Here is a 69,956-nt window from a genome sequence, read left to right as displayed (position 1 = left end):
GGTTGAGTCAATCTGCATCCACTCTACACTTTACATTACTAGCTATCACTTTACAACAAGTATACTTAGTATTCTGTCAACAAGTTGCAATCACATAGCATTGCTTCTACTGTAGTGCATGTGTTGTATCACTGCTCATTGACATCATCCAAAGGTGGTACCAACTGTGGTCCAGATATCAATCAACACCAAAGGCAGTTCATACTGCAGTCTGGCTCTCTTGATCATTAGAACCAAAGGCAGTCATCCACTGTGGTCTGGGGATCACTCAGTCACTCAGTTGGCACACTGGACACTTGTGTTGGTGACAGCAACATCAGCAGCACCAGACCTTGGTGTCATCACAACATATCTATAGCTATTGATTGTGTCAAGCTACCTCTGGACAGAGTGTCCACAGTGGTTAGTCGAAACCTGCAATAACCATCAACTATCACATATTTGAGTGAGAAAAGTCATAGAAGGCTTCTATGACAGATTTCAGCAAGAATAATAAAGGCCTTCTACCACAGATCTCGATAGGATCAGTAGTAGTTATCTTTCCACTACAGAATTCAGGTTTCAGGCACGCGACCTCTGACACAACTGCTCCTGCTTTGGAAGGCGAAGATCTACTCCAAGCTAGATCTGTGAGCAGCATACAACCTCATCTGCATTGCAAAAGGAGACAAATGGAAGACAGCTTTTGGCACACAGCTAGGACTCTATGAGTACCTAGTAATGCCTTTCGGCCTGGCAAATGCCCCAGCCCACTTCCAATTTTTCATCAACAACATCTTCCAAGACATCATCTGAGTGTATGTGGTGGTGTATTTGGATGACTTCCTGATCTTTAGTGACACAGAAGAGGAACATGTACAACATGTCACAGAGGTCCTCATCCAGTTGAGGAGCAACTGACTGTTCACCAAGCTGTCTATGTGTGAGTTCCACACCACTACCATGGAGTTCCTGGGGTACATCATCAAACCCACAGGGGTGGGAATGGACCCAGAGAAGGTGTGAACTGTCAAGGAGTGGCCAATGCCAGAGCCAATCCATGACATCCAACAGTTCCTAGGCTTTGCCAACTTCTACCAGCAATTCATAGCTCACTTCACCCAAATCACCAAGCCATTAACCTCACTGGTGAAACTGACAGAACATTTCAAGAAGTTTGAGTTACTGGAAGATGCTCAACAGGCCTTCCAAAAGCTCATACAGGCATTCACAATGGCTGGAGTGCTAAGGCATTTTAATTACCATCTCCCAATGAGGTTGGAGACAGATGTGAGTGACTTTGCCATTGCAGGAGTGCTCAAACAAGAGCACAAAGGACATCAGCATCCCATAGCCTTCTACTCCTGGAAGATGTTGTCTGCAGAGAAGAACTATGAGAACCACAACAAGGAACTACTAGCAGTGGTAGCCTGTTGTCAGGGGTCTCGCGCCTGAAACCCAGGTTGGTCTGTCGAGATACTCAGTGACTATCGAGTTGTGCGACAGCTATTGTCTCAGTGTCGGCCTTGATGAGCTAGTCGTTCAGCAACTATCAAGTTGTGTGATGACAGTGGGTGGTGTTCATTGTATATACTATTGTAGGTTTCAGCTGACCTCTGTGGACACTCCATTCAGGGGTAGCTCGGCATGATCAATATCAATACGTAGGTTATGTTGACACCAAGGTCTGGTGTGAGTGTTGATGATGATGAGGTTGATGGTGTTTGGTGATAAGGTTGGTGAATGTCAATGATAATGAGGTTGGTGGTGTTGGTGATGAGGTTGGTGGCGTCAACACGAGTGTCCAGTGTGTTGACTTGATGCTTGAAGTGATCCCTGGACTGCAGTGGACTACTGCCTTCGGTTCTATCTTGATCCGGACCACTAACCTGCTATGGGCGCCTTCGGACATCAGGTAGTGGTGATACAACACACACACTATGATGAGGAGCAACCTTGATAGATTGCTGCTATGCTGACTGAAACTAATATATACTTATGCTGAAGTGATAACTAGTTATGGTGAGTAGAGTGGATGAGGATCCACTTGACCTATGATGATGAGAAAGCATGGTTATATACCTCTTCACAGCATCACCAGCGATGCTGCTCCTGCTCTCTCTCCAGAGAGTACCTTCTTCATCGAGTGCTGTTCAGGGGCCTCTCCTGCTTGGCACCCCTGTGCCTCTTGAGCTGTGTCGACTCCTTCGACACTGCTCCTCCTCCTCATGACCTAGTGTCGACTCCTTCGACACTGCTCCTTCTCCTTTGATCAGTGACAGTTCCTTTGGCTCTTGTCTCTTGAGCCCCTGAGTGGTAACCATCTGCATGCTCCTTGAGCTTGGTCCTCTTCGTGGCTGTGCCTGCTCCTTGAGCTTGGTCCTCCTCGTGGCTGTGCTTGGCCCTCCTTTGCATGTGAGTCTGTAGGAGTCCATGGTCTCCATGGAGACTGCACTATGACCATGCTCTCTACTGGTATCGACTAGATCTTCGATACCTGTGCTCCTTCCATATGAACCTGTGACCCTCCTGCTTCTTGAGCATCCAGGCCCATGACAGTTATGTGGTCACGTCGGCTCAGTTCTGTCTCGACTTGTTCGGATCAGCCGACTAGTTGAAGCGTGCTGATTCGACTGACTCCGACATCGGCACAGCTCCGAATACTTGTTTGGATTGGCTGACTAGTTGAAGCATGCTGATCCAACTGACTCCATCGTTGGCACAGCTCCGAATACTTGCTCAGATCGGCCGACTAGTTGAAGTGTGCTGATCCGACTGATTCCGACATTGGCACAGCTCCGAATACCTGTTTGGATCGGCCAATTAGTTGAGGCATGCAGATCCGACTGCCTCCATCGTCGGCATAGCTCCGAGTACTTGTTCGGATCGGCCGACTCATTGAAGTGTACTGGTCTGGCTGACTCCAACCATTCCCATGAGATCGATCTGGATTCCCGGGGTTTGATCAATCTTGTAAATCATGTGTGCTGCCAACCTGATTAATCTCGTTGATCCCCGATGGTTGTCGACTCTGATCAATCTGGTGCACCCTTCATATGTTGATCTTCTGTGCACCCTTCATATACTGCTCCGTTACACGACATTATCATAACTGCCACTGATCATTTGGTGCACTCTCTTGCACAGGCCAGCCGTCCCTGTGACATTACCCCCCCTTCCAGAGCCAAGCTCCATCGAGGTTATATAAGCCCTCCTTCGTCTTTCTTTTTGTCCCCTCTTTCTTCTCCTCTTACCATATCATGCAACCGATATCCCTCTACTCAGTATGCCCCATCTTCGTCATTCTTGTCCTTCGAGGACTTCCCCTTCACCTCCTACTACAATGGTTGAGGTTTCTAACAACAACCCCGCCCCTCAGAGTCCGACTTCTTCTATCCAGACTCCCCCATTGCCTAGTCCGACTTCTTCTATCCAGACTCCCCCATTGCCTACATCTTCCCTTCCTGATGACTCGGCCTTCCTGAGCCTGGCTGCTTCCTTGCTTTCCCTCTGCTCCTCCCTTGGGCACATGTATGGACCTGATCCTTCAATCCTTGACCTGGAATGCCCCACAACTTCTTCCTCTGACCATTGTGATGCTGTGGAAGTAGACTTGGCATGTACTCCAGCCCCTCATTCCCTTGATTGTCATGTACCTACCAACAGTGAGATAGCTGGTTGGTCTGAAGGATTGGTGGTGTCTAGGCTGGTGGTAAAAATCACTACTGGGGACTATCCTCCAGAGTGGGAGGTAGGTAGAGGTTCTTTGACCAAATGGTGACTGCACTGTCTGGCCATGCTTCAAATGACCGAGGGTTGTATGCCCTGGCCTAGCTGGCAATGTGCCCGGTGTGCTAGTCTTAGTCTCCCATAAGTAAACTTTTGTACACCATTCTCTTTCTTACTGCCGATGCTAACCTCCTCTTTTTTTAGTTGTTTTCCTTCTGCATTCATCAACCCCTTCCTCCCTTATGGTTGTGTTCCTCACACCTGCACTCATTGCCACCTTGGCAACTTGTCACATTGTGAACAGACAATTCCCATTTCTCTGGACATGGAGTACCTTGGTGATGGTCCCCCCAACAGGCAGCCTCGGGGCGCTCACCTGGCAGAGCATGTGCATCTGACTGTGACCAATGGTTATGGTCTGGGATTTGTTCGTGCTGATGATTGAGTGACTGACCCCGACACCTCCAACAAATGGATATTTGCCATTAGTGTTCTCTGGCACTTGCCTAACCAAGCAATGGTGTTCCCAATCATTTGGATTCTCTTCTTGTACCTTGATTGTCATGATAAGTTGCACTCGGAGCATCGACCTCATGAGTCTGTCACAGTACCTGGTGAGAATGCTGATTTCCTCTTCCGAGGATGCTGGGTTCGTCCTCCTCTCATTCCTACTCATGAACGTGACATGTAACGACGTGTTTGTATCTACCCCCAATTCAATTTTCTTTTGCTCCTTTTTTCTCTAAAGCCTGTGTCTCTTTTTTTTTGTCGACTTGCATGAGATGCTACGAAATTTGAACAGAGTTTTGCCTTCCATCAATACATTTTGCTCTTCTCCGTTTTGTGTCGCTTTTTGTGGAAGTTTTTGTGTCACTTTTTTGTCGAAATTTATAGTCGTCGTCCCCCCACCAATTCCTCATACTCCTGGATGAGGGTTGGGCAATCAAGAAGGTCAATCGACTCCCATGATGCTGCTTCTTCTGGGTACCCTTGCCAGAGTACCCTGTATTTGATCTTGTGATTACAAACTCGCTTGTCCAGTAAGGCCTCGACCTTGAATTCAAGGTCCTCCTCTGGTAATGGTGGCTCTACTGGAATCTGCACACAGTGTGGAAGTGTGCTTGTCCTGGCTGGCTCCAACATTGATATGTGAAAAATGTCATGGACTTGGAGGTTTACTGGTAGACTGATTTGATATGCCCTTCTACCAACCCTTTCTTTGATTGGGTATGGGCCTGCGAACCTCATGTCCAACTTTGGGGTTGGTTGTCTCGTCTTCCAGTTTCTTCAATTGATGTACACTAGGTCGCCCACTTTGAATTCAATATCTTTCCATTTGCGGTTGTATTGGTTGACTGCCCGACTCTGAGCTTGTCTGATATGATCTTGAAGATACTTAATTCATTCAGTATTGTCTGTGAAGTATTCGGCAAGCTTTGGGTCATTTACCCCAAGTTTTCCAGGTATCTCTGGATGTGACTTGGGATTCCAACCATAGCAAGCAAAAAATGGGGATATGCCAATACTAGCATGCACAGTGTTGTTGTACACGAATGCTGCCATATGAATTAAGCTAGACCAATCATCCTGCTCATAGTTGCAGTACATCTGGAGGTACTGCTCTACAACCTGATTTACTCGTTCTGTCTGCCCATCAGTTTGGGGGTGATAGGATGTACTGGGCAAGTGTTTTGCACCTAGGCTGTCTACGAATGCAGACCAAGACTTGGATATGAATTGTCATCCATGATCTGAGATGATGTGGTCTGGGGCACTGAATAGTGGAAAGAGGTTTGTTTTGAGAAGTACAGCTGTCTGTTCCACCATTATGGTCTTTGTCATCGGGACCATGATTGTATACTTGGTCAGTTGGTCTACTATGACTAAGATGGAGTCATAGTCTCCTGACATCAGCAGTCCTTCAATGAAGTCCAATGATATGGATCCCCATGGCCTTTCTGGTGTTGACAACAGTTGGAGGAGACCATAGGGTCGGTGTCGAGGTGTCTTGTATCATGTGCATACAGGACAACTCACCACATAGTCTGCGATCCAGGCTGTCATATTAGGCCACCAGTAGTGTCTTTGGGCAGACTGGATAGTGGCATCCCATCCGACGTGTCCAGCGGTTACACCATCATGACACTGAGACATCACCATGAATCGTAGATGTTCCACTGAGAGGGATTGGTCATCTACTTCTTGTGCGCCTCGTGTCCTGTGTTCATTGGTTCTTCCCGGCATGGTTACCTTTGGAATGACCAGGCATCCATCTTTGTGCCAGAGCCCGTTCCTGGTTTCAAAAGGTGTCTGGGCTTGCATCTCTTGAAGTTCCTGATCTAGGGGCTGGAATGTTCAGACTAGGCCTAGTAATCCTTGAGAAGTGATAGCCTCCATTGTTGGCGTGGCTGCTATCAGTACCGAAGCAACCCCTGCTGTTTCAGGGATGTCCTGTGGTTCATTTTCATCTTGAACTTTCTCGAACACCCTGGATGGTAGTAACTGTCACACATTGTGTTCCTGTTCCTCCCCAATGGGTTGCATGTCTCTCCTCCGAGTTAATGCATCTGGTTCTCCAGCCTTGTCGCCTGGACGATATTGCAGCACGAAATCAAAATTGGCCAACAATACTGCCCATCTAGCTTGCCTTCCAGTAATACATTGTTGAGACTTAAAATACTTGAGGGCTTCGTGATCTGTCAGAATGACAAGCTGATTGGGTAGTCTGGCTAACATATGGCACCACTGGGTGAGGCAGGCTACCACTGCAAGGAGCTCTTTATCATGTATCTTGTAGTTCTTTTCGGCTGATGCCATCTTGCAAGAATAGTAAGCTACTGGGTGCCAACGACCTTCATGTTCTTGCTTTAATACCCCAGCGATGGCAAAGTCACTTGCATCCGTTTCTAGCCGTGTCGGCAAGTGATAGTCGAAGTGTGTCATGGGCCTGGATGCTCAAGAAGCAGGAGGGTCATGGGTTCATATGGAAGGAGCACAGGTATCGAAGATCTAGTCGATACCAGTAGAGAGCATGGTCGTAGTGCAGTCTCCATGGAGACCATGGACTCCTATGGACTCACATGCAAAGGAGGGCCAAGCACAGCCATGAGGAGGACCAAGCTCAAGGAGCAGGCACAGCCACGAAGAGGACCAAGCTCAAGGAGCATGCAGATGGTTACCACTCAGGGGCTCGAGAGACAAGAGCCAAAGGAACTGTCACTGATCAAAGGAGAAGGAGCAGTGTCGAAGGAGTCGACACCAGGTCAAGAGGCACAGGGGTGCCAAGCAGGAGAGGCCCCTGAACAGCACTCGATGAAGAAGGTACTCTCTGGAGAGAGAGCAGGAGCAGCATCGCTGGCGATGCTGTGAAGAGGTATATAACCATGCTTTCTCATCATCATAGGTCAAGTGGATCCTCATCCACTCTACTCACCATATAACTAGTTATCACTTCAGCATAAGTATACATTAGTTTCAGTCAGCATAGCAGCAATCTATCAAGGTTGCTCCTCATCATAGTGTGTGTGTTGTATCACCACTACCTGACATCCGAAGGTGCCCATAGCAGGTTAGCGGTCTGGATATAGATAGAACCAAAGGCAGTAGTCCACTGAAGTCCAGGGATCACTTCAAGCATCAAGTCAACACACTGGACACTCGTGTTGACGCCACCAACCTCATCACCAACACCACCAACCTCATTATCATCGACATTCACCAACCTTATCACCCAACACCATCAACCTCATCATCATCAACACTCACACCAGACCTTGGTGTCAACATAACCTACGTATTGATATTGATTATGCCGAGCTACCCCTGAACGGAGTGTCCACAGAGGTCAGCCGAAACCTACGATAGCATATACAACGAATGCCACCTGCTGTCAATGCACAACTTGATAGTCACCGATACCGAGACAATAGCTGTCGCACAGTTTGATAGTCACCAAGTATCTCGACAGACCGACCTGGGTTTCAGGCGCGAGACCCCTGACAAAGTGTTTCAACACCCCAGCTGTTGTGAACGCTTGGATGAGCTTGTGAAAAGCCTGCTTGGCATCTTCCGGTAACTCAAACTTCTTGAATCATTCTGTGGGCTTTACTAATGACATAAGCAGTTTTGCGATGTGCACGAAATGAGCTATGAATCTCTGATAGAAGTTTGCGAAGCCTAGGAAATGCTGGATGTCATGGATCAACTCCAGCATTGGCCATTCTGTAACTGTTCACACCTTCTCCGGATCCATTTCTATCCCCATGGGTTTTATGATTTACCCCAAGAATTCGATGGTGTCCATGTGAAATTCACATTTTGACAGCTTGGCGAATAGTTGATGCTTCTTCAAGTGTGACAGGATCTCGATGACATGCATGATATGTTCCTCTTTCGTGTCACTAAAGATTAGGAAGTCATCCAGGTACACCACCACAAATATTCTGATGATATCGCAGAAGATGTGGTTGATAAATGACTGGAAATGGGCAGGAGCATTAGCTAGGCCAAAAGGCATTACCAAATACTCATAAAGACCCAGCTGGGTTCCAAATGCCATCTTCCACTCATCTCCATCTGCAATACAGATAAGGTTATATGCGGCTCTGAGATCCAGTTTCGAATATATCCTTGCCTTGTGTAGGAGGAACAACTGTTCATCGATGAGTGGTAATGGTGCTCGATTCTTGACTGTGATTTCATTCAAGCCCCTGTAATTGACGCAGAGTCGCAATCCTCCATCTTTTTTAGGTATGAAGAGTACTGGTGATCTTGCAGGGCTCTTTGATGGCTGTATGAAACCTTTGGCTAGGTTTTTGTCAAGGTACTTGTGGAGTTCGGTCATTTCCTTTGGTCCCTTGAGATATAATGGTCCTTGAGGGGGCTTACTATTTTCAGCCAGTTCAAGCTGTAGATCATTCTCTGTGTGTGGTGGTAGCTTGTCTGCTTCCACCTCATCGAACACCTCTCGTAGATGTTGGTACAGTTCCGGTATGTCCTTGATCATAACCGGTTTATCCACTTCTACCTCCATTTCTACCCCTCGATCAGCTCCAGTAGGCACAAATCTGAATGCCAGAAGGGATGAGGGTGGAGTGTCTAGCAGCATGAACCCAATAGGGCCATCCTCCAGAGCTGCTTGGATCAATCTTTCTGCTGATATGAACTCGTGTCCATGAAGTTTTATAGACTTATAGTTCTTATCAGGGGGATCCTTTTTGTTTTTCTTCAGGGGCACTGGTCATGGGGCTCCCGACTCTTCTGGTTGGTCCTTCTGAGCTTGGGTCTTGAATTTGAGTTGGCCAGTATCCCACTGGATCATTGGTCTCAACCTTTTCAATTCCGAGAAACCCAGAATGAGGTCATACTCAGCAGTGTCAGCTACTGATGCCTCCACTGCCCCTAGTACATGTTTTCCAATAACTACCTGCACCGTAGCAGAGCTGTTAATGGCGAGTTTGTGTCCAGTGACACCATGTACAGTTCGTGTTTTTGTTGGTTTTGTGTTTAAGTGGTACTTGCTGACAAAAGATTCTGAAACTATGGATAAGCCTGCACCTGTGTCAGCGAGTATTCGGGCCAGGTGGTCTTGGATTGTACCCGTTAACTCGAGCACCGCCTTGCTTGCATTAGCAGAGAAACAAACGGAACAATTTTGATATGTACAAATGGATGGCAACCAAGGTTGTAGGGTGATGCATGCCATCAGGGCATCATCCCACTGATGTTTCCCTCCTCGTCCTCCTCATAATCGCTCTCTGCCTTGTCAGCAAGAGATAACTGAGCAAGCTCGAGGCTGGCTTGCTTGACTGAATATGCATCTTGCAGTTCTTCTTCAGTTGTGCTTTCCTCCTCAGGAGTTGATTCTCCCTCAGGGGCATCTTCTAAGGTCACCATGACTTTTGGACCATTAGGTCTGGCTGTTGTTGGTACGGGAGGTTTTCTAGTAGGACAATCCCTTGCCCAATGTCCTGTGCCTCTGCACACGTGACAAGTGTTGCTGTCCTGAGGGTTAGCCTCCCTTGGCTTCTGGGCTTGTAACAGGTGAGGAGGCAGGGGACGATTACCAAATTGGTATGAAGTACCTGCAGTTACAGGTCCAGGTTGTCGGGCCTGTGGGATTGCTGCTGTTGTTGCTCATGTGACTGGGTTTGTGCGAGACATAAGTACACTGGGATATCTTGAGGCAGAATGTTGCATCACCATTTGTTGATGATCAATGTCCTCTACCTCTTGATACCATTCCCAAATACTTGTAGGTGGGTTTCGCTCGAACTTCTCCTGAAGGCCGCAGGTGAGGGTACTTCTGAATAAGTCAATAACCAAGTCCCTGTCCTCCATATTGACTTGCCCTTCAAGGTCTCTGAACCATTCAACATGTCAAGTAGCTGCACCAGGTGTGTCAGTTGTGAGTCGCATGTTGAGTAGCTTGTTGTAAGCTTCAATTCTCGAATTGTGGGGGTTGTATTGTTCAGTCAAGTGTTGTCTGAAATAATGCCAGTCATGGAACAATCTCCCTTGTCAGTCATGATCAATTCATATCTTGGATGTCCACCATTCACAAGCATTCCCTTCCAACTGGGACCCTGTGTGATGGATCATGCTCTTGTGGTCATAGACTCGATTGAATGCGAACCATGTTTCAGCTTCAATCAGGAAGATCTCCACATCCCTTGGATTGAACTTTGGGAAAGGGGTGGAAAGTGGTTTAGACTGACCAGGGGAAGGCTCCCCATGTTCTTGATGTCATATTCAGTGTCCCTAGGTATTCCTTCATAGGGCTGACTGTACCTCGGCCTGGTAGGGGTCACATACTTCTCATAGTTCGAATATGATTGTGTGTTTTGACCTAGGAATGACCCCGTCCTGTGTGGTCTGGGTGCTGGGTTGGGTTCAAATGACTCCTCGTTGGTAGTCTCCTTGGACTGACTGTTGCTCCCAACGAGGGCTTCCAATGACTCCAACCTTTGCATGAAACAGTTGGTAACTGTCCGATTCATTGATAGGAGCTTCTCCATTCTTTCCTCGGACCTTTCCATTAACCTCTGCAGCTCCTCGAACCTATCCTTGGTGTCAGGCTCTGTCATGTTGTCGTGGGGCACAACTTGAACGATCCACTCTAATGTAAGCAGTCACACGCCAGAGACTAGCTGGGGTTGATTGAGTAAGGACTACTCAATATGATTCACCTAAACGTAACCAAGCATCATCGCCTAAGAAGTCTCAACTGACTGCCTTGAACACTCTGTTCAGAGGTTGCATGGCATGGACATTGTTTGTTGGTGAGTGTGTGATACACCCTCCCCTACAGTATGAGTGTTCGTAGTACTGTTGATATGCTCTTGGATGTCGTCTGGACCACAATATGCCAATTGCCTACAGAGGACGTGAGTTACTGGACTGCTGGTGTGAAACACCACCTACAATAACTGACTGGACTGCTGGTGTTGAGCAACACCACCTACAGCAAGGAACTGGACTGCTAGTGTGAAGAACACCACCTACAGTAATGAACTGGACCACTAGTGTAAAGAACACCGCCTACAGTAATGAACTGGACCACTAGTGTAAAGAACACTGCCTACAGTTGTCAACTAACAGTGATACAACACACACGTTGAGAGTCATTGCAAGAGCACTGCTATTGCGAAGATACGTAACCTAGTAAGTATAGAGTAAGTAGTAGAGTTTTCAGAGTGGATGCCAGTCCACTCGAATGCTATGGTAGAAAGAGAGTATTTATATGTTCGATTGGTGTTTTCCCTCGACACCTATCCTGCTCCTCTTGAGGGGCCTTTGTCCCCTGTTAGGCACTGCCTTGCCCTGCTGGCATCATCCCCTTCGATACTGCACTCCTACTGTTTTGCTCAGCATAAGGGTTATGCAACACTGCCCTCTTGCCTTCATGCTCTCCTTCTGTCTGATGTGTGATGCCCTCTTTCGGCACAGCCCCCTTTCGACTTAATCTTGTGAATCCCCTTTTGAACCTTGTGACCATACCCCCTGGTTATGTGGTCACGTCAGCTCAGTTCCATCTCAACTTGTTCAGATCAGCTGACTAGTTGAAGCATGCTGATCTGACTGATTCCGACATTGGCACAGCTCCAAATACCTGTTTGGATCGGCTGATTAGTTGAGGTGTGCTGATCTGACTGCCTCCGTCATCAGCATAGCTCCAAGTACTTGTTCGGATTGGCCGACTCGTTGAAGTGTACTGGTCCAGCTGACTCCGACCATTCCCATGAGATTGATCTGGATTCCTGGGGTTCGATCGATCTCATAAATCATGTGCGCTGCCAACCTGATTAATCTCATTGATCCCCGATGGTTGTCAACTCTGATCAATCTGGCGCACCCTTCATATGTTGATCTTCTGCACACCCTTCATATACTGCTCCGTTACGCGACATTATCATAACTGCCGCTGATCATTTGGCGCACTCTCTTGCGCAGGCCAGCCGTCCCTGTGACAGCCATCCATCCAGAGGAGGCAAGGAGGCAGTGCCAATGAGAGGCAGCACAAGGTGGAAGGAGAGCATAGGAGGGACAAGGAGGATGAGCAGTGTTGCAGGCAACATTGCAAGGAAGGTATATAACCATGTTCTCTGTCCTAGCAAGAGTGGATCACCATCCACTCTACACCATACACAACTAGTTATCACTTCACATAAGTATACATTAGTTTCCAGTCAGCAAAATCGCAATCAAGTAGATTGCATCCATCATATTGTGTGTGTTGTATCACCACTCACTGACATCTGAAGGTGGTTCATAGCAAACCAGTGGTCCAGATAATGATAGAACTGAAGGCAGTTGTCCACTGCAGTCCAGGGATCACCTCAAGCACTCAGTTGACACACTGGACACTCATGTCAGCACTACCAATCATATCACTCACACCAGAACTTGGTGTAGTCACAATACATCCATTGTTATTGATTGTGCCAAGCTACCTCTGGATGGAGTGTCTGCAGCAGTCAGTCAAAACCTGCAATAGCAAAACCACTACTACATCTTTGGACAAGAAAAGTAATAGAGACATCTCTACCACATATCTCAACAAGAATTGTAATACACAGGACATTACCACATATCTCGACAGGATTTGTAATAGATGTGTTCCTGTCACAGATATCAGGTTTTAGGTGTGTGACCCCTGACACATCCATCAAGAGCTCGAGAAGATGGCAAAGCCATTTGTCCCACTCCTGGTGGTGGCACAGCAAGGCAATCTGTGGCTTTAGATGATCAAAGTAAGCATTGTAATGAGCCTGAGGAGACTCAACAGAAGTCTTGTCAAGCTGGAAGCAGGCTAAGAATGCAGGCTTAAGCACCTTCCACAAGTTCTTGATGTTGTTGGGCTGGGTCTCCATCCACTTCTCAGCACAACCAACCAGGAATGAAAGGAAAAGCTTGGCAGAGTGCTCTTCATCTTGATCAGCACAGTTTTTGAATAGATAACAGTTAAAAGCTCAAACAAAATGAGTGGTGAAGACACCTTCTCCTACATTTCAGAAGACACCAACATCGACCATCTTGCAGGTTGGGTGAGCTGTTAAAGGATTGGATTGCAGGCTGAGCTTGAGTGCTGCAGATGGAGATGTGGATTGTGACATCAAGGGTGAGGTGACAGCAAGCTTGGAGGCAGATGACTTGGTGACCAGCTTGCTGAGCTGATGTTGCTGGGATTGGCAGGGTTTGTTGCTCATGCAAGCTGTCAATGATGGCAAGCAGGTGAGAAGCTGGTGGTGAGGTGCTAAGAACAAATGGTTTCAAGTTGCTGCAGTGGCTGAGTCAGTTAAGAAAGCTCTAATCAACAAGCAAATACATAAACTGTGTTCGAAATACGAAACTCAACAAAACAACATATCGGCCGGTATGTAATTATTGCTGTTGTCAGCAGAGACGCTTGGTGCGACAGTCAGCAGGAAAGAAATTTCGAGAATATTTTCAAAGTGAGCATGGCATGTCTGTTCCACAAACTGTTATATAGAGTGTTAGACAGAGTGTTGTACAGAGTGTTAGACAGAGGCCTTTGCTCTTTTCCTCCATCAGGATCGGCATTGTTTGCTTTTCTTATACGACTCGAAGCATGTCAGCTGCACCAGCTGGTCGTGTTCAGCCAGCGCTCGGTTTCAATCCGGCTTCGTACGGCTCCGTGGTTGCCGGGTCTTGTTTGCTCGAACCAAGGTCTATGCGGAGCGAAAGGCGCGATAGTATCGACCAAGACGAAAACAGTCAGCAGAGCGACGATCATGCTACTCGATACAGCCAGAGCAGTGCCACAGAGGAGGCAGAGGAGGCAGAGGAGGCAGAGGAGGATGCATCCTACACGCTTAGAGATGATGCAGCGAGCATCTTGAGCGACTTTGCTTGCATCTTTCATCCGAACGAGTACATGGCCGCACAGCAGAGGCTGGAGGAGATCGATCGAAGGAGCGAGTACAGCAGTTATGACGAGGAGCGTGCACCCATCTTGCCTGGCTCTTACGGTGCTCGGCGTTTCTCTGGAGCAGCGGTAGGCTCTGCATGGTTCAAAGCACCCACTCAAGGTGGGCATGTCAGCGGCATTTCCATCCGTCAAGCGCTTGTCGACCGCTCCACGAAACCGGGCTCGAACCTTGGTCTCGTCCTGATTGCTGTCAGCCAAGTTTGCTATTCAACCATGAACCTCTTTGTCAAGCTGCTAGACGAGCGCCAAGGTCAGCAGGACGGTCAAGGTCAAGGTGAAGCGATCGGTGCGCTTGAGATCGTTGGTGTGGAGTGCTTGATCATTTGGATCGGCTGTTTGCTTGCCATGTGCATGGCAAAGACGAAAAACATCATCCTTGGTCCGCCAGGAACTCGCCTTCTGTTGCTAGCCCGAGGCATGTTTGGTTTTGCTTCCACCTTGGCTCTGTACATCTCGCTACAGACGCTCAGCCTTTCGGATGCTACTGTGATCACCTTCCTCTCGCCGCTGGCCACGGGGTTTCTAGCATACGTGTTGTTGCATGAACCTTTTACTGTCCGCGAGAGGATCGCTGGTGTGCTTTCGCTCGCTGGTGTCACTCTGATCGCTAGACCTTCGTTCCTGTTTGGCAGCAATGCAGGACAAGGCGCACCCGAAGATGGCGATATCCAAGTTCCACCTGCCTCCCAACCTGGTTCGGCAAGCGAAGCAGGCCGGATCGTTGGCATCCTCGTCGCTCTGAGCGGTGTCGTCTTGATGGCCGGTGCTTGGGTCTGTCTGCGTGGTATTGGCAAACGTGCTTCGACCTATCACTCGATCTCGTACTTTGCTCTTTGCAGCTGGCTATCGAGCTTTGTCGCCATGTACGTGCTTAAGGAGCCTTTTGTGATTCCCTCGTCTACACTTTCGCTGCTACTGTTGCTAGGCGTCGGTCTGTTTAGCTTGCTCGCACAGGTTTTCCAGACACTCGGATTGCAGCGTGAGTCGGCAGGAAGAGCGGCTACCATGTCGTACCTGCAGATCATCTTTGCGCTTTTCTGGCAGCTAGTGCTCTTTCGATCGGTACCCGACTTGGTCTCGATTGTTGGAAGTCTCGTCATCCTCGCAAGCGGCGCCTGGGTTGCGCTGAGCAAGCAAGACGGTTCGGCTGCCATGCATTGATGCTATACTCTCAATCGCAGACACATTGAGTCATCGGCATGCGGTTCTTGTATGCACTTGTATGACAATAGCCCCCCCTCTTGCACTTACCGACCAAGGTATTCAAGTTTTCGGTCTTCAAGTTTTCCAAGGATGATGACCTTTGCGTGCGATCCTGAGGCAATCCTGCTCGAGTTGGCCATTGGGATCATCATGGGCTCGGAGGGTAAAGACGTTGATGTTGCTGTCTCTGAGAATGTTCTGGCTTTGACAGTTGACGAAATCGTCTGGTTCAGCGACTCCTTGAAAGACGCGATGGATTCTCAGCCTGACTTGAACTGTGTCTGCGCATGGCGTGGTGCTGGTTTGCAGGGATGGCGGTAGGCAAGGGCGTGGAAGAGTGAAGACGTCAGCCTGCTCGTTGAATCTGAGAATGCGCTCGACGCAGGCAAGCTTGCCTGAAAGTCGCTCCGAACAAGGCTCCATGGTGGTGTACAGGTCCAGACCGAGCGTTGGGAGCGACTTGTTGTTGCATTGCTGCCTGTTGAACTGGCAAGCGAGTTTGTCAAGAGCACATTGTTCAGCATGCGTGTTGCCCGCTAACTCTCTCGAGAATCCAGTAGCGAGGATCTCTGAGCTGGATACGGCGATAGCATCGCTAGTGGCACAGATTACGCATCCGACGCAGAAGGCCGTGTCTGTGGGTGGAGACTTGTCAGCTTGGTCGAGTGCTAACTTCATCATCGAGTAGTGTCTCGGCAGGCTACCGGCATGCTGGTTTGAGTTGCTCTTGCGCTTCTGTGCTGAGCCAAGGGTGCGGGTCAAGCAAGAGGCTCTACGAGCCTCCCACTCGCCTCTCCAAGCGCGATACTCTCCTTCAATCCCTCCATCCTTCCAGACGGCCCAACTATCTCTGATGCGAAAAGCAATGGCGATTGGATGGTCGAGTAAGATCTGTCGAATGGGCGGAGAGGGATGGAGCTCTGGAAAAATCATCTCGCCGAGTGTCGAGCATGGTCTACGTGGTTTGCTGCGATTGCCTGTCCCTGCTTGCTTGTCTCGGGACTGGATCGGCTGCAAGAGACGGTTGGCTCGTTTTGCCAACGCTGACGAGCTTTGCGATACGGCGAGTGGAGCTGGCAACCGGAGCGGCTTTCTAGCAAGGTACTCGGTAAAGTAGTAATACGCTCCTCCAAAACCAAGGCCGATAAAAGCACCAACAAAGATCTGCAGGGGCGTATGGTAGTGCAGATGGTGCCTCGAGTAGCAGGTAAGAAGCGATACCAAGGCGATCAGGAGCATTGCAAGCGCATGTTCGAGCCTTCTCATCGAATTGACCAGCGTACGAGGTTTCAGCAGCGGCGGACGGTGGAGATAAAAGTGAAGCAGGAAGAACGCAGCAAAGAAGCCGAGGAATTGCGAATGAGAGGAAGGCATTCCGTATCCTGCTCCCAGTCTATCCGTCGGGCGCGGCTGCTTGATGAGCCGCTTGAGTGCCCAATTGAGGCCTTCGCAGGCCAGCTGCCCGATCAGCGCATTGATAAAGGTAAGCTCGCGACGCAGCAGTATGATCGTCACGTACGAGCACAGTAGGAAGATGGGCGAGAGCGTGACGAGCGCCATTAGCTTTGCCAATCCATCCGAGGGGTCATCTGCCGCCGGCAAAAGAGACAGACATAAAGGCAAACTGGTGTCAGCATCACGATGGCCATTGTGCAACAGCAGAGCAGCGCAACTTACACTGAACGTGTGTGAGTGCAAGGGAAGCAAAGTTGCTCGGATCGATGGCGCTCGTACCCTTTGCCATTCTTTCTCCGCCGTGCCTCGATCCGACCGAGCGTGTGTGACGTCTTAATGCGATGGTGGTCGTGGTGGTCGTTGGTGGTCGTGGTGGCGAAAGAAAGCGAATGCTCAGCCAAGGCGAAATGAATACAAAAACGCCTTGCGGATGGCCCGTGCTCAAAGCTCGTCGGATGAATTCCAGCAAGTTGGCTGCACGTGACTTGGCGTGCGCATCTGAGCACAGACCACATGTGCCACAACCTACTCAGTCAGATGCTTTGTTTTGCTCTGTGCTGTCGCAAACCGACTCAGCCACTCAGTTTGTATATATAAGCTCCATTTCACTCCTCACTCTCTCTCTTTCCTATCACCATCTCCTCTTCTCGCAAGAGTTGCACAACACCGACCTTGCTAACCCTTCTTTTCCCACCTGATTCCTGTCATGGGCCTGACTGTGCAGGAAGCAGGAAGACCTGTCAGTTCATATGAAGGTAGCGCAGGAATCGAGGAATCGGGTGATTATGAGAATTGTAACAGAATTCAGTGAGATCTGTAGTAGGAATGGTTCTATGACAGATCTCATCGAGATCTGCACGAGTGACGTTGATATCACAATTTCTGTCAGGATCCGCAGTAAGCATGATATTATGGCAGATTTCGTGGAGATCAGTGACAAGGAGGTCTGTACGATGATTTCACATGCGAGAGGATCAAGCTCGCAAGCGAGGAGGATCGAGCACTGCCAAGATGGGGACCGAGCTCATGAAGCATGCAGACAGTTACTGCTCAGGGGCTCAGGAGATAAGTAGACAAGAGAACAGTCACTGGTTGAAGGAAGAAGAGCTGTGTGATGGGCACCAGCGAACAGGTCATGAGGAGGAGGAGCAGTGTTGATGGAGTCAACACAGCTCAGGAAGAACAGGAGTGACAAGGCTCAATGAGGAGGAGGAGTCTCATTGGAGACTCCTGTACAGACTCGATGGAGAAGGTACTCTCTGGAGAGAGAGCAGGAGCAGTGTTGCTGGCGATGCTGCAAAGAGGTATATAACCATACCTTCTTGTTGCAAATGGTCAAGTGGATCCCCATCCACTCTACACACCATATAAACTAGTTATCACTTCAGCATAAGTATACATTAGTTTTCAGTCAGCATAGTAGTAATCGATAGGTTACTCCTCATTGTAGCATGTGTGTTGTATCACTGCTCACTGATGTCCAAAGGCAGTTCATAGCAAACCAGTGGCCCAGATAAAGATAGAACCAAAGGCAGTAGTCCACTGTGGTCCAGGGATCACCTCAAGTGATAGTCAACACACTGGACACTTGTGTCAATGCCACCAACCTCATCATCAACAAGATACTCACACCAGACCTTGGTGTCATCACAAGATCACCACCAATGTATTGGTATTGATCATGCTGAGCTACCACTGGAAGGAGTGTCCACAGCAGTTAGTTGAAATCTGCAATAGCATTACTACAACTACAGATTTGAGCGAGAAAAGTGATAGAGACAGCTCTATTGCATATTTCACCGAGAATTGAAATACCACTAGTGTTGTTGCATAACTCAACAGAATTGGTAATAGTATTGGCACTACTACCAATCTCAGGTTTCAGGCATGTGACCACTGACAATTCCCTCCCTTATGTTCTGCCTGTACAACCTGCTCTTCTCTGTGCTCAATCGGACCCCTTATGGCAGGCTGGGAGCCTTTGAGCCAGCGAGCCACCTCGCTGACCTGCAATCTAACAGGACCTCCATATTGTCTTCTGCATCAACTGACTGACCTCATCTTACAGCTGTGTGGGCCAGGCTGGGATGAGTCGCTTCGCTGGGTCCTTTGCTACTAGAACACATCCTCTATTATCAGCAAACACGATGGCCATATGCTCACCAAATCCAACACCCTGGAGAAGGTGTCTATGGAATAGCACCTCTCTGGTGGCTGCTGATCCAGCAACATCTTCAGCCTTGACTTCCGAGCTATTCACACATCTCTGAATGTGTGAATTGCAAGTCACAACACTACCAAATACCTTGACAACTGAGCCCAAGGTACTCTTCTTGATGATGTGTAGTGCTGCTTGCATTGCCTCCTTGGTTGGCTTGGACATGTCTATCTCCACATAGCAGATGTTGGGCCAAACTGTGTTTGACACCCAAAGTAGTTTTCCCACCAGCACTAACCCTAGCTCTTTCCATTGGAGGTCCTCTATGACAGATTTCTGTGAGAAGTGCAGGAACATTCCCTTACATTGAATCTTCATGGGATATGCTGTAAAGATGAGTAAGAGTAGGTCTTGACTAACCACCTTGTATGCTCTGTTCAGAGGCTATGCAGCATGTCAATGGGTGAAGTTGATCTTGCTATGCTATGACAAGTGTGGAGCATCGACATCAGCAGTAGCCTGAGCATTTGTAGTGCTTGACAGTCACCCAACAATGTAATGGTGTCCAGGCTGCAATAAGGTATTGCCTGTCAGCGGTTGCGCACCTGGAACCCGAAATATATGGTAGAGATTGATTAAATCCAACCTTGGCAAAAACTGCTGTAGAAGCCTTCTATACTCCTTTTCTCTTGAATAGCTTGTAACTGAGAGTTATCATGGGTTCCGACTAACTGCTGTGGACACTCTGTCCAGAGGTAGCTCAGCACAATCAATGTCCAGATGGACTCCTTACAATACTGAACAGTGATACAGATTTGTTGTCTTGACACAAGTGTCCAGTGTGTCAACTGATTGATTGATTGATCCCTGGACCACAGTGGATGACTGCCTTTGGTATGAGATCAAGAGAGCCAGACTGCAGTATGAAGCCACCTTTGGTGTTGATAGATATCCAGACCACAGTATGTACTGCCTTTGGATGGTGTCAAGAAGTGGTGATACAACACAAGCAACTATGATAGAAGCAATGCTCTGCAATTGCAACTGTTGATGGAATACTAACTATACTTGTGTGAAAGTTATAGCTAGTAATGAGAAAGGTAAAGTGGATGAGGCTCCACTAACTTACTATGACAAGGAACATGTGTGTTTTATATAGACTTTCTCGCAGTGTCACCTGTGGCACTGCTCCTCCTCCTATTGTCTCTCCTATCGATCCTGTCTACCCTATGATGTCCCCCTTCCTTTTAGCACTGTTTCTCCTGCTCCTTGCATATGGGGAGACCTTGTACCATTTCATCCTTGATAGGGGCCACTCCCACTTCATCTGAGTGGCGAATTGCACCCTCCTTCATATCACCCATCCTCTTTGTCAAGTTCATCATCATGTAGGGCCCCTACCTCATCAGGTGGCGGCCCCTGTCATGGGCCTGAATGCTCAAGAAGCAGGAGGGTCACTGGTTCATATGGAAGGAGCACAAGTATCGAAGATCTAGTCGATACCATTAGAGAGCATGGTCGTAGTGCAGTCTCCATGGAGACCATGGACTCCTACAGACTCACATGCAAAGGAGGACCGAGCCATATGTGAGGAGGGCCAGGCACAGCCACGAGGAGGACCAAGTTCAAGGAGCAGGCACAGCCACAAAGAGGACCAAGCTCAAGGAGCATGCAGATGGTTACCACTCAGGGGCTCGAGAGACAAGAGTCAAAGGAACCATCACTGGTCAAAGGAGAAGGAGCAGTGTATAGGGAACTGGCAAGCAGGTCCTGAGGAGGAGGAGCAGTGTCGAAGGAGTCGACACCAGGTCCTGAGGAGGACGAGCAGTGTTGAAGGAGGCGACACCACTCAGGAGGCACAAGGGTGCCAAACAAGCAGGATAGCAAGGAGGAGGAGCAGTGTCAAAGGAGTCAACACAGCTCAAGAGGCACAGGGGTGCCAAGCAAGCAGGAAAGGCCCCCTGAACAGTACTCGATGAAGAAGGTACTCTCTGGAGAGAGAGCAGGAGCAGCATCACTGGTGATGCTGTGAAGAGGTATATAACCATGCTTTCTCATCATCAAAGGTCGAGTGGATCCTCATCCACTCTACACACAACCATCATAACTAGTTATCACTTCAGCATAAGTATATATTAGTTTCAGTCAGCATAGCAGCAATCTATCAAGGTTGCTCCTCATTGTAGTGTGTGTGTTGTATCACCACTACCTGACGTCCAAAGGCACCCCATAGCAGTTTAGCAGTCCAGATCAAGATAGAACCAAAGGCAGTAGTCCACTGCAGTCCGGGGATCACCTCAAGCATCAGTCAACACACTGGACACTTGTGTTGATGCCACCAACCTCATCACCAACACCATCAACCTCATTATCATCAACATTCACCAACCTTATCACCAACACCATCAACCTCATCATCATCAACACTCACACCAGACCTTGGTGTCATCACAACCTACATATTGATATTGATCATGCCGAGCTACCCCTGAATGGAGTGTCCACAGAGGTCAGCCAAAACCTACAACAGTATATACAACAAATGCCACCTGCTGTCATTGCACAACTTGATAGTTGCTGAGCAACTAGCTCGTCGAGACTGATACTGAGACAATAGCTGTTGCACAGTTTGATAGTCGCCGAGTATCTCAACAGACCGACCTGGGTTTCAGGTGCGAGACCCCTGACAGCCCCCTCCTTGTCTATTGTCCTCCTGTTGTGGGATTGGTGGAAGAAGTGTCTTTGAACCAGTTTCCATGAGATCTGTCATACAAGTGTGGTACTACTGATCCTGCCAAACTCTGTAATAAGACCTTACTTTTGCCAATCCCAACAAGTTCTGTCATAGAGCCCTCAATCCTACCAATCTCACTGAGCTCTGTTGGAACTCTCTCTTCACCTAAGCCACAATGGCTGTGCATAGTCCCTTCATATGAATCCAGTTCTTCCTGCACATTCCTCCAATCCCATGACATTGCCTACAGATGGAGTTTGAGCCGGACCGCAGTGGAGAGCACTGCCTTTGGAGGATGACTGGACCACAGTGAATACACTGCCTACAGTTGATGTTCCAAGGGTGATATGATACATGCACTTGAGATCTCTTGCCGAGATATACAATTACGATTACCTGGTTGCCGCCTGTGCCTCTAAGGTAGACGCATGGCACTGTTTGTATGGGAAAGAATCCTGTCACAGGGTTTGTGCAGAAGACCCTGGACAAACATTGGGCCTGTTGTGCACACAAATTGTGAAATCAACTGTGTCATGGGTTTTGGGTTGATTTTGCTGAAGTTGACCAGAACAAGCCCATTTGGTAGGTTTCACCAAATATGCTGTGAGAAGCTCCCTTTGGTATGTACCAGGTTGGACACTCATGGGAGAAGGATGGGAAAGTCAGAGGAGGAGTTCTCCATTGTTGAAAGAGGAAGGGACAGGCAGGAGGTGATCACATGCGAGGAAGGGAACCACACATATGGTTACCACACGGGGAGACGGTTTCACACATGTCAAAAGGATGACCGCATGGAGCAGGAGGATAGACATAGGGGCGACCGCATGGATGGGAGCAGGACAATAAGGTTGACCACATGGTGGACCAGCACATAGCTCAAGAGGGGGAGAAGCAGTGTAAAGGAGGACAATACACTCCTCAGGAGGAGCAGGAGTGGGGTTGCAGGCGACACTGTGCAAATACATATACTCTCATTTCATTATAGCATACTCACTCATTACTTATCTCAGAAGACTATATCTTAGAGCAATACAAACCTAGTTCTACAAACATGCTGCATAGCCTCTGAACAGAGTGTTCATGGCGGCCAGTTGAAATTTATCTGAAGTAAGCCTTTCTGGTTTCTTTGGTTGATCTCAACAATATCAACCAGGACCACTGAACATGGCCCAGACTGACATTTGGCTGTTGTTGGGAGTGGGAGTGGGAGCAGTAGTGGTAGCTTTGACTGTGTGAAGCTCAGTATTAGGGTTCTTGGCACAGAATCGACTGATAGCAGTCTCACCTCTGGCAGTAGTAGCACCTTTGGCGTCCATCGTCGCCTGGCTTGTCCATGCGGTATGCAGTCTGAATCATGACTTGACCACTAGCTACAAATGTTTGAACCAAGAGCTTATGATAGATCTCGATGAAACCCAACAGAGGGTGCCATTCCCACCGATCTTGCAAGGCGTGCCAGGGAAAGGAGATGGTCAAGGCAGTAAGGGTCAGGTGACTTTGAGAGGTCGCTCGCCCTCACACTAGCTCGGAGGCAAGGAGTACAAGGGACTGGAACACAGACAGGAAGCATATGGGACAAGGAGCAGGAGGAGGAAAGATTGGTAGGATTGAGGTCCTATGACAGAATTTGTCAGGCTTGGCAGGAGAGCAATCTTACTACAGAATTTGGTGGGATCAGTAGAACCATGCCTGTACAACAGATCTTGTAGGAACTGGTTAGAGGAAACCTCTATCACCAATCTTGCAGTAGAAGGACAACAGACAAGGAAGGGCTCACCACCTGATGAAGTAGGGGCCCTACACAATGATAAATGCAGCATAAGAAGATGGGTGTTGTCATCAGGGGCATGATGAAAGGGGGTGTGCTTTACCACTTGGATGAAGTGGGGGTGACCCCTATCAACAATGAAGTGACACTGGATCTGCTTGACCACAAGGAGCAGGAGAAGCAGTGCTTAAAGAAGAGTATACACCCTAAGGGAGATAGGGAAAAGGCAGTGCCAAAGGAGATCCTACACCTCTTGACAGAGCAGGAGCAGCGTTGCAGGCGACACTGCAAGGGTGTCTGTCTATATAAACATACATTCTATTCATAGGAGTCGAGTGGAACCATTACTAGCTATATCTTTACCATATCATATACTTAGTAGTTTCTGTCAACAGTTGCAATTGTCAAGACAGATGCTGTCACACCATACTTGGTGAAACTCAAGAAGTACTTTCAGACACCAATCGTGCAGCGCTACCACTGGACAGAGTGTTCACGATGGATAGTTTATGTTGGATACAAGCTTGCGAACATCTGTGTTAAACATGCAAATCTTGCCAGCTTCATTGAGGAAGGTGATTCTGCAATGTGCCATCTTAGTAAGGTCTTTCTTGGGTTGGTTATGCATTTCATGTAGTCTCCAGGACTGAGTCTTAGTGGGTTGAATGAACAATATACTGACATTATCAGTGCTGATGAGCTTGAGACTGCTTTGAAGGATTGCACAAAGGTTGTGATTGAGCTTTTGATTGAACTTTTCATCACCTGGTCTGATGATACTCAGAGGCAAGGGTGGCAAGCATACCAGGCCTTTGTGGTTAGCTTAGGTGCCTCCTTCAGGGCAGTAAGGGTGTAATATTTAAATTGGCGAGGTGAGGCGAGTGAGGCAAAGTGTCATGCCTGGGTACTGTCAGCAGTCTCGCACCTGAAACCTGGAACCTGTAGTAGAAATGCATCTATTACCAATCCTGTCAAATTATGTGATAGAGTTCATTCTATTATTGTTCCCATCAAGATCTGTCTTAGAAGGCCTCTATGACTTTTCTTGTCCAAAGATGTGATAATGTGATTGTTACTGCAGGTCTCAACTAACTGCTGTGGACACTCTGTCCAGAGGTAGCTCAGCACAATCAATAATGATGAATGTATTGTGGAGACACCAAGGTCTGGTGCAAATGAGGTTGTTGACACTGACATGAGTGTCCAGTGTGTCAACTGAGTGCTTGAAGTGATCCCTGGACCACAGTGGACAACTGCCTTCAGTTCTAGTGATTGAGAGAGCTGGACCACTGGATGAACTGCCTTTGGATGTCGATCAATGTCAATGAGTGGTGATACAACACATGTGCTACAATAGGAGCAATGTCTTACAATTGCTACTGTTTGACTAAATACTAATGTATACTTATGTGAAAGCTATAACTAGTAGTGTATGGTGTAGAGTGGATGGGGATCCACTCAATGGCTATGGTGAAGAGCAAGGTTATATAACTGTTTCTCTCAATGTCACCCTGCAACATTGTGCACCCCCTCTGGGTGTCTCTTTGGCACTGCTACTTCTCCTCCTTGTCCTTTCTATTCCTCCTTCCATCCTGCAATGCTGCTTGTCAGCATTGTGTCTCATGCTGCCTGTGGATGGACAGTCTTTGCATTGTCTCATCATTGATAGGGGTCATTGCCACCTCATCTGAGCAATAGTTCATACCCCTTTTCATCTAACCCATCTCCCACCCTTGGACTCATTTGCCAAGCAGGTCCCCTGCTTCATTGGTGGTGGACCCAGATGTCATTGCCACCCATCAATGATATCAATGTCCTTTTGCTGGTTTCAGTGAGATCTGTCATACAATCATGATGTTACTGATTCTGGCAGTTTTCATTATAAGCTCCTGCTCTTACCAATCTGAGCAAGATCTGTTGTAGGACCTCTCTACTACCAATGTCGATGGGTTTGGCTTTTGGACCCTTGCTCAGCCTGATCCAACAATTCCTGCACCACCCCTCATATGCTTCCAGATCCTCCTGCGCATTCGGTCCTATGACAGGTACTCTATTGTGTGAATACTAGCCACACGAGAATGCTCGATCGATATCTTTGTGCAAATCTTTGCTTGTATGGAAGCTAGTCCTTGCTTCCTGCAATGCATCTAGTTACTGTTGAGGAAGCATGGTCAGGTCAAGATAGCGAGCGATCGAATTGTATGTCTTCAGAAGCTAAGTACAAAGTGATGTTGTGAACTATATATGCCTCTATGTTAGTCTCTGCATGTGTGTGAATAGATGACATGGCATGTGTGGCTGCATGCTGTTACTAAGTGGGTTAGGGGATGTTGGTGGGTGGTGTTGAGTGTTGGTGGGAGTTGATGGGTGGCGACATTGGAACGAGGTTTGCGAAAATGCAAACATATGACTAAGCAGTCATGTGTTTTAATTGAAGATTGCAAGTAAAACACCGCCGATCGGAGCTACTAGCAAGCTCAACTTCATGGGTGTATAACTTCAAGAAAAATGCTTATTATTTCTATTTGTGAGTGCTACAACATGAGCATGTATATATACTTGATCATCATCCTTAACACCTGCTATGTCATAATGAACTCTTCTTTCATATGGCCCCTGTGTTGTCACTTTCTGGTTGTTGCCTCTCCCTGAGTGTTATGGTTGTATCATTTATACATCCCACATGCATGTTGATGCATGTCAATATGCAACTCTGACTCACTATTATCTAACTTGAACTCTGTGGACCCCATAATTCATGTTAGGATGCCGACGCATCTTCAACTGTTTTTACTGTTACAACATTTGACCGGGCATACAGCTTGCGCATGTAATAACCTAACACAAAGGCAGTCAGACTCTTATTTATTGTTAATTCACAAGTGGAAATTGTGAGACACAAATAAATCAATCAAACTCACTTGGCCTCGGGTTTCCACCGCTCCTTCCACAAGATCACATCTCTGCTGACACACACTCTTTCGGCACCTCCGATCGGCACCGCCACCGCCACACCACCACCACCACCACCACCACCACGACGACGACGACGACGACGACGACGACGACGAGGAGCATATCTTACTGGCAGGTGCCATGGCGAAGAAAGGAAAAAAGAGCACGAGACCGAGGGCGCAGGATAGCGAAGGGTTGGGTAGAGATATAGAGGCAAGTAGTGGTGTAGAGAGTGGCGATGTTGTGGGGAAGGATGGGTTTGATATTGCAGATGAACTTGTTGCTGTTCTTGATGCTAGAGATGCGAAGGATTGCGTAGGTGGTTCTAGTCATACTCGAGCGACGAGTATTCGCAAACTTTTCTCTGGCAGTTGCAAAAGTGACCAAGCTTGCCATGTAGATGGAGGATTGGTGGAGAAGAAAGTTAGTCGGCAACAGCAGAGGAGAGAACGTAAGGCTGCGGAAATGGCGTCGATCAAACGAGAGGTGGAAGAAGAGCTTAGAGGTCGCTCGTCGCAACCGGGTCAGGCTGAGTTGGAACGGCTTGGTATTTCATCCATGTGTTGCGCTCTGGGTTTGAGCATGTATGAAATCCAGCCTGATGGTCATTGTCTCTATGCTGCTGTTGCTGACCAACTGAATCTGCACCAGAAGGTAGATCGACCTACAGACTTCAAAGCAACTCGCCAAGCAGCTGCCAAAGAAATGCGAACCCATCCCGAACAATACAAACCCTTCATCTCTGACTCGGACGAACACATGGCTGGCATCACCACCCCCCAAACCGCCACCACCATCTCGAAAGATACGCAAGACCAGCACTTTCTCGCCTACTGCGATGCTGTCCAAAACACCGCTGTCTGGGGTGGCCAACCTGAAATCCTCGCACTCTCACGTGCCTTCCGAACACCGATCCACATTGTACAGGCTGGCCTACCCGTCTTGAAGGTCGGCCAGGAGGAGTTCGAGAATGACACCAAGCCTTTGTTCATTTCCTACCACCGAAAGATGTATGGATTGGGCGAGCATTATAATTCCCTCCGACCACAGCTGTCCTAGGCTCGGAGGAGGAGGAGAAGAGCAATACACACGTTGGCCTGCTAAGCACAGCAGGCACAGCAGGCACAGCAGGCACAGACCAGAGTTCTGACGCTTGGACGACGTTTTTCTTGAAACAAGCTGATCGCGACAGCGACGAGGGAAAGAAAGAAAGAAAGAAAGAAAGAAAGAAAGAAACAATGCCGACGTGCGGCAGTCTGGCAAGAGTCTTAGCCAGTAGTACCCTTCTCAAGAGCGCGAGCATAGTTTCGAAGGATGGAATCAACATCCTCCATAGTCTGCTCCCTAACATCTGCGAGTTGTTTGATCTTGCCTGTCACCTGCTTGACCTGTTCCTCGGTGAGATCGAGCTCGAGTTGTTCGCATCTCGACTTGACCGCATTCCAACCTGTGAGACGGTGGCCGATGGAAACGTAACGACTCATGCCAAAGTCTTCGGGACGGATGATCTCGTATGTCGATGGGTTGGCGAGGATGGCTTTAGCATGAATGCCTGCCTTGTGTGTGAAAGCGCAGTAGCCGGTGACGTAGTTGTTAAACGGCACTTGGATCTGCACTGCTTCGGCGACCAGGTTTTCCACTTCACGCAGTGCTTTGAGGTTGTACTTGCTCATAACGTAGTCTCGGTCAGCCGTGTACATCCGAGCGATGAAGCCGCCGAGCGAGGGGATGCCGTTTCGTTCGCCGATACCGAGGACGGAAGTGTCGACGTGCGTAGCACCGGCCTCGAGAGCAGTGTATGCGTTGGCGATAGCGCAGCCGGTGTCGTTGTGGAAATGACACTCGATATCGCATGCAACCACTCCACGGAGAGTGCGGACAAGATCGTAGACCTGTCTTGGATTAGCAACGCCGACCGTGTCGGCAATACCCACACGGTTGACGCCAACCTTGTCGACAGCCTGGTAGATGCTCAGCAAGTCGACCAAGTCCGATCGGAAAGAGTCTTCCGTCGAGAATCGGATCTCGATGCCCTTGCTCTTGACAAACTGAATCACCTCGATGGCAGTCTTGGTGATGTAAGTCATATCCTTGCCGTGAGAGTATTCACGAAGGAACTTGGACGTGCCCATAACGACATCGACACCATCGACACCCGTCTCGACAGCAATCCGAGCATCGTCCATATGGCATCGAATGTGAGTGATAACCTTGGCCTTCAGACCAAGCTTGCAGATAGCTTCGCAGTCCTTGCGCGACTGCTCCGAAGCAGCGGGCGAGGTCAACTCGATGCAGTCAACGCCAAACTTGTCCAGAGCCTTGGCGATCTTGATCTTGGTATCCGTATCGAAGAAGGCGTTGGCAAACTGCTCGCCCTCACGCAGCGTCGATTCGATGATCTTGAAGTTGGAGACGTTGCTCAGGAAGTCAGAGTAACGAGTGTTGAAGGGTTGCACCTCGCCAACATTACCACTCGTCTTGGCGAGATGGCCGTTTGTATTAGGAGCGGACGTGTCGATAGCGACGTGGGTGTCGGGAGCACTGCCATTGACCTGCTCAACCGAAGAAGGCTCGGAGTGATCGCACATGATGAAGAGGGCAAGGGTGGCGAATCAATTGGGTCTGGTGTATATATCGAGAGGAAAGCAAGGAAAAGGGCAACCAACTCTTCGGCCATTCTCCCAAGCTCTCAGTCTCGCCCAGAAAAAGAGAGAGAAAAAGGAGAGAAAAAGGAGAGAGAAAGGAGAGAGGAAGAGAGAGAGAGAGAGCGAGAGGGCGTGTGAATTTGGTGGGACACTCTGCCACATCACAGCTTGGCGTGGGAACAAGGCGAATCAGCATGGTCGGATCAGAGCCGACGACCGCCTGGGCGAATTAGCAGAGAGAGTTATTCAAACAGAGCGCGCCCAAAGATCGAGTTCGTGGACACGCACGAGAAAGGAAATGAAATTTGTGCGCTTCTTTTCGTGCGAGTCGAGTCGGCCTGTCGATTCGCCAACAATGAATGTGCGTGCGTGTAAGTGCTAACTGCACAGACAAGCACAGGATCACGTGACCACAATGCGACAGCTCGCGACATCCCCCTCTTCTAAGACCAGTGTAGCGCCAGACAAGGTAGGTGGGAATGGAGGCAGTGTTGAAAGCAATGGGCCATTCAACCAGGTCCTCCTTGGCTTCCTCCAAACACCCATTTGCGACTTGCTTGTGGTGGCAAGCTTGGATCTGAACATGTGACAATTGCCACTCTGCATTGACCTTGTCGCAGTTGTCTACTGTGAGCTGCTCACCAACAATGCATTCCACCTCCCATTCCCAACTAGAAAGGGTGCCATCTTCTTCATTTTCAGTCCTGATGGCAGGTGTCGCCTCAAGGGAGGTGGAAGTATGAGGCATACCCGATGGTCAGACAAGACCTTGGAGATGGCGAAAGGGGCTGGCCTTGGCCAGATTGAACTTCAGAAAGCAGGCATTGGCCAGTAGTGGATGGTCCTTGATACAAACAAAGATGCTGTTGCTGGCCCTTAGTTTGGGGAAGGGCTTCCTTTGATGATTGTAGGCATGTTTGTTTGTCTTTGCACTTTCAAGTGATTGCTGACAGGCAGCTTCAATGCGAGCCTGTGCAATGGCTAGCTTGTCTGTGTGTGCCTCCTGTCAGAGGTCTTGTGCCTGAAACCTGATATCTGTAGTAGAAATGTATCTGTTACAGATCCTGTCAAGATATGTGGTAAAATGCTATGTATTATTATTCTTGTCAAGATCTGTTGTAGAAGGCCTCTATGACTTTTCTTGCTTGAATATGTGATAGATTGATTGCTATTGCAGGTTTTGACTAACTGTTGTGGACACTCCATCCAGAGGTAGCTTGGCACAATCAATAACAATAGATGTAGTGCAATGACACCAAGGTCTGGTGTGAGTGATGTTGTTGGTGCTGACATGAGTGTCCAGTGTGTCAACTGAGTGCTTCAAGTGATCCCTGGACTGCAGTGGACAACTGCCTTCAGTTTCTAATGATTGAGAGAGCTGGACCACAGTATAAACTGCCTTTGGTGTTGATCAATATCTGGACTGCAGATAGTACTGCCTTCAGATGGCATCAAGAAGCAGTGATACAACACATGCACTATGATAGAAGCAATGCTCTGCAATTAGCTACTGCTGATGAAACTACTAAGTATACTTGTGTGAAAGTTATAGCTAGTAAGGTAAAGTGTAGAGTGGATGGAGTTCCACTCAACCATCATGATGAGGAGCAAGTGCATGCTATATAGATGCCCTTGCTGTATTGCCAGCAACCATGCTTGTTCCCCTTGTGATCTCCTCCTACACTGCTCCTCCTCCTCTCAATTCTTCCTCCTAGCAGATGGGAAATCCTCATGCTGTTTCATTGCCAATAGGGGCCTTTCCCACTTCATCTGGGTGGTGACTCACACCCCCCTTCATCTCTCCCATCCCCTGGTCCTGAGCTCATTGTCCAGTTGGCCCCCTGCTTCATCAGGGTGGTGACCCCAATGTCCCTGACATCTGTCTCACCATGAGACTTGTGAGATTGGCATCCCCTGCAAGATCTGTCTTACAATTGTGATACTACCAATTCCAGTGGGCTTTGCTGTAAACTCCTGCTCATACTGATTTGGTCAGAATCTGTCATTGAGCCTTTTCTACTACAGATCTCAATGAACTCTGCCTTAAACTCTTGCTTAGCCCGATCCTGCAATTCCTGTGCTCCTCTTCATATGACTTCGGGTCTTCCTGCTTCCTGCGCATCCGGTCCCATGACACCTCTGTGGACAGTGAGGGCAGGGCTGAGTCACCTGTCTTTGCAATGTAGACCAAATCAAATGGTGTCTCACCTGTCGCCTCTGATGGTGTCCGGTTGATGGCCAGCTTGGCTGCTGCAAGCAAAGTGGGCCAGTCTTCAGTATGGTGTAGAGCCAGGGATCACAGGACCTGTTCAAGAGTCTGGATGTGTTGCTCAACTGGATTTGCTTGCTGGTGGTAAGGAGCAGAGGGCTGCAGGGTAGCACCAATCTCAGCGGCAAACCTTTGTCCTACCAGCCCGGTGAAACAAGTGTCGAGTCTGACACAATGACCTTTGGCCACAGCCTCTCTGGAGCACAAGTTTGTTGAGCATCAAATACAGTTCTTTGGCTGTGACTTGCAAGGTGCATAGCTGAGTCAGGAGCATGCACAAAAAGAGATCCACAACCACAAGCACTGCATTGTAGCCATCACACTCTGGCAATCTGAGGAGTAGGTCGATTGAGATGGTGTGGAATGGATATGAGGCTGCAAGCATGCGTTGGAGACAAAAAGGTGGGGGTGATGGTAGCTGCTGAGTTGCGCAAAAGTCTTTTGGAACCCAAAGTGGGTGGCGAAGGAGTTGGTCAAGTGCCATGGTGAAGGCTCTGCTGGAGGCATCAACATGCAGGATGAAAGGGCAAATGTAGTTGGGATATGCCAAAGTTGGAGGTGAGGAGAGTGCAAGCTTCAGCTGAGAGAGAAGCTGATTGCAGTCAGGTGTCTGTCATGGGACCGGATGGATGCGCAGGAAGAATGGAACTCATATGAAGAGATCTTGCACAAACATTGCAAATTGGGCAAAAGTAGAGTTCTGACAGAGTTCAGTGAGATTGGTAGGAACAACAGCTCTATGACATAACTCATCATGATTGGTAGGAGCATGGGTCTTGTTACAGGAGTAGAATCAGCAGGAAAGTAGAGTTCCAACAGGGACCAGTGAGATTGGTAGGATCAATGACTCTATGACATAACTCATTGTGATTGGTAGGAACATGGGCCCTATTACAGGAGTCAGTAGAATCAGCAGGATCACACTTGCTACAACAGGCCTCATGGGAATCAGTTTGAGAGAAACCTCTATTGCCAATACAGCAAGGGGTTGACAATGAACAAGGGAGGAGTTGCCACCATATGAAGCATGGACCTTGCACAATGATGAAGTTGGTGCAGGCAGATGGGCACTGGCAACAAGAGGGAGGTGAAAGGATGCAGGTCACCACTCAGATGAAGTGGGAATGGCCCCTGACAAGAATGAAGTAGCACAAGGGCTATCCATCCACAGGAAAAGAGGAAAGTGGTGCCAATGAGCAGCAGCCCAATGTGGATGGAAAACAATAGGAAGGACAAGGAGGAGACATAGGGCTGAGGAGGCCTCACAGAACAGGAGCAGTGTCACAGGCAACACTGCAAGGATGGTATATAACCATGCTCCTCATCATAGCAAGTGAGTGGATCACCATCCACTCTATACCTTACATCACTAGTTATAGCTTCACAGAAAGTATAGTTAGTATTCTGTCAACAGTTGCAATTGCAGAGTGTCACGGGATTGGGAATCGGGTAACCAAACCGAACATAGTGAGCAGTAAAACCACTACACCAGCTAGTCCCTTAGCTGGTGTACCCAATTCACACAACACTGAAGTATAAGCATTTTTCACTCCCAAATGCTCCGGACTCGGAGAACGGAACCATTCCAGTGACACAGAGCATTGCATCTAACATAGTGCATGTGTTGTATCACTGCTCATTGACATCGATCAACACCGAAGGCAGTTCATCCAGTGGTCCAGCTCTCTCGATCACTAGAACTGAAGGCAGTTGTCCACTGCAGTCTGAGGATCACTTCAAGCACTCAGTTGACACACTGGACACTCATGTCAGCATCAACCACCTCATTTGCACCAGACCTTGGTGTCTTCACAATACATTCATCATTATTGATTGTGCCAAGCTACCTCTGGACAGAGTGTCCACAGCAGTTAGTTGAGACCTGCAGTAACAATTGCATTATCACATCTTCAGATGAGAAAAGTCATAGAGGCCTTCAAAGACAGATCTCAATGGGAACAATAATAAAATGCACTCTATCACATATTTTGACAGGATCAGTAATAGATGTGTTTCTATTACAGGCTCCAGGTTTCAGGTGCGAGACCACTGACATTCAGCTGAGAGAGAAGCTGATTGCAGTCAGGTGTCCATGCAAGTTGGATTTGACTAGCCAATGTTTTGATGCTGTCCTTGTTAATGAGGTACCACTTATCACCAAACTTACAATATCAGTGTCCTTTGAGGAGTGACATGAGGGGCAAGACGAGGGTGGCATAGTTGAGAATGAATGTGCACTAGTAGTTGAAAAGGCAGAGGAGTTGGTAGAGTTGTTGCAACATGAGTGATGCAGGTAGTTTGCATACAGCTGTTGCGTGATCCTCGCAAATCGAAATACCTGCAGTGGAGATGTGTCGGCCAAGAAGAGTGATCTCTGTCATCGCAAACTGACACTTAGCAGGAGAGAAGTGGGGACCAACCCATTCAGCAGCAGACAGAAGAGTGTCTAAAGACTTCACATGCTGTTTGAGGGTGGGGGAAAACATCACAAGGCCATCTATGTAGACCAGTGCTTGTGTCGAGTGCATCAATCCTAGAAGGCTGACCATGTACTGTTGAAAGTACAATGGGGCATTCCTTAGTCCAAAGAGAATGCGTTTATAATGAAAGAGACCTTTGTGGTATACAAAGGCTGTCTTCCAGCTGTCTGTGGCTTGTGTCTAGTACCGAGAAGTGCTGGTTTCCAGCCAGAGCTTCAAAGAGATCTTTGATGCATGGGAGCAGATACCTGTCTGGCATGGTGGAAGCATTCAGCTCTTGAAAGTCGATGCAGAAACACCACTTCTCACCTTGATTTACCAAGGACAGGATATGAGATGCTGCTCAACAAAGCTTTGATGACATCCCAATCCAACAGCTGGTCCAAGGTATCTTCAATGATTCTGTGTTTCGCGGCCGGTGGGCAAAGGCCTGGTGAGCCCGTCCTTGGCAAAGTTGAGTGGCTCTGCAGTGAATTCAGGCTCTTTGTCCTGGGCCAGGAAAACAAAGGCAATGTTGTTGGGCATGGCACATGTTTTGTCCAGTCCTGTCAGGAGGAAATTGGCAGTGGAAATTGAGATGTCCTGAGGTTCAAGCGGCCAAGCAGTGCCTAAAGAGGTGCCACTGAGTAGACTGTAAGCAGTGTCAGCCAGCTTGGTGATCAGAACATGACTAGTGTTGAGATCCAGTATGGCAGAGGGCTGGGTCACCTGAATGGCGCCATCTGGTGATAACCATGCAGAAGAGTCTAGCATGTACAGTTCCTTCCTGAAGTTTGGGGACAGGGTCCAATAAGTGTCAGGCTGAGCAAAACACACAGCGAGCAAGTGCAAAAGAAGAGCTTTTGATTGCAGTGAGTCTTGGAGCCACCTAATACATGAGCAGACCTCCATGCTTAGTAAGCACCTGCTCCACATGATGCTGCATTGACTTGATCACAGGATTGATATGTTTGAGCATGATCTGGGTGTTCCACACTTCCTCTGCAGCTCTTGCAAGCTCATCCCAGGATGTTGGAACCAGCAAATGCTTACCAAGCAAGTTTTTGAACACATACCATATGTTCTCAATACAGTTAAGGTCCAGTGAAGCCAGCAGGTGTTCCTGTGTCTTAATGTGGTATTCAGCCTGCTGTTGCTTGCAGATAGCAGCCTGATGACAGCTGCTGCCATCTTTGACAACCAACAGGCTGTCAGGGTATGCACTAACAGCAGTTACAGTGTCCCAGAGCAGCCCATCAATGATCCAATCATGATATCTGACAGCTGTGAGGTTCTTGGCAGGATCCCATTGATTAGCTGACCCCAGCTGCTTCTTTCTTGGAGCCAATGGGAGCACAACCAATGGGGTTTTAAGGTTGTATGCAATGCTGGCCCATACCTGGATGCTGAAATGGCCAGAATGGAATGTTGGAACCATGTTGTTGATGTCTTCTTGAGTGTTTTTCTGGCAACTAACCCATGTGCATCCAGGCTGGTAGCCAACCTTGACAGCTGCCTTGTCTGTGAACAGCACACCCCTCCAATCAGTGGTGCTGTTAGCCTTGGCCCATTCTAGATGTTTATGCCAGTTTTTGGCTGTCAGAAATGGCTTTCAGAGCACAATCCAGCAGTTAATACTGGCTTGGTATGCTGCTTTCCAGAGCTGCATAACTGGAATGCCACCAAGCAATGCTGACAGCTGTTGCCATGATAGAAACAGGTTTTTGAGTACCTCATGCTGAAGGTATTGGTCCAAGGTAGCTGTCCAGGAGCATGGACAGCCAGATTGTGCTTTTGTTTTGAAGGTACCATGCTCCTTAAAGTTATGGATGGTCTTGTGAACTGCTGTCTTGGAAATGCCACTTAGCTCTGCAATTTGTCAAATTGGCAGCCCAGTATCATGCATTGCAATGATTGAAGCATGCTTGCTTGTAGAGAGCTCATTGCCATGGACCATATCAGTGTTTGAAGTGTTCTTGATTAGTATGATGGTAGTGCTATTGCTCAATGACGATGATGACCCAAATGCAGGGTAACCAGCTAAATTGGGAAATTACCCAATTGTCCCCAAACTTCGGGCAGGGACTGTATAGTACAGTCCCTGTGCATAAGTTTGGGGACAGGGTCCAATAGACAATAAATCAACTGTCCGATAGCACACCTTCCATCTGCTTGGAGGAGTGATCTTTCATAAGTGACAGACTGAGCAAAACACACAGCGAGCAAGCGCAAGAAAAGAGCTTTCGATTTGCAGTGAGTCTTGGAGCCGACTGATACTTGAGTGGACCTCCATGCTTAGTAAGCACCTGCTCCACACAGTGCTCCATTAACTCGATCACAGGGTTGATATGTTTGAGCATGATCTGGGTGTGGCACACTTGCTCTCAAACCATATGTTGCAAATAGAGCTGAGATCCAGCACAGCCGGCAGCTTTTCTTGCATCTGTATGTTGCATTCAGAGCCTGATGACAGCTGCTGCCATCCTCGACAACTCACAGGCTATCAGGCTATGCACTAACAACAGTCATAGTTTCATGGAGCATGCCGTTGATAATCCCATTGCAATCCCTGATTAAGCGGTTGCGCACCTGGAAGCCTAACATGCATGAAGAACCGGTTTAGATCTGTCTTGCTTTGCTGGGTTAGGTGGTAATGAGGTTGATGTGCAAGTTGCAACTCTCAAGTGACGCGCTATGGCTATAGTATTGTATAGTACAATCACATCGGTTGCCGCACAAGTGTCGGTAGTGTCAATGGCTGCCTACTTGCGTTTGGAAGGATTGCTATCCGGACTGCAACACAGTGCAGTTCTGCCGAAGATGCAGGCTCTGTACAGGTAGGACATGCTGTTGTCGTGGTGTGTCGCATGTTTTTTACAACATGCAGAGGCGCAAGTAGCTACAGGGGAAGTTGGCGATGGGAGAGTGAGATGCGGCGGTAGGCGATTTCATCTTCGTGGCGGAGGAGGTGGGTTCGCTTTGCCGTTTGCTGCGGGCGGTGCTGTTGGTTTTGGTGCGACTGCAGGTTTGGCGGTACGAAGGGGCGGCGTTGGTGCTGCGTTTGCACTTGCACTTGCCGCCGCTGCGTTTTCCGCCTTCTTCCGAGCCAGGACAGCGGCGAATCCACCTGGAGCACCTAGACCAGGCATAACAGCAACGGGAGCAGCACTGCCATCCGCTGCTACAGCTCTAGGTTTTTCATGTGCCTTTCCACCCACCGCAACCGTGTTTACCGCCGGCTTAGGCTGAACACTAACTCCTGCTGCTCCACCACCGCCACCAAAGGTAGGTTTGGCCGCAACAATAGGCCGGTTGGTAGCAGTTGCAGTGCTAGACGTGGCAACGCAAGGCGCCCGAGGAGGAGCACGTTTGACGGGAGCAATGCTAGTACTAGGCAAAGCTTGTGGGATGAGCTCGAGATAGTTGGAAGGAGCCCAACCCTGGATGTTGTTTTTCTTGACGAGCCACCAGCCAGAGCCAGATTCGTCTTTTTGCGTTACTTGGACGATGTCGTCTTTGTCGAGCGCCATTTCGCCGGGGTTTTGGGTTGCGAATGGGTAGAGTGCTTTGTATTTCGGCACTTGCTGCTCAACTGTTGCTGCAGGAGCAACGCTTGCACCACTTACCGGCAGTTTCGCAGGTGTAGGCGTTGGACGAGGAATAGCACGGGGCTTAGGCTTGTTGTTCGCATTCGACGGCCCACCAGCCCTCAACAGCTTTCCTGAAGTAATCGGTCGCACCAAACCGGGCTTCTTCTTGGGCGCAGGCTTCGAGACACTGTTTGCAGCTTCACCCGTGCAGACAGAGACAGTACTACTCTTGTATAGATCGTCCTTGTTGACCGTCTCATCCTTCTTGAAGGTGATGTGCGCCTTCTTGTCCTTCCTTTTGCAATATTCGAGAGAGTTGGAGATGACAACATTCACTGCGCCGTTAGTCCTCTGCAGGAGATGGGTGACGAGTTCCGTCTTCAAGTAACAGTGCAAGACAGGATCGGCTTCCTCTGCACCGTTGACGTTGAGCACTGCCCAATCATCACGGAGGCTCGAGAGACCAACAGCAGAGATGGCACCAAGATTGATGCGTCGCTCGCAAACAGTCGTCACCTGCTTGTTGACCAGCTGAGTGACAAGAATGTAGACTGCCTTGTCGGTCAGAATCAAAAAGCGTGGACTGCGAATGGAAGAACGACCGAGACGCGAGACAAGCAGCTGGATACGGCTGCTGAATGCGACACTCTCGCCTGGGCCCATGCCAGAAGCGTGTCGAAGCATCTGACCTTGGGCACTTGCTCCGCCTTTGCCGCTGGCTCCACCGACATCGAGATAGTCACCCATGAAACGACGCGAACCAAGCAAACTGAAACGCCTACGCTCCTTACGACCTGCAAGCACCTGGTGACCATAATCTCGCAACTGAATGTATTGGAGACCTTGCTTGTTGTTCCTCCACATGCGCTGGATACGTCGAGCGCATTCCTCCTTGTAACGGAGGTAGTTGCGGTAGGCACGCTGGATACGCATAGCCATGTTGTGCCAATAGCGATCGCGCATGGTCTCGAGTGCGAAGAGGGTTTCGGGATTCTTGATGAATGCCTTGGTGACACCCATCTGCCATTCCTCGCGTGCGATGCCGGTGTCGGTGAGGATGCGCTCACATCCAGATCGAGCATCGCCTTGCCAAGTGTACTCTCCTGCATACGAAGTGTTGGGCGACAAGAGGTAGAAACGCTCGACCATCTTCTCGAACGTGTTTCGGTAGGCGAAACCAGCCCGACGAACGCGGATGTTCTCTTGCAGACCCAAATACTTGATCTGATGAAGGATCGCTTGCCTGTCGTACTCGGTAGGGCTCTTGTTCTGGTTGGGCTTGATGGTTCGGATGTAGGATGGCTGTGCCTTCATAAGCTTCTCGACCAAAGCATTAGCACTCGACTTGATACGGTCACCGGCGGTAGGAGGACGCTTCTTGCTGTCAGGGTCAGGGCGGTCAGGGAAGAGCTTCTGCAGATACAAGTTGGCACTCGAGTCGACGAGATCCAAGATGTCTTTGAGGAGCGAGTCCTTGTTCTTGTCGGTCATACCCTCAACATTGTACATCACATCACCAGCGTAGTGCTTGATCAAGAACTTGGTGCCTCGCGAGTCAAAGTGAGGGTTGGACGAGAGCATACCGGTACGCTGAATGAACGAGTTGTCAGCGGCAGTAGGGTCGGCATGGGCAGTGGCGCAAGCATCGTTGAGAGCAGAAAAGATACCAGGAGGCCGCTTCTCCTCGATAAGGTCGCAGACGATCTTGTTGTTAAAGTAGTTGATGGGAGTCCATGTGATCTGCTCGTACGCGTACTCCTCCTGCTCCTTCTTGAGGGTGAGCTGGATGAAGATCTGCTGAAGCTTTTCGTTGACATAGTTGATGCAGAGCTGCTCGAACGAGTTGTTGTCAAAGATCTCGAAACCGTAGATATCGAGGACACCAATGACATTGGCACTCTGGGAGCGAGGGTTCATGGACTGGTTGATGCGCTCGACGATCCAGTCGAACATGTTGTTGTAGATGGCTTTGGCGAGCGCATCTCGTGCAGCAGCAGCTTGAGTCGGGTTCAGTGGGACCTCGTAGACGGAACCTCTTCTGCCACCACGGCGAGTCTCCATGATGCGCTGAGTCAAAGCTTTGGTGACGTTGCCTGCATCGACCTGGAGGAGGTAAGCGACAAAGTCGGGGACGGCAGCATCCGAGATCTCGGCATTGCCCTCTTGGTTCTCGAGGTACTGCACATTTCCAATCCACAGGATGGCTGCGATCATACGAAAGATGTTGTCCTGCTCGTCGGCTGAGAGACCAATGGTGTTCATCGCGTTGATGGTCTCTGCGTAGTCGGCGTGGTCATCGATACCGTTGACATCGAGACACTGGCTGTTGGCAGTGTAGGCATACGCCTCGGGGCCCTGAATGCCGTACTGGTCACGATGGCCTGCGGAAGCGGCTTTGGTGAACTGGTAAAAGATGTGGAAGTTGCGCTCCTCGCGGATCTGTTGAACGACACGGTTCTTTTCAAGAAGGTAGTTGGTGATGTTGGCACCGATGGGTTCGCCTTGTGCGTTGAACATGATTTCCAGGTATTTGCCGTGACGAGAGGAGTTGTTGTTACGAAGCGTCTTGGCACAGCCGAAACTTTCGAGGAGAGGGTTGGTGGCGAGCACCATGTCCTTGACATCTTGAATACCACTCTTGGAACCACTGTTGGAAGTACTAGAGACGGCAGCAATGTACTGCATGATACGCTTTGCCGCTTCAGTCTTGCCGGCTCCGGATTCGCCCGAGATGATAACACACTGGTTCTCCTTGTAAGCGTTCATGTTGTAGTAAGCGCCTTCGGCGATAGCAAAGACGTGCGGGGACATTTCCAAGCGGTTCTTGCCTCGATAGGATTGCAGGATGTCTTCGGTGTAGATGCCAAGATCGCGGAAAGGATTGACCGAGATGAGCACGTTGCCGATGTAGGTGTAGATCTCTGCATTCTTGAATCGTTTCTCGAGGTTTTCGTTGATGGCTTCGTTGGTGAGCTTGGACAGCAACGTCATATCCGAGACACCAGCCTGTGCCTTCTTGAAGCCTTCTCTCCAATCTGCTTTCGCGACACCAGCCCTGGACTTGGCGGGCGGAGGGTTGGAGGCCGCACCGGCCTTCTTGGCGCCTGCCTTCTTGGAGATGGCCATACTGAGACGAATATACGACTAGCGAGTGATCGACGAGGCGATCGAGTGGCGATCGAGTGGCGACCGAGTGGCGACCGAGTGGCGACGATGGCGATGGCGACGGAAACGACGGCTGATCCGAATCGGCTGAATGAGAAGCACGGATGTCTTCCGAAAGATGACTAACCCTGGCAAAGCGAAGCAAGCAAAAAGGGTACAAGAGCAGAGACGGGCGATCCGAACCGCTGACACACCCTTCCACCCAGTCACAGTGACAGAGAAAGAGAGAGAGAGTGTGTGTGTGTGAGACAGAAGAGAGGGAAAGAGTGCCTGCCGATGCGCATTTTCAAAGGGTCCAAAGACTAGCAGCAACGTACGCTGCCTGCGATTCGTGCGAGAAAAGCGAGGCAGAAAAAGAAGAGCCGATTTCAACAGCAGATCGGGTTTCGATCGATCGATCATCACAGCGTGACGCGCAGCAGCTGGGCGAATCGCGTTGGAAGAGCTTGCGTTGCTCAGTTGATATCTCGGCTACACGCCTTGTCGCGATCACAGTCGGCATATATGGTTGCTCAATCAAATTGAATTCAAGGCAAGCAGAGCTCAGAAAGCGCTGTGTCGGAGGTGTTGGATCAGGCCGCAATTCCATCGCGTTGCAGCACTTGTCCGATCACTTGCAACACTTCTTTGCAGCCCGGAGCAGCAAACATGTCTTGAGGATGGTCGATGGCGTGGTCGAGGACAGCGTCGAGCAGTCGTCGCAACTGAGCACATAGCACACCGATCCTCGCGTTTGCGCGCAATCTCACCCAATTCTCGTCTTTGCTGCCCTTTTGCATCGTCTGATTGGATCCAATAGCGATGCCACCAGCAAAGTGGTTGATCTTGAGTTTGCCGCCGAACAGCAGCAATCCGAACAGCGGCACCTCGGTGGCATCCCGCAGGTATACCTTCGAGTCGCTGGCTGCCCCCGTTGCGCTCTTGCTGAACGTCGTCAGGTAGGACGATTGGAATCCTTTACAGCTGAACAGTGTCGATGAGGGATGTAGGAACACGCGACCGTTGCGATCAAAGTACTTGACCTGTCTCGCTTCTGCCTCTCTCTGCACCGTACCACTGGAGCCCTGGTCGAATTTGGCGCAAGGCTGGTCGATTCGAACGACCGATGGCCACAGTCCTGCCAAGATGACCGATCGCAGCAGACCGGTATGCTGCGCATTCCTGTCGTACACCTGGTCATCATAGACGCCAAACGCGCTGTAGCTGTCGGCAACGAATCCCATCTCTTGCAGATGCGAAAGCAAGTCCAGTCGATTCGTCTGCATGTCTCTCAGCGTCGACTGCGAGATAAAGTGGCTTTCAGCCCAGTCTCGAACCTCGTGATTGGCTCGACGTTCAGCTCGCATCGTCTGCCACTCTTGGAAAGCAGCAGCATCGGCGAGCAGATCGCTCCTGCACCCAGCCACTGCAAAGCTTGCTCTCGCTTTGCTCAACTCTTCCCTCTTCTCGAATGGTGCCGAGAAGAGTGGCTTGCAAGACATGATGCTTGCCACCGTCAACATCGGCCCCAAGCAGCCAAAGATGCTTCCCATGATCAGCAGCTTGGCCAGTGCAAGATGCAATGGCAGCTGTGCCAAGTGTCTGCCCAGCGATGTCAATCGGCTCTTGTAGCCCTTGTCGCCCTGCAAGGCACCGGCTTCGATCAAGTTGCTCAGCGCAGCATCCATCGATGCCAGGCTGGGCGGATCTAGCGCCTTGTTCAGGTATTCCCTCACCTCTTCCTCCTCTCGCATCGACTTGACTTGCAAGAACAACGACTCGAGTGGCACCCGACGCATTTCGGGCGTCTGTTGCGCTGCCATCTTGGTTTCGTAGACAAAGCTCGAGTACAGTCGGAAGCATTCTCCTGCTCTAACACGACCAGCACGACCACCTCGCTGCTTGCATGCTGCCCGAGAAGCCCAGCATTCCACCAAGCTCGTCAATCCACTCTCCGGCTCGAAGCGTGTCTCCTTGACGCGGCCAGTGTCCACAACATACGACACATCCGCAATGGTGATCGATGTCTCGGCGATATTGGTCGATACGACAATCTTGCGGTAGCCTGCGCGCACCGGTTCGAACACCCTCCGCTGTTCGTCCGGCGACAGATTGGCATACAGCGCCAGAATCTCGACCTTGCTCTGTCCACGCAACAAAGTAGAGATCGCATCGATCGCAAGTCGAATCTCACCGACACCGGGGCAGAAAACAAGGATGGCTCCACCTACGCTGGCATCGGCTGCTCCCCTGAGCTCTTGGTTCTCTGCTCGTTGGACAACGTATCGCACCACAGCGCCGACGAGTTCGTAGCTCATCCTACCGCCTGAACGAGAGATGCTCTCGACCGTCTTGATCGTCTCATCGTCTACACCCTGCGACTGAAGGTGCGCTCTGAGTTTTTCCATCTCTTGCTCCATCTGCTTACCGCCCCTGGCGCCATATCGCAACTCGTTGCCCGAAGGTCGGAAGCCACTTTGCTTGATAATGTCTTCGAGGTAGTAGTCCTCGACCGGGAAAGTGCGACCTGGGATCGAGATACATGGTGCTTCTCCAAAGTAGCTCGCAAACGTCTCTTGGTTGATCGTGGCACTCATCAGCACCACCTTGATCTTGCTGTTGCGCTTCAGCAGCTCGCGAAGCTCGAGCAGAAGAAAGTCCGAATCGACGCTGCGCTCGTGCACCTCATCCACCACGACGTGCGAGATGCCGTTCAAGTCAGTGTCACCTCCTGCACCCAGCCTGCGTAGCAAGACTCCCGTCGTGGTGAACAGCAGCCTGCATTCTCTTGAGGCTCGACGTTCTCCACGGATTGCGTATCCCACCAAGCTGCCAGAGGCGACTGGCTTCTTGTTGCCGTCCAGGTGCTCACCGCGCTCCAGGGCAACACGCGATGCGACACCAATAGCACTGACTCGACGAGGCTGCGTGACGACAATGTTGCACTCGCTACCAGCGCCTGCTTGGATCGCCTCGTCGAGAATGAATTGCGGTACCTGCGTTGTCTTACCACATCCAGTCTCACCGGCGATGATCACCACACGGTTGCTCCGGATCAGCTCCAGAATGTGTTTGGCGGCTGAAGCAGCAGGAAGAGATTGTCGAATGGCATCCATCTTGGAATAGCTCGGTGAGCTGTGCAGCTCCTTCTGTTGGCGTTGAAGCAGCGAGTCGATCTGCGGGATGCGTTTCAATGGCTTGCTGCCACCGCCTCTACGCTGGTTGCCGCCAGTGTTGCGATGACCAGTTGGTGTGGCAGCGCGAGAGGTCTCCGGTGTAGCTTGCACACGGCCATCATTCTGCTCGTGGGCAACCAGGAATCGCATGACGCTGTCGAGCAGAGGCGGGTCGTCGACGATCTTGGTCCACATTGTCTCGAGCTCCTCTACCAAACCCAACACTACACCGCCATCGCCTGCTTCTACAGCGTCGAACCAGTCGGACCTCTTGTTGTCGCCCTGGAACGCACGAAGCAGGTGTTGAGTCAGTGCCAGCTTGAGATACGAGGGCAGCGTGTTGGAAACAACAAAGAATGCAGGCAGTGCAAACACGTCGACCTTCTGGCGTGCGACAGGGTATAGAGCGTGTGGATGCGTCGAGATGCGCAGACGAACGTCTTCCTTGCCGCCTACTGGCGTTCCTGGTCCTGCGATGCGAATGTCGTAGTCTTGGGCATGCAACCTCTCGTGCTCGGATGGCACTGCTACTCGATCATCTCCCAGCACCGCTTCGACGGCCATACGCTCGTCAGCACGTTTTGCTGCCATCTCGTCCCTATCCGCCTGATCGACTGCGTCAGGGAAAGCTAGAACGGCATCTAGCAAAGCTTGGGATGTCCACTCTTGCTCCTGTTGCTCGAGCGAATCGCATCCAAGCATCTGTCGAAGCAGCATCTCTAGTGCAACGCCCTCCTTGACGGTCCTTGGCAGCTCGGCGGCGGCGATGCGCCTGAAGACGAGGTGTAGAGCGTGCCGTGGGAAGCCTGCTTGCTTGGATAGCTTATCCACCGCCCATCCGATCGCCAGCGCATCGCCTTGTGCACCGGCTATGGATGCGGTGACAAAGCTTTGGGAGGAGGTGCTTGGCTTGAATCTCGCTGGCAAATCCTCCTCTGGTGTGTAGAGCATGAGGTACTCGAGAGCAGCTTCACGGTCGGCAAGATTGGCTGCAGAAGCAAGCATTGGGTCGACAAGAGAAGCGGACGATGAAGAGGGATTGGCAAGTGCTGTCCGTGCAGACGTGAGCCAAGAGATGGCACTGCGGGCGTGTCCAGGTCTGAAGCCGTACGAGGTGAGCTCCTTCTCCAAGCCGGCTGCATCGATCTTTGCTCGAGCCTTGTGCGTTTCCGGGTCTTGATCCTCTTCGATCAAGTCAAGAGGAGCGGTGCTGGCAGAGGGGAAGACGCTCATCGCTCGACGAATGGTAGCTTCGATCTTTTCACGCAACTCACTCGCCAATCGAACCTCGGCAGCTTCCTGCCAGGCTTTGCTCAACGGTTTACCGGCACCATTGAGCTTGCCATTGAGAAGCGCCACCTCGCCTCGACCAGCAGCATCAGCAGCAGCTTGTCGATCTCGCTCCTTGCTTGCTTTCTCGGCCTCCCTCTTTGCTGCAGCCTGAAAGGGATCCGATTGCCACATCCAATCCTGATGGCTCGGTGCCTCGTTCTTGTAGGCCTCCATCTTAAGCCAGTACTCCCTTGGACCTGGTGGAAGGGCAAGGTTGAGGGGGAGATGGTTGAAGATGCGAAAGAGGGCATACGTTGCGCCCCAATGCTTCGCTTCCAAGTTCGACTGGCATTCGAGTCTCAGTGCGGGTTCCTTGGGTTCGAAGACGACGGTGAACGGGTTGCAGGCGTCCTTCTTGTTGGCCTTTTTCAGTGTCACTGCACAGCTGTAGCCTTGTTTGTGTCGACGTGGTTCGACGATGGGCGTCTCCCACCCTGGCAGCTTCTGGATTCGCTCATAGAGCATGTTAAGGGGAGTCTTGCTACCTGGCGGAAAGAGCATCTCTCGGCGGGCCGGCCCAGACGCAGCAGAAGAAGCAGAAGCAGCAGCTGCACCACCGCCATTACCACCAGCACCATCTTTGCTGGCAGGACCATCTGCTTGTGCCTGTGAATTGGTGTAGGACCGAGATGGTTTTGGACCGCCACCTTTGACCCAATCTGGAAGTGGGGATGCTTTTGACGACGTTGTGCCGCTTGATTTGATGGCGGGGTTCTTCTTCCTTGGCGCCATTGTCGGAGTTGAGCAAAAGCTTGCTGCCTTGCTACTTGGACGCAGATGCAAGTATCGATGAAGGTGTCCGGTCAACAAGGTGCACAAAAGCTCGAAAGTGGCAAATTCTAGTTCAACACACGGAACACGGAACACGGAACACGGAACACGGCATTAGGCATTCGGAACTCGAGCGCATTTAATTTTGAGAGAATTTATGTTAGCTCTAGTTCGATCTCACATTGTCCGCCACCCTTTGCTCGTCCGGACCGTCGACAGGCGTCGGCATACGGGCTACACCATAGCCGAGGAGGATGAAATAGTTGCCTCCTTATGCTTCAGCCTTGTCCACAGGGTGGTATGACGACGAAGCAGATGCTACAGAGCGCAACGATGGTGTTGCTCGTGAACAAGGTGGCGCATTGCTCTGCGTCGACGGCGCAGGAAGGGGACAACACACATGGCTGCCGAGGTTCTTTGCAAATACTGCCCACATCTATAACAGTCGGTCGTGGCTTAAGTCTCCTTGCATCTGCGTCTCTTAGGGTTAGGGTTAGATCTCACCTTGGCTTTTATCCGAGGCTGGTGGGGGGGGAGGGGGCGAATCATGTCAAGACTCAAACCCACCTTTGATACTTGAGAGCTGGTGGTGGCCGTTACTCTCCCCGATGTCTCGTGGGTTCTTCATACTCTCGCTTCCGCACCCACTTTGTTGGCAAGGACGCATAACCATGTCGTCGCACGCAGCTCTACCTTTTACGTCCTCAAGTCACAGCGATGAGGATGGGAAAGGTCTTGATCACAAGGGCCGGGGTCGAGTCAACCTCGAAGGAGCCCTCTCGGTCTCTTTCTCCGGCACCTGCACATCCGAAGCAGATGGACGGTGGCACAGTAGCCTGGTTGCAAGTGGTAGCCTCCTTCCTGCTCTTCTTCAACTCTTGGGGTCTCGTCAACACCTATGGTGCATACCAGACTTTCTACCATTCCCATCTCCTAGCGAATGAATCGGATTCGAGCATCTCGTGGATCGGATCCGTACAAGCTTTCCTCCTCCTCCTCTTCGGTCTACTCACCGGCCCGCTGTACGACAGAGGCTATCTTCGAGCGCTCAACATCGCCGCAACCGTTCTGATCGTGCTCGGAATGATGATGACGAGTATCAGCAGGCACTATTACCAGATCATGCTCGCCCAAGGCGTGTGCACGGGACTGGGGATGGGTTCGATCTTCATTCAGAGTATAGCCATCCTCTCGGCTTACTTTACTGAGCGACGTGCTCTTGCAACTGGCATCGCCGTATGCGGGAGTAGCTTGGGAGGCATCATCTATCCTATTGTCTTTCAACGCTTGCAGCCTAGCATCGGTTTTGGCTGGGCGACAAGAGTGCTCGCTTTCATCGTGCTCGCCACTCAGAGTGTTGCAGTGGTACTGATGCGACAACGGCCAGGGACAACGACAACCAGACCACGAGCTCTGATCGACCTTTCCGCCTTAACCGAACCTCCAATGCTCGTCTTCTCCTTTGCCGCCCTCTTAGCATTCATGGGCCTTTACATCCCTTACTACTACATTGCCATCTACAGCCAACACAAGGTTCCGAACATGCCCCCGTGGCTGCTCCCCTACCTGGTCCCGCTCCTCAACCTTGGCAGTGTCTTTGGCCGACTGATACCCAACCTGCTTGCCGACAAATTTGGCTGCCTCAACATGTTTGTCGTCACCAGCATCTCGGCCTCCATCACCGCTTACGCATGGTTAAGCGTGGACAGCGTACCCAAGCTCATCCTCTTTTGCATCTTCTATGGCGCCTTTTCGGGCAGTTACGTCGCATTGCAAGGTCCAACCGTGGCTATGCTGACCCAAGACAAGTCGAGGTTGGGATCGCGCATGGCAACCTCCTGCGTCTTTGCCGCCATCGCCGTTCTCATCGGCAATCCTGCTGCCGGTGCGATCATCAATGTGGAAGCGCGGCACTTCAAGCCGGCTCAGATCCTTTGTGCGACGTTGATTGTGGGAGCGACAATGTGTCTGATGTTGACAAGGTATCTTTGCGCTGGGAACAAGGTGTTTGTCAAGGTGTAGGTCACCAGGCTCGAATGCAAGCAAAAGTCAAGACTGTCGCTCTAGCTCATCGTCCGCAACGAGGCGCCCAGTCGCTCATTCCAATGCTCATCTATCAGAGGTCGGTCGGGAGCCTCTGTCAGATGTACCTAACCACCTGTTGATATACGTGGACTGATGCAAACGGGCCAACGGATGGGATACAATCTACATGTCAAAGCTTTGACTACCACTGAGGAAACCAAACCTTGTCGTTCCTGTTGTTGAGAGTGTTGAGGGTAGCGTCGCCTTGAGTAGCCGTGGTTTGGACAGACTGGTTTTAGGCTCGCAGACAACAGGGGAAGATGGTAATTCTCATAACTATCTACAGTAAACGAGTGCGACTATTTATGTTTGCTAGAACCAAGTGAGACACGGTGGTCAAGGAGTCCCAAGCCCCTCAACCTATGTCAATGCAGGGATGCATCACAAGGAGGTCCATCCCCTTGACCCTTATATCGGCAATATTGGCATGATGCCACCAATACGAGGTCAAGTCAACCTCCAACACTCCTCCTATTGGTGGCCAATCTACTTGGCAAGGACACCCAAGTCTTTGCATGACTTGTTACTCCTTCTAGCATTGAGGAGCTTAGTGAAACCATCTGCAATCTGTAATTCACCTGGGATCCACTTAATGACAATGAGCCCTTTCTTGACTGTGTCCTTGACATATGCCTTGTGGAGTGTGAGTGCCTTGTTTTGTTGAGGCCCATCTGAGGATGTAACCCATTGTGCAGCCTGGTTGTTGGTGTGGAGCACAACCCCTGCATTGCTGTTGCCAATGAGACCAAGGCCCTTGACAATGTCAATGAGCCAATCAATGTCATGACATGCATCACTGAGGGCCACCACTTCTGCCTCAGTGGTTGATGTTGATATGATCCTCTGCCAATGACTCCTCCAAGCTATGGCTCCTCCAAATATCATTAGCACAAAACTGGATGTGGAGTATGGGTTCTCCTTCCAGCTTCCAGCATGGTTGGAGTAGGCGAGTGGCACCTTGTTGTCGTCATTGAGAAGGTACGTCAGCCTGCTGCTTTGTGTATATGAGATGTAGTGGAGAAGGTGGCAGGCTTGGTTGAGATGCACCATTGTTGGTGAGGAGAGATACTTAGCAAGGTTCCTGACTGCAAATGCAAGGTCTGGTTGAGTTGATGTCATGAGGTACATGACAGAGCCAATCATCTGCTGATAGACTGTCGTCTGGGCCTTGTTTAACATTTGGTGACTTGCATCCTCTGGGCTGAGGTTTACCGCTGATGGGTCCAGTGGTGCCTTCACAGTGTTGGCCCTTGCCATGCTGAAGCACTCAAGGATGATGTTGATGTAGGACACCTGGCTGAGTGACACTGTGGTCCTGTCTTGTGATTGCTGGATGTGGACCCCGAGGCACCACTCAGCATCCTCATTGCCCGTGATCTTGAACTGTGCACAGATTGTAGTGATTATGCAAACCCCATGTCATGGGACTGGATGGATGTGCAGGAAGAACGGAACTCATATGAAGAGATCTGGCACAACCATTGTGGAATGGGCGAAAATAGAGTTCCAACAGAGTTCAGTGAAATCAGTAGGAACAATGGCTCTACAACATAACTCATTGTGATTGGTAGGAGCATGGGTCTTGTTACAGGAGTAGAATCAGCAGGAAAGTAGAGTTCCAACAGGGATCAGTGAGATTGGTAGGATCAATGACTCTATGACATAACTTGTCATGGTTGGTAGGAACATGGGTCCTATTACAGGAGTCAGTGGAATCAGCAGGATCATGCTTGCTACAACAGGCCTCATGGGAATTGGCTTGAGAGAAACCTCTATCCCCAATACAGTGAGGGGATGGCAGAGAACAAGGGAAGAGTCACCACCATATGAAGCAGGGACCTTGCACAATGATGAAGTTGGTGCTGGCAGATGGGTGCAGGCGACAGGAGGGAGATGAAAAGATGCAGGTCGCCTTAGGGTTAGGGTCCTAAGTTTCAACCGCTTCGCAACAACACACAATGCAAGTGCAGTCCAACCTTGATGGCTCTCGTTGACCCCACCCTTCTGCAAGTTCCAGCACGTCGACTGGCACTCAGTCGACTCATCCAGCAACTTCTCACACTTCGCCTTCGCCTTTGTCTTTGTCTTCTCCCAGCTGGTTCTAACACCACCACATCCCACAGTTCTTTTCCACACCCAGCCTCTACCTGCCAAACTCAAATCTTTTCAGCTTGCAGCCTTCAACCTAGTACTTGTTGCAGCAGTTTTGACAACACACATCGTATTGGCTACTTGAATTGGTCCCCTAGCAACATAAATCGCCTAGCCCTAGCCGGTGTGTCTTGCTTGCGGGCAACGCACAATTGCGCTCCGCCAAATTCGAAATTCACACGACTGCGTTGACCCCCAATGCACTCGAAATTTACACTGCTCAAGTGCTGCAATGCAAACAAATTTATTTTCGCTGGAGCAGCGCAAATTGAGCAACGCACAGCTGGAGCAATGCACTCACAGCTGGAGCAATGCACTCACAGCTGGAGCAACACACACTCTGCTGGAGCAACACAATCTGAGCAGCGCACAGCTCGAGAGCAATGCACTGTTCGAGAGCAACACACAGCTCAAGAGCAACGCACTGCTCGAGAACAACACACTGTTTGAGAGCAATGCACTCACAGCTGGAGCAATGCACACTCTGCTGGAGCAGCGCAATTTGAGCAATGCACAGCTCAAGAGCAATGCAGAGCTCCAGCACAACACTTGCACTTACACCCCACAACTACTCAGCCTTACAACTCCTTTGTCGACATCATGAGCCTCCTTTGCACTCTTAGGCCTTTGTTCTTGCTGCCACTACTTCTCATCATCACCGCACAACATAATCACCACTTGTCTTCATCAGCTGTTGTTCTCTCTCATGCTCACACCTCACTACCACTCTGCCTTACAACACCTTTGTCGACATCATTTCTCTCTCACACTCACACCTCACTACCGCTCAGCCTTACAGCACCTTTGTTGACATCATTTCTCTCTCATGCTCACACCTCACTACCAATCAGCCTTGCAACACCTTTGTCAACATCATCAGCCTTTGTCCTTTATGCTCTCACACCTTTGTCGACATCATTAACCTTTGTTCTTACACTCTCACACCTTTGTCGACATCATCAGCCTTTGTTCTTACACTCTCACACCTTTGTCCTTTATGCTCTCACCCCTTTGTTCTTGCCACTGCTGCTTTTCTCACCATCACCACACATCACCATTGTCACTTGTTTCCTCCAGGCATTTGCTCATCATCAATCCTTAGTCAATCTTCAACCCTTTGTTCTCATCATTGCTTTGTTGCACATCACCTTTCACATCACTGCCTGTACTCTATTCCCACACTCAGCAATCCAATGTTGTTGTTCCCCATCATCATTGTGTGTGTGTCTGCACATGCATCCTTTGACTTTGTCATTGCCAACACCTGAGCTCCTCAGCATTAGCATATATACCAGCCCTCTTTCACAGCTATGGCAAGTCTCCTCAATGCTCACATCTCTCAGCACCATACCACACCAGCAACATCTAGCTCTTCTTGCTGCTAACACCAACCACAATCTACAATGTCTCAATCATCTTCCATCTCCATCGGTGCCAGCATCAACACTGCTGCTGCAGTCAGGTACATGCTATTATCCTCTTCCTTTGCCTCTTCCTATTGATCTCCAACTGACCAGTCTCTGTCTCTTACTGAGCTTTGCTGTCACTGTCACAGTAGCAGCATCAACCCCTTCACTGAAAGCCAAGTTCCTCTTGCCATCATCAAGAACCTTGCGATGCACAGTGCCAATGCTCTTTCAAACCCTGATGATGCTTTCCCATCTCCAGTAGCTGATGACCTTGCTCCTTCTGATGCCATTGACAGTGATGATGACTTGTATGTACACTGCTTCTCTCTCCAGTGTATCTTCTTGATCAGCATCAACTGACGTCACTTGTGCTATCTATGCTCTCCTTGTCATCAACAGCACTTTGCTGCTCCCTGCTGCCAACCAGACTGCTCTTGCTGCTCCAGTTGATCTGAAGGTTGCCAACCAGCTTTGCAGCTTCCGCCTCCGCCTCCTCCAGCACCCTTCTCTTCTCCTCTGCACTTGCCCTGAGTGCACTCACCACCTGCCGCTCATCCCAACCTATGCCAATGTGTCTCAGCACCTCAAGTCCCACCATCATCCGCTCACCAAGACTGGCATCAAGCTGTTGGAGGAGACACTCCTTACTCTCAACCTTGTCAGCCCTGCTACTGTCAGCATCAACACCAATCTACTCCCCATCAACCTCATCAAGGAGCTTGATACATTTGATGGCTACTGTTGCAGTATCTGCGAGTATGCTGTCAAGTCGAGCTCCTCTGCATACAAGCACCAGCGCAGCAGCCATGATGGCAAGGCTTCTGTCATCCACCCTGTTCTCATTCAGCCCATCTTCACCAGTGGTCCCTTCACCCGCTATGTGTGGGTCTTCAACAGCAAGCTCGAGCCTACACCCCCTCCTGTTGCCTTCAACATCAACACCAACATCAACACAGAGGAGGATGCAGCTTTCAAGGAGCAGCTGGAAGCATTCTTTGCCAAGGATGCAGAGCTAATGGCAAAGGCAGATCTGGACATGGAGGGCATTCAACCACGAACTGTGACTGGCAATCTCAGCCCATGGCTCAAGCAGCTAGGCTGGCAGGAGTACTGGGCTGGCAAGCCAGTGGCAGCCATTGGTTCCCTTGGCTGCAACCCTCACAAGTGGCCAGGTGCCCACCAGGACTTCCTTCACTGGCTGCTTGGCATGACACAACAGTGTACGCAGCAGTGGATGGAGGCACTTCTTCAATCTGGCCGCCAGGTGCAGCAAACCTTCCATGCCTTTGATGACACCCCTAGCCATCCATACTCCCTTGATCAACCCACAGTCATCAAGTGTGCTGACTGCTGGGCAATGCTCATCACCATGCTGGCTCATGTCATGCTAGATGGCAAGGTTCTTGGCTACTATGGTGATGATGATCAGGATGCACACCTTGGCATCAGTGAACAGCTTGCAGGGCTCTTTGAGGACCTTCAGGACCTCTTCCATGATCCCAATCTGGATGTTGATGTCTCCATGCATCCTGATGTGGTTTTGCAAGCATTTAGTGGCATCCAGTCGATCAGTGTCTACCTCATCACCCAAGATCCTCCTGCCTATGGTGAGCTGGAACGTCTTCCTCTGCTACGCACCTTCCTCCACCTCTGCCTCTCTCCTGATGGCACATCCAAGCCAGTCAATACAGCAACCTCGATCCTGGTCAACTTGGAGTTTGCATTCTGTGCAGTGATGCATCACCACCTTCTCCACCCAGAGCATGGCACTCTCATTGGCAAGCCAGTCCCAGAGATCAACAAGGGGGTTCAAGCAGTTATGAAGCATTACCTGTTCAACAACAGCTACTCGGCAAGTGCTCATCTGCAATCCCTTCTCTGCTATGGGACCAAGCTGGCTAAGGATGATGGCAGCAGCCTCTACTTCCGGTGGTCTGAGGATAGGACACTGGTGACTTATGGCACCAACACAATCAAGATCAGCCACCTTCACACCCTTGTCCAAGGCACCTTGGACCATGCCACCTCTCTGTTGGAGCAGCTGCTGCTGAAGGATGGTGCCTTGTCCAAGCATGTGGATCTGTCTACATACAAGGACCACTTCTGCAACAGGGAGCCGGGCTACAGCTTTGTTACTGCTACAAAGCAAGATACTGGCACCTTTTGCCTCCATCAGGCTCTCAAAGGCTTTCCTCAGCATCAACCACTCCTTGATACTTGCTCAGCAGAGCCAGAGTTTGACATGGCTGCTGCCCATGCCTACTTTGCCCTTCACAATGAGTTCAACAAGCTCCTTGCTGTGCTCATTGAGCTCACCAGTGGTCTGCCGGCAAGAGGCACAGAGCTGGTCAAGCTGCAGCACACCAACACATTGGTCAGCCAGCACAACCTCTTCCTTGCTGATGGTCACTTTGTCACTGTGCTTGCCAGCAACAAGGGCAAAGGTCCATCCAAGCTCATCCCTCACTTCCTCCCTCATGCTGTTGGCCAGCTGGTGCTCTTTTACGTCATGGAGGTAGTGCCTTTCCTGCACCTCCTCTTCAACTCAGTAGAAGTTGCACAGGAGCCAAGTGCTCTCCTCCTTGTCAATCACAGGGGTCAGCCATGGCAGACCAATGACATCAGCAAGACATTACAGAGTCTTTGTCAGGAGTTTGTTGGCCCATCAGCAAGTTCTCTCCACATATGCAACTGGCAGCAGCTGTCAGTCAGCATTGACAAGGTGCTCATCTGGCCTGGCCTTCCCTCAGAGGAGTATGCTGACCATTCTCACGACTTGCAAGCTGGTCACTCCACGTCTACTGCTCAGCAGCACTATGGTCTGGACAGCAGCATGCTACTTGAACTGACACAGGAGAGCTTGGATTGTATGCTCTCTGTCTCCAAGAGGTGGCATGCATTCTGGTGTCTGGCTTCACACTACCAGGATGCTGTGCAGCCATTGGATGCAGCAGCACCTCCTCAGGCAGGCTCTGCATGTGTCAATGCTGCCTTGCCTGTGGATCTCAAGTGCAAGTTGGACAAGTTGGACAAGTTGGAGGAAGATGTCTAGCACATCAGGAGAAAGGTGGAGGAGAAGCCATCTGCTTCCCTTGCAAACATCATCCCTCCTGTTGTCGAGAACCACCGTTTGGCTGTAATACCTCCTGTGGTCAGAAAAGCCCTCTTCAAGGTCACCGGTAGCCACTGTACCAAGACAGTGGAGTAGGCATATGCACTCAATGCCATTCACAGGCATGAGTCACCACTGATCATTGTCATGGCAACAGGCACTGGCAAGTCTGCACTCTTCATGACACCTCTTTTTGGCTTCCTCCTACCTCGGTGGTGGTGGTGGTTGTACCATTCATTGCACTCATGGAGGACCTACTGGAGCAATGCAAGCTTGTTGGGATCGTTGCAAGCAAGTGGTCTGGGTACAACTGTGCCAAGAAGGTGGAGGGAAGTCAGCTTGTGTTGGTGGCTGCAGAGAATTGCTACAACGAGCACTTTGGCAGCTGGGCACAGGAGATGGTGGAGCAAGAGTGCCTGGCAGCCATCTTCTTTGATGAGTGTCATGTCTGCATCACACAAGACTCCTTCCGGCCATCAATGGCAAAGATCAAGCAACTGATCACCACTGTTCCAGTGCCTCAGTACTTCCTCACTGCCACCCTGCCGCCAAGCCTCCTGTTGACCTTCAAGGCTGCACTCTGTCTCCCACAAGATGGCACTGGTATCATCCATGCTGCTACCAACTGCAACAACATTGCCTACTCTGTTCAATGGCTGCCATCCTCTGCAACCATGGACTTTTACTTGCAGCAGCTTCTCCAATCCCATCCCCATGGCTCCATCATGGTCATCTGCTGTTCAAGGATAGCTGCCGAGACTACAGCCAGGTTGCTGAGTTGCCAGTGTATCTGGTCAGAAATGGAGCAGGCAGACAAAAAGGCTATCCTCTTCTCATGGCTTGCCTCTTCAGCAGCAGAGATGGATAACAGCAAGCGTGTCTTGGTGGGCACAACAGCCATTGGCACTGGCATCAATCCTCAGCATGTCAGCTTGGTTGTGCACATGGGTGGAGCATATGATATGGTCAGCTATGTGCAGGAGTCAGGATGTGCTGGCAGGAGTGGTCAGCCAGCCAAGGCAGTGATGATGGTCTATGATGGTGTATGGTTGGAGGACAAGGTTGATCTGTATGTCAAGGAGAAGGTGTGCAGACATGTAGCTATCTCTAGCTACATGGACGGCATGCCCCTCACCTGTCTCAGTCAGCCAGACCTTGCTCTCTGTGACCTCTGCAGTCAATGTGTTGCAGGTGATGCAAAGACTCTGCCAAAGCCAATGACATCTATCAACACACCTCCAAGGTCCGACAAGTCTGAGCATTATCAACAAACTGCCTCAGCTGCTTCATCTTTGCTCTGTCCAGCCAATGCAGCAATGTCTCTACCTCCTTCTCTGCAGAAGATACAGTATCAGCAGGGCATGGCCAATCTCAGCTCACTGGCTCAGCATCCAAGTAATGCTGCCAAGAGCCCTGTCAACATCCCCTCCACCATTGATCTTCTCCACAAGTTGTCCAAGCAGTGCTCCCTCTGCTACCTCTTTGGTCATCAGCATAGCTGCATTGGAAAGCATGGTGCTGACCATGCCTTCATATCGTGCAAGTGTTGGCCCCTGATTGAGGCATGCATGCCTCAGTGGCATGAAGGTCAGATCAATGGAACTCACCTTGGTCAGGTGAAGAATCAGATGAGGAGGGACAAGCCAAAAGGAGTTGCCTGCTACACATGTTACACTCCTATACACACCTGCACAAACAGCAGCTTGGCTCCAATGAGGGGATGCACAAAGAGGTATGCTGATATTGTGCTACCAGTAGTAGCTGTTGTGCTCTGGCACAAAGAGTTCAGGGAGAGGATTTGCCAGGAACTCAAAGTTGATTGCTCAGACATGTCACAGCTGGAACTTGACCTTTGCAGTGCATTCACATACAAAGGAGAGAAAGTTTCCCTTGCATATGCCATCTTTGTCATAGCCATGGAGAATGCTTCCATGTTGTAGTTGTAGCTGCACACATTAACACAGTGAATGGTAAAGGTGATGCAGTATAGCCTTGGGTAAGAGTGAGAGTTTCACACAGCACACAAAGTTGCAAGTAGTAACATCAAATCAGAGTTGTATCACAGGAGAAAGGCAAGACACATCAGGGAAAGGTAGGCAGAGGCTGGAAGAGCTTCCAGGCTTCAAGACATTCTTGCCGGTAAGCATGCTTCTGCTCCTCTGAGGTGTTGGCTGCTCTGCCATCATAGCCCTTCCACTTGGCCACATCACTGGACATGAACATGGTCATGGATCCACGGGTCTCTCCCTCCAGTATCGGAGAGTTGAAGTGGTGCAGCACATGGGATGGGAAAAAGCAGAGGGCACCAGGAGGAAAGTCAATGCTGACCTTGGCCTCAGTGAAGCTGATCTGCAGCTGGGTATAGTCACCATAGCTGAACACACCAGCCAGACCTTGGAGATAGTCATGCCTGTCTCTGTGAGGCAGACTGTATGCCTGACCCTCCTGGTTGATGGCAATGGAGGGAAATGCAGGAGCCCAAAGGAAAGCACCATGGGGATGGTAGTGGTCTGAGCTGCCAATCTCCATGTAGTGGCTTGCATGCTCAGGGAAGCACTCAAAGAAGCATGTGTTGCAGTATTCACAGAGGGCTGTGACATGCTTGCTGCACAGGAACTTGATCATCTCCCTGTAGTTCTTGACAAACTTCAGGTTGAAGTATGGTCCAGGCATACATGCTGAATCTTGTCCACTGAGCATGAGATGGTAGGTGAAGAAATCTCCATGCAGAGACTCCACTGGTGCACTGGCTGACCTTGGAAGCTCAGCTTGGAGGCATCTGAACTCCTGGTACATCTCTTCAAACCTGGGACAGTCTGGCTTCTTGACCACACTTGCATAGTGGAGACTGTTCTTGTCGACCAGGTGAATGACATCTTCCTGACCAACAAAGCACACTGACTGGAATCCAGTGGTGTCAGGCTGCACACTGAGCTTAGGCAACTGATGCTCTGCATGAAAGAACTCCTTCAGATCAAGAGCAGTGGTCACAACTCTAGCCAAATGGTTCTGTAGCTTTGAGCTCAGTGTCAGACCACCCACCTGCTTTGCATTGTCCCAGCCTAGATAGTGATCACTCTTTGGCGTGTACTGTTTCACAAGGAGCTTTGATTGCTTTTTAGGATGCTTTGGAGCGTCCATCTTGATGATACCCTTGGCTAATTCAAGAGTGAGAGGCTTCAGAGTCAGTTTCGAGCAAGTTGGCATAGCATCAAGAGCTTTTTTCAACTCAGAAAGGTCATTCTTGACTCTTTTCTCTGCCTTGTTTTGTTCCTTTTCACTGGAGAAGCCTCTCGAGCATGTAGCATGTCCCTGAGTCCCTTCAGGACGCTTGTTGGCCTTGCTGGTCACCATCTTGAAGGGTGATATTGCTGGAAAAACCAAGAGCAGTAAAAAAACCAGCAGCAAAACAAAGTGAATGCAGAAACAACTCTAAACTAATGCTATGGACTTTGCTTTCGAGATACTGATAAGCAATAAATAGAAGAGCAAATCCTGAAAAGCGCAGCTCCTGACAATGTATATAGGATGCACTATAGTGAAATGAAAAGTGAAGTATAAAAGAAATCACAGAAAAGTGGAAAAATTACTTCAAGCCAAATGCTTCAGCAGACTATTGGAGAACAGCCTCGAGTGTCTTGATGCAAAATTTGAGCGAAATCGCTTGAGATTTGGGTCCAATCTTGAAGAATCTTGAGGATTTTTTGGACAAAAAACGACTTTTTTGAACAGATACAGTGAAGTACCCTTCCAACAGCTTTGAAGCGAGGCTGGCCAGGCCTATGTGCTCTAAGCGTCAATGAAGGGCAGGTCTCTTGTGCAGGAGCTCTGTAAGGCACCTAGGATACCTAGTCAAGAGACAACACAAGATTTCCAATGAACAACGTCACTTGGATGTCTGCTTGCAGTACATGGTTCGAACGAGCTTGAGGAGATGAAGAGAATGAGCTATAGACATCAAGAATCGAATCACAGGGAGAGGAGATATAGTCAAAAGAGATTTGTCACTATGCATAGTATATATACTTACTTTTTCCGGCCTGTGCGCTTTAGAGGGTCCTTAAGAAGCTGTAAAGATGTCGAAGATATGTGTCCTAAGTAAACCAGGGTCCAGGAGTTCGAATCCGAGGTTGAAAAGGAGGGTTGTCTTGATGGATATCGAGTAGGAGCACAACTTATGATGCAAAAAAAGTCGGCTCCTCAAAAGAAAGGTCTTGAGAGAGTCAGAAATATGTGTCCTAGCTAAAACAGGGTCCAGGAGTTCGAATCTGCTAAAAAAACAGAGGGTTAATTTGCAGAAAAACATAGGAGGGTGAATTGTAGAAGTATCAAAAAAGCGACCTTGCTCCAGATGGGGTATATATGCTGTTTTAGCTACCTGAAGATAGCTCCTTCGGCTCCTTCACATGGAGCCTGTGCTGTGTGCAAAGTTTCAGTGCAACAGAAGCAGTATCTGTGAAGCTAGATCAAAAGACAGTATAGTGTGAAACCAAAATTTCGGCTAGAGGGGTCAAAACCTGGCCGATTCAAGCATGTGATAGCTTGTTCTGCTCCTTCACACTGCACCTGAGCTGTGTGCGAAGTCTCAGTGCAAGAGCAGCGGTTCCTGTGAAGCTAGAGCAAAAAATCGAAGTACTATAGTGTGAAATCAAAATTTCAGCTAAGGAGGTCAAAAATTGGCCGATTTGAGCGTGTGATAGCTTGTTCTGCTCCTTCACACCGCTCCTGAGCTGTGTGCGAAGTCTCAGAGCAAGAGCAGCGGTTCCTGCAAAGCTAGAGCACATTTTCAAAGTACTATAGTGTGAAATCAAAATTTGGAGCAGCACAGGCCTGAGCACACGTTCGAAGCACTGCACTGCTTGACAGCGAAATTAAGAGCAGCGCACTGCTGGACAGCACACTCTGTTGGAGCAGCACAATTAAAAGGAGCACATTTCGAAGGAGCGCAAATCGAAGCAGCACACACTCTGCTACAGCAGCGCTATCGAGAGGAGTGTCATGGGCCTGGATGCTCAAGAAGCAGGAGGGTCACAGGTTCATATGGAAGGAGCACAGGTATCGAAGATCTAGTTGATACCAGTAGAGAGCATGGTCATAGTGCAGTCTCCATGGAGACCATGGACTCCTATGGACTCACATGCAAAGGAGGACTGGGCCCATATGCAAGGAGGGCTGGGCACAGCCACGAAGAGGACCAAGCTCAAGGAGCAGGCACAGCCACGAAGAGGACCAAGCTCAAGGAGCATACAGATGGTTACCACTCAGGGGCTCGAGAGACAAGAGCCAAAGGAACTGTCACTGATCAAAGGAGAAGGAGCAGTGTCGAAGGAGTCGACACCAGGCCATGAGGAGGAGGAGCAGTGTCAAAGGAGTTGACACCAGGTCATGAGGAGGAGGAGCAGTGTCGAAGGAGTCGACACAGCTCAAGAGGCACAGGGGTGCCAAGCAGGAGAGGCCCCTGAGCAGTACTTGATGAAGAAGGTACTCTCTGGAGAGAGAGCAGGAGCAGCATTGCTGGCGATGCTGAGTAGAGGTATATAACCATGCTTTCTCATCATCATAGGTCGAGTGGATCCTCATCCACTCTACTCACCATACAACTAGTCAATACTTTAGAAACACAAGTACTCATTAGTTACAGTCAGCATAGCAGCAATCTATCAAGGTTGCTCCTCATTGTAGTGTGTGTGTTGTATCACCACTACCTGACGTCCGAAGGCGCCCATAGCAGGTTAGCAGTCTGGATATAGATAGAACCGAAGGCAGTAGTCCACTGCGGTCCGGGGATCACTTCAAGCATCAAGTCAACACACTGGACACTCGTGTTGATGCCACCAACCTTATCACCAACACCATCAACCTCATTATCATCGACATCACCAATCTCATCACCAACACCATCAACCTCATCATCATCAACACTCACACCAGACCTTGGTGACATCATAACCGAAGCATTGATATTGATTGTGCTGAGCTACCCCTGAATGGAGTGTCCACAGAGGTCAGCCGAAACCTACAATAGTATATACAACGAACACCACCTGCTGTCACTGCACAACTTGATAGTCACCGATACCGAGACAATAGCTGTCACACAGTTTGATAGTCACCGAGTATCTCGACAGACCGACCTGGGTTTCAGGCGCGAGACCCCTGACACGGTGATAGTACTGATACTACTACTGATCTCAGGTTTCAGGCATGCGACCGCTGACACCAGTCTGTTGTGAATGAAGGCGGCCTGGGAGATAGCATATGGCCACCAGCGTTTGGCCACATTAGCATCATAGAGGATGCTTCAGGTGATCTTTTGAATGATTTGGATTGCCCATTCTGTGAACACATTGTCAGAATGCTGTTGGGTTGGGGAGGCAGTGACTTTCACACCTGTCGAGGAGCATAGATCTTGAAAGGTGGTGGACCATAACTCGCCTTCATCCACCCTCACTTCTTTAATACCATGATCAAATACTACTTCTGAGGGCTTCTGAAGTGTGGTGATGCAAACCTCGGAGAACCACCATCCTGCCTCTTGAGCTGCTTGACCCTTGTTCATCAGTCCTCATATCCAGATCATACCTGAGTATGCATTGTGAATGATAAGGACATAGGCAAATGTCGTTGTGCCATGCAGTGGTCCCATTACATCCATGGACACTAGCTCAAGTGGCGCTTTAACGTGCTGAGGATGAGCTGTGTGTCAGGGGTCTTGTGCCTGAAACCCAGGTCGGTCTGTTGAGATACTCGGTGACTATTGTCATCAGTCGCGTGCCTGAAACCTGAGATCTGTGGTAGTATTGATACTATCACCGATTCTGTTGAGTTATGTGACAGCGCTAATGGTATTTCGATTCCTAGTGAAATATGTGACAGAGCCTTCTCTGTCACCTTTCTCATTGGAATCTGTAGTTGTATTATCATTATGACAGATTTCAACTAACTGCTGTGGACACTCTGTCCAGAGGTAGCTCAGCACGATCAAACTATGATACGACTCTAAGTGAACTTGATGTTGTCACCAATGGTCTGGTGTGAGTATGGATTGATGATGCCGACATGAGTGTCCAGTGTGTCAACTAATGCTTGAAGTGATCCCCAGACTGCAGTGGACAACTGCCTTCGGTTCTATCTTAATCTGGACTGCTGGTTTGCTAAGAACTGCCTTCAGATGTCAGGAAATGGTGATACAACACATGCACTTCGATGAGGAGCAATCTATTGATTACTACTATACTGACTATAAACTCATGATACTTATGCTTAAAGTAATACTAGTTGTTTATGGTATGAGTGTGTAGAGTGGATAAGGATCCACTCGACCATTTGTGACAAGAGGGTATGACTATATATCTCTTCGCAGCATCGCCAGCGACACTGCTCCTGCTCTCTCTCTCTCCAGAGAGTACCCTCTTTGTCAAGTACTGCACAGGGATCTCCAAGGAGGCACCTCCTCCATATCAAGCCTTGTCCCTCCTGTCTTTCCTGAGCTGTGTCAACTTCATCGACACTGCTCCTCCTCTTCATGTCCCTTTCGCTGGTGTCCTATACACAGATCTCCTTCCTTTGACTGGCAACAGTTCTCTTCTACTCCTGTCCTGTGGGCTCCTGAGTGGTAACCAACTGCATGTTGCTGAGCTCGGTCCTTCTCGTGTGTGAACCATTGTATGGACATCCTTACTACCAATCTCTGTGGAATCTGCCACACAATCTCGCTTGCTGCAGATTCTGGTGGGATTCATGATATCGACGATGCTTGTGCCGATTTCACTGTGGTCTGCCATAGAGCTGGTTCTATTGCCAATCTCGGTGAACTCTGTCACAGCTCCTATGATCTACCCAATTCCACAATTCCTGCACTACCTTCATATGAACTTCGGTCTTCCCTCGTTCTGCACACCCAGACCCATGACAACTATCAAACTGTGTGACAGCTATTGTCTTGGTATCAGTCTCGATGAGCTATGTTGCTTGGCAACTATCAAGTTGCGCGATGACAGTGGGTGGTGTTTGTTGTATATACTATTGTAGGTTTCGGCTGACCTCTGTGGACACTCCATTCAGGGGTAGCTCGGCACAATCAATATCAATGCATAGATTATGATGACACCAAGGTCTGGTGTGAGTGTTGATGATGATGAGGTTGATGACATTGGTGATGAGGTTGATGATGTTGGTGATAAGGTTGGTGAGTGTTGATGATAATGAGGTTGATCGTGTTGGTGATAAGGTTGGTGGCATCAACACGAGTGTCCAGTGTGTTGACTTGATGCTTGAAGTGATCCCCGGACTGCAGTGGACTACTGCCTTCGGTTCTATCTATATCCAGACTGCTGACCTGCTATGGGTCGCCTTCGGACATCAGGTAGTGGTGATACAACACATGCACTACGATGAGGAGCAACCTTGATAGATTGCTGCTATGCTGACTGAAACTAATATATACTTATGCTGAAGTCATAACTAGTTATGATGTGTGTAGAGTGGATGAGGATCCACTCGACCTTTGATGATGAGAAGGTATGGTTATATACCTCTTCACAGCATCGCCAGCGATGCTGCTCCTGCTCTCTCTCCAGAGAGTACCTTCTTCATCGAGTACTGTTCAGGGGGCCTCTCCTGCTTGCTTGGCACCCCTGTGCCTCTTGAGCTGTGTCGACTCCTTCGACACTGCTCCTCCTCCTTGCTATCCTGCTTGCTTGGCACCCCTGTGCCTCCTGAGTGGTGTCGACTCCTTCGACACTGCTCCTCCTCCTCAGGACCTGCTTGCTGGTTCCCTATACCCTGCTCCTTCTCCTTTGACTGGTGACAGTTCCTTTGACTCTTGTCTCTCGAGCCCCTGAGTGGTAACCTTCTGCATGCTCCTTGAGCTTGGTCCTCTTTGTGGCTGTGCCTGGCCCTCCTCGCATATGGGCCTGGTCCTCCTTTGCCTGTGAGTCTGTAGGAGTCCATGGTCTCCATGGAGACTGCACTACAACCATGCTCTCTACTGGTATCAACTAGATCTCCGATACCTGTGCTCCTTCCATATGAACCAGTGACCTGTAAGTGGTCGCGCGCCAGAGACTAGCTGAGGTTGATTGAGTAAGGACTACTCGATATGATTCACCTAAACATAACCAAGCATCGTCGCCTAGTAAGTCTCGACTGACCACCTTGAACACTCCATTCAGAGGTTGCGCAGCATGGATGTTGTTTGTTGGTGAGTGAGTGATACACCCTCCCCTACAGTACGAGTGTTCATAGTACTGTTGATATGCTCTTGGATGTCGTCTGGACCACGATATGCCAATCGCCTACAGAGGACATGAGTTACTGGACTGCTGGTGTGAAACACTGCCTACAAAAACCGACTGGACTGCTGGTGTCGAGCAACACTGCCTACAGCAAGGAACTGGACCGCTGGTGTTGAAGAACACCACCTACAGTAATGAACTGGACTGCTAGTGTGAAGAACACCACCTACAGTAATGAACTGGACTGCTAGTGTGAAGAACACTGCCTACAGTTGTCGACTAACAGTGATACAACACACATGTTGAGAGTCGTTGCAAGAGCACTGCTATTGCGTTGATATGTAACTGAGTATAGAGTAGTAAGTTGAGTTTCAGAGTGGATGCTGGTCCACTCGAATGCTATGGTAGAAAGAGAGTATTTATATGTTCGATCGGTGTGTTCCCTCGACACCTATCCTGCTCCTCTTGAGGGGCCTTTGTCCCCTGTTAGGCACTGCCTTGCCCTGCTGGCATCATCCCCTTCGATACTGCACTCCTACCATTTGCTCAGCATAAGGGTTATGCAACACTGCCCTCTTGCCTTCATGCTCTCCTTCTGTCTGATGTGTGATGCCCCCTTTCGGCATGGCCCCCTTTCGACTTAATCTTGTGAATCCCCCTTTTGAACCTCATGACCATACCCCCTGGTCATGTGGTCACATTGGCTCAGTTCTGTCTCGACTTGTTCGGATTGGCCAACTAGTTGAAGCATGCTGATCCGACTGATTCCAACATCGGCACAGCTCCAAATACCTGTTTGGTTTGGCTGATTAGTTGAGGTGTGCTGATCTGACTGCCTCTGTCATCGGCATAGCTCCGAGTACTTGTTTGGATCGGCCGACTCATTGAAGCATACTGGTCCAGCTGACTCTGACCGAATCCATGAGATCGATCTGGATTCCTGGGGTTCGATTGATCTTGTAATTCATGTGCACTGCCAACCCGATTAATCTCGTTGATCCCTGATGGTTTTTGACTCTGATCAATCTGGCGCACCCTTCATATACTGCTCCGTTACGCGACATTATCATAACTGCTGCTGATCATTTGGTGCACTCTCTTGCGCAGGCCAGCCGTCCCTGTGACACCACTCTTGGATCCAGGAGTTCATGATCATCCCATCACATCTTTTTGTTCAGGCTCGAGAGGACCCTAAGATGATGGTTATTGATTGTGCTGAGTTCAGGAGTGGGTCCTGGAGTAGCTTCATGACCAACTAGCTGATGATCAGAATAGTCCATGTTGGGAATGGGAGTATCACCCCTAATTGACCTGGGAGTTTCATCCTTGATGGGGGGTGTGACTTGGGGTTGTCCACATGCTCAATCAGACCTTCGATCTTGAGGTCAAGGATATGGGTCGCATCCCAATCTTTGTTAGCCAGGAAGAGAGTCACTCTGATTCACATGGCTTTACCGAGCTCGGTTCAATTAGTGAATGGACCAAGGTTGTACATTGCTTTGTAGAGGGTACCAACACATTCAATCATGATAGACAATGGTGAGATAATCTGTTCTTCATCATTGTCATCCATTGCATACTTCAGTAAGTGACCAGTCTTTGGAGCACTTGGTGTACCATAGACTTCATTGATCATAATCTGGTTGAACTGGTTCTGTACTATCATAGGCAGTTGTGGTAGGAGATCCTGCATGGGATCGATGAAGTTGTCATAGGTCAAGTAGTCTAAGTTAGACATTGTTGAAGGTGTGTTCAAGGATGTGGTAGGGCTGTTTGGGCTCATAACCTGTTGCAAGTAAAGAAGTTTTATGGTCCTGATACTGGTGATCAGGGATAGTTTAAGTACAATGTCACTACTTTGTTACAGCAGAAACATATACTAAATTGACTAAGAGAATGTGGCAAGAGCCTAGTGCTCTCTGCTCAATATATATACAAAAGTGTGGCACATGCCAAGTGTGAGAGTCTCTATAGTTAATGACCCAGCCTGACAATGAGCAGGACTTGGTTGTTCCCAATCCTTAACAAGATCAGTTATCCCCAATCTCCAATCTCATCATCTTTGCATCACCCATTAGTGTCGTCACTGGATCATGTCCTTCAACATACATGTGTCACTTCATTCCACATACACACATACAGACCATCAGTAGAAGCATATATACCTGGCATTGCTTTGGAACTAGTCTTCTCCTAGAATAATGATTTTGCTATCTACTTTGCCGCCCTCGCTTGTGCATTCCTCAGCATTGTCAATCCAGATCCATACGCTGTTTTTTGCATTGAGCCGTGCCATTATCATCATCTGTTGCTGCTGCTGCTGCTGCTGATGGTGGTGGATTGGACGCTCCAGTTGCCGAGATCGAGGGCAGCGCAGGCTGGACGCAATCGTTCCAAATCGGATTGGACACCACATTGAACTTCTCGAAGGTGGGTATCATGGCAAGAGTGGTCAAGATTTGCTCAAAGATGGCTCGGATCTTCAAAACGTCGAGGCAAGGATAGGCGTGCTTGTTGGTCACACCTCGGATGCAGAGTCGAGGGCATTCAGTGCCATTGATCGTCTGCACTCGCGGGCGGGATCCTTTAGGTTTGCTGGCAAATGATGTTGAGGTGCCCAGGTCAAGCAGAATGCAGAGCAGAGCCCTTTCAGTGAGTGGCTTTTCACCCGGCAGTGCATGTGAGGTGTGCATAATCGATGGTCCAGCGAGCTTGAGCATTACATCCGGCTTACCTGATCTGGCTCCTGGCTGCGGTTCGTCGCGATTCTTGGCCTCCCATGCAACGTAGGTCATGTAGCGTGCGGCGTGCATCTCGATGCTGGTGGCAGCATCATCCTGCGTGCCAGTGGGAGTAACAAAGGGCCGATCGAGGTTGCCCATAAAGACGGGGAGGATGCTGTCGATGCCATGCTGCGAGTGTGCCATTTGCAGTCCAACTCCATGCTTCCAACAGTACCACAGGTATTCGGGAGAGATCTTGGTGATATGTTCGGGCAGCACATCAAAATGCGTAAAGTTGGTCCATGCCACTGTTGATGCTGCTGCTGCCAATGTTCCAGCCCGCGGTCATTGCAGCGCCGGATGGGTGGACGAGCCGTCCTGCTGCACTCTTTCAACGTGTTGGCGCAATTGGTTAGCGTTGGCCTTGTCGAGGTTAGCAAGCTCTGAAAGGATGGTTTCGAGAGGCACCGCGCGGGTCAGCACCTTGACATGCTCCGATGTTTTCTGTTGCTTGAGCGCATCCAGCTCTTTGCACTTTGCTGCGTCCCAGGCGACAACCAAGGCCATGCACGAGGCTAGCTCTCCATACATCCCCTTGAATCTGGCGATTGCCGAGTCCACAAGGCATTGGCCTTGGAAGTTTCCCATGATGGAGCCGTACATGTCGACTGGCTTCGACCCAACATTTTTTGCGCCAGTGCACAACATGATGAGCGAGGCAGCGATTGCCAGCATGGGTTCCGACGGAGAATTGACGTACATGGTGGCATCGTTAGATATGCAGCTCACCATATGCATGTGCCGGTCCACGGTCTTGTCCATGAAGAGCTTTTGCTCGCCAAAGAGGGTGCCACCGCCTTCATGCACCGGGACAAGGCCCAGGGCAAGCTGCGAGGCCATGACACTGAAGCACTGTGCCATGTTGTCTGCAGAGAAATTCTTTTTGCCTTGAAGCTTGGCAAGGACGCTGCCCCAGAAGTCGCTGCTCTCGAGTGCGGGCCAGAGTGGCCGTCCGTATCAGATGAGGTGGTCATGTGAGGACGCCTGCGAGGCACAGGAGAGGGCACGTTGCTCCTGGGCGAGCACATCGACACCGACGCTGACAAATGTATGCAAAGGCACCGAGTTCCTTCGACGGAGTGAGGCCTGATCGTCAATGTGTTCGACGAGATAAGCGGCACTGCTGCTGGTGCTCATGAGCACCAACCAGAAACTCAAAGTCTTGTATTTATCCTGGAGTGTACCAACGTAGTTCCAAGCATGGCGAAGGCTGTTGAGCTGATTGTTGGGCGTGTTGGGATCAGTGACAATCATTTCGATGCATTCGTCAAAGGCTACCAGCACTGGAGGCACTGGCACTTCGGCTTGACTCGAGTGCAGATGACGCGACACGGCAATTAGCTGCTCGTTGAGATCGATAAGAGGCTGCCGGAGAGCCACGTCAAAGATCGTTTCGTAACTGGGTGTTAGGAAGGATTTGGAAGCTTTCCCCTCTACGAGCTTGAGTACAATTGGGAGATCGCTCTCTGCGAGCTCGGATATGGCCTAGCCCTAGCCCTAGCCGGTGTGTCTTGCTTGCGGGCAACGCACAATTGCGCTCCGCCAAAATCGAAATTCACGCGACTGCGTTGACCCCCAACGCACTCGAAATTTACACTGCTCAAGTGCCGCAACGCAAACAAATTTATTTTTGCTGGAGCAGCGCAAATTGAGCAACGCACAGCTGGAGCAACGCACTCACAGCTGGAGCAACGCACACTCTGCTGGAGCAACGCAATCTGAGCAGCGCACAGCTCGAGAGCAACGCACTGTTCGAGAGCAATGCACAGCTCAAGAGCAACACACAGCTCAAGAGCAACGCACAGCTGGAGCAACGCAATCTGAGAAGCGCAATCTCATCAGCGAACTGCTGGACAGCGCACACTCTGTCGGAGCAGCACAATTGAGAGCAGCGCAATTGAGAGGAGCGCAATCGAGAGGAGTGCTCACTCTGCTGGAGCAGCACAATCGACATGAGCGCAATCAAGACGAACGCAATCGACAGGAGCGCAATCGACAAAAGTGCAATCAACAGCAGCTCAATTGACAGGAGCACAATCAAGAGGAGTGCAAGCGACAGGAGTGAGCACTCTGCTGCAGCAGCGCAATCGAGAGGAGCGCAATCACGAGCAGAGCAGGAGAGAGGAGCACAATCGAAAGTAGTGCAAGAGAGAGCAGAGCGAGAGAGAGGAGCGTAATCAACAGGAGAGCAATCTACAGGAGCGCAATCGAGAGGAGACCAATCGACAGGAGTGCAATCGACCGGAGACCCATCGACAGGAGCGCAATCGAGAGCAGAGCAGTAGAGAGGAGCTCTATCAACAAGAGCGCAATCGACAGAAGTGCAATCGAGAGGAGCTCAATCGAGAGCAGAGCAAGAGAGAGGAGCGCAATTGACAGGAGTTCAATTGACAGGAGTGCAAGAGAAAGAAGCGCAAGAGAGAGGTGAGCAATCGACAGAAGCACAATCAAAAGGAGCGCAATCGACAGGAGCACAATCAAGAGGAGTGCAATCAACAGGAGCGAGCACTCTGCTGCAGCAGCGCAATCGAGAGGAGCGCAATCAACAGGAGCTCACTCGAGAGCATAGGAAGAGAGAGGAGCGCAATTGATAACAGCACGGAGCTCAATCATGAGCAGCACAATGGACAGGAGCACAATCGAGAGCAGAGCAATGGACAGGAGCGCAATCAAGAGGAGCGCAATGGACAGGAGCTCATTGGAGAGGAGCGCAATTGACAGGAGCGCAATCGAGTGAAGAGCAGCAGAGAGGGGCGCAATCGACAGGAGTGCTCACTCTGCTGCAGCAGCGCAATCAAGAGGAGCGCAATCAAGAGGAGCGCTATCAAGAGAAGAGCAATCGACAGTAGCACAATCGAAAGCAGAACAATCGACAGGAGCGCTGTAGAGAGGAGCGCAATCGACAGCAGAGGAGGAGAGAGGAGCGCTCCACTGCTGGAGCAGCACAATTCAGAGGAGCTCAATTGACAGGAGCGCAATTGAGAGGAGCGCAATTAAGAGGAGCGCAATCGAGAGACGAGCAGCAGTGAGGAGCGCAATCGAAAGGAGTGCTCACTCTGCTGCAGCAGCGCAATCAAAGCGAGTGCAATTAAGAGGATCGCAATCGACAGGAGGGCTCACTCTGCTGGAGAAGCACAATCGAAGGAGCAAACACTCTGCTAGAGCAGCGCAATTGACAGGAGCGCAAATCGAGCGCAATTAAGAGGAGCACAATTGACAGGAGTGCAATTGACAGGAGCTCAATTAAGAGGAGCGCAATCGACAGGAGCGCAACTGAGATCAGAGCATTCGAGAGGAGCGCTCACTCTGCTGCAGCAGCGCAATCGAGAGGACCGCTCATTCTGCTGGAGCAGCACAATCAAG

At 49.9% G+C, this 69,956-nt stretch overlaps 13 protein-coding genes across 13 annotated transcripts; 5 read left to right on the top strand and 8 right to left on the bottom strand.

Moving 5' to 3' along the window:
* Positions 1–13,798: 13,798 nt before the first annotated feature.
* UHO2_07228 (uncharacterized protein) lies at positions 13,799–15,319 on the top strand (the record flags this gene model as incomplete). The annotated part of the gene is made up of 1 exon (XM_041555044.1): positions 13,799–15,319. The coding sequence occupies one exon, from the start codon at positions 13,799–13,801 to the stop codon at positions 15,317–15,319; it is 1,521 nt and encodes a 506-aa protein (XP_041410978.1).
* A 117-nt stretch (positions 15,320–15,436) lies between these two features.
* Positions 15,437–17,105, bottom strand: UHO2_07227 (related to CAX4 - required for full levels of dolichol-linked oligosaccharides; the record flags this gene model as incomplete). The annotated part of the gene is made up of 2 exons (XM_041555043.1): positions 15,437–16,950; positions 17,039–17,105. The coding sequence occupies 2 exons, from the start codon at positions 17,103–17,105 to the stop codon at positions 15,437–15,439; spliced, it is 1,581 nt and encodes a 526-aa protein (XP_041410977.1).
* Positions 17,106–22,370: 5,265 nt separating this feature from the next.
* On the bottom strand, positions 22,371–23,024 carry UHO2_07226 (uncharacterized protein; the record flags this gene model as incomplete). The annotated part of the gene is made up of 2 exons (XM_041555042.1): positions 22,371–22,659; positions 22,888–23,024. The coding sequence occupies 2 exons, from the start codon at positions 23,022–23,024 to the stop codon at positions 22,371–22,373; spliced, it is 426 nt and encodes a 141-aa protein (XP_041410976.1).
* Positions 23,025–26,572: 3,548 nt separating this feature from the next.
* On the top strand, positions 26,573–27,490 carry UHO2_07225 (uncharacterized protein; the record flags this gene model as incomplete). Its single annotated transcript, XM_041555041.1, has 1 exon — positions 26,573–27,490. The coding sequence occupies one exon, from the start codon at positions 26,573–26,575 to the stop codon at positions 27,488–27,490; it is 918 nt and encodes a 305-aa protein (XP_041410975.1).
* Positions 27,491–27,699: 209 nt separating this feature from the next.
* UHO2_07224 (putative LYS20 - homocitrate synthase) lies at positions 27,700–29,019 on the bottom strand (the record flags this gene model as incomplete). Its single annotated transcript, XM_041555040.1, has 1 exon — positions 27,700–29,019. One exon carries the CDS (start codon positions 29,017–29,019, stop codon positions 27,700–27,702), a length of 1,320 nt encoding a protein of 439 aa, XP_041410974.1.
* Positions 29,020–36,752: 7,733 nt separating this feature from the next.
* Positions 36,753–40,520, bottom strand: UHO2_07223 (putative Myosin I; the record flags this gene model as incomplete). The annotated part of the gene is made up of 1 exon (XM_041555039.1): positions 36,753–40,520. The coding sequence occupies one exon, from the start codon at positions 40,518–40,520 to the stop codon at positions 36,753–36,755; it is 3,768 nt and encodes a 1,255-aa protein (XP_041410973.1).
* Positions 40,521–41,131: 611 nt separating this feature from the next.
* UHO2_07222 (putative helicase) lies at positions 41,132–45,778 on the bottom strand (the record flags this gene model as incomplete). The annotated part of the gene is made up of 1 exon (XM_041555038.1): positions 41,132–45,778. The coding sequence occupies one exon, from the start codon at positions 45,776–45,778 to the stop codon at positions 41,132–41,134; it is 4,647 nt and encodes a 1,548-aa protein (XP_041410972.1).
* Positions 45,779–46,534: 756 nt separating this feature from the next.
* UHO2_07221 (uncharacterized protein) lies at positions 46,535–47,839 on the top strand (the record flags this gene model as incomplete). Its single annotated transcript, XM_041555037.1, has 1 exon — positions 46,535–47,839. One exon carries the CDS (start codon positions 46,535–46,537, stop codon positions 47,837–47,839), a length of 1,305 nt encoding a protein of 434 aa, XP_041410971.1.
* A 549-nt stretch (positions 47,840–48,388) lies between these two features.
* UHO2_07220 (uncharacterized protein) lies at positions 48,389–49,159 on the bottom strand (the record flags this gene model as incomplete). Its single annotated transcript, XM_041555036.1, has 1 exon — positions 48,389–49,159. The coding sequence occupies one exon, from the start codon at positions 49,157–49,159 to the stop codon at positions 48,389–48,391; it is 771 nt and encodes a 256-aa protein (XP_041410970.1).
* A 2,297-nt stretch (positions 49,160–51,456) lies between these two features.
* UHO2_07219 (uncharacterized protein) lies at positions 51,457–54,514 on the top strand (the record flags this gene model as incomplete). The annotated part of the gene is made up of 3 exons (XM_041555035.1): positions 51,457–51,515; positions 51,609–51,770; positions 51,862–54,514. 3 exons carry the CDS (start codon positions 51,457–51,459, stop codon positions 54,512–54,514), a joined length of 2,874 nt encoding a protein of 957 aa, XP_041410969.1.
* Positions 54,515–54,819: 305 nt separating this feature from the next.
* On the top strand, positions 54,820–56,514 carry UHO2_07218 (uncharacterized protein; the record flags this gene model as incomplete). The annotated part of the gene is made up of 1 exon (XM_041555034.1): positions 54,820–56,514. The coding sequence occupies one exon, from the start codon at positions 54,820–54,822 to the stop codon at positions 56,512–56,514; it is 1,695 nt and encodes a 564-aa protein (XP_041410968.1).
* Positions 56,515–56,656: 142 nt separating this feature from the next.
* Positions 56,657–57,715, bottom strand: UHO2_07217 (uncharacterized protein; the record flags this gene model as incomplete). The annotated part of the gene is made up of 1 exon (XM_041555033.1): positions 56,657–57,715. One exon carries the CDS (start codon positions 57,713–57,715, stop codon positions 56,657–56,659), a length of 1,059 nt encoding a protein of 352 aa, XP_041410967.1.
* An 8,347-nt stretch (positions 57,716–66,062) lies between these two features.
* On the bottom strand, positions 66,063–67,454 carry UHO2_07216 (uncharacterized protein; the record flags this gene model as incomplete). The annotated part of the gene is made up of 2 exons (XM_041555032.1): positions 66,063–66,788; positions 66,930–67,454. 2 exons carry the CDS (start codon positions 67,452–67,454, stop codon positions 66,063–66,065), a joined length of 1,251 nt encoding a protein of 416 aa, XP_041410966.1.
* Positions 67,455–69,956: the final 2,502 nt, after the last annotated feature.

This window comes from Ustilago hordei (assembly GCF_900519145.1).
Source record: "Ustilago hordei strain Uho2 genome assembly, contig: UHO2_contig_25, whole genome shotgun sequence".
Lineage (NCBI taxonomy): Eukaryota > Fungi > Basidiomycota > Ustilaginomycetes > Ustilaginales > Ustilaginaceae > Ustilago > Ustilago hordei.
Note: the sequence above shows the minus strand (reverse complement) of the source record. Positions and strands in the feature narration are given on the sequence as shown.